Raw genomic sequence first — 66,164 nt, 5'->3', positions numbered from 1 at the left:
CAAGATCCATTAAAAGAGAACACACCCAATTAAATTAAGTTGAGTATTAGTAGCAATAGCAAAAAAAAGTGATATTCGACATTTGTGGAAGAATGTGTAACAATATTTTGTTTCTTCAAACTCCAAGAAATAAGATTACAACCAAAATAAACAACATACATGCTAGTGGAAGAGAAATCATCTTCATTACCTACCCATAGCTCAAAGTCACTGTAAACTTTAGCATAAATTCAATATTATTTCAAAGTTGAGAAACCATACTCAATAACCTTATGTCATTACTCACCATAGGTTTTGTATAATATATAACCATATATATTGGTGTACTTACTATGGGTAATACATCTCGATGACCAAGACCAGTCATCCCTAGTGCCCTACAACCTTAGATGAATTGTCTAAATTCATGAACTAGTTATAAACTAATTATCTATTTGCAATGAATTCATAACTTAGATATTCCGTGCAATTCTTAGTGCATCTAAGTCACGTACAATACAAAAGATGTCAACCTAGAATATTCATAAAATGTAATGCATGGAATAGATAAATAGAATAACAAACTAGAATCTTATTAAATAAATAATAAATCTATACAATATTATATTATATAATGTTTTTAAGGGTTTTATCCTAATAGGGTAGTCATCTCATGTTGGTTGGGAGGTTGATGAGTAGGGTGCAGTTTTGATAGTTGTCGGGTAGAGATAGAAGAGAGGTGTTAGGTAGGTTTAAGTGCAAGATTACGACAAGAGGTGATGACTGCTAAGATGCAACTAAGAGAGATAGAGAAAGATCATTACATGATGGTACTTCCTAGTGAGACACAACAAATAGAGATATGGGTGTCGATTGTGATGGTCTAGGAAGTGAGCATGTAGTGCTGTGTGAGGAAAAACAAACTTTACAAATTGAACATGATGAGAAACAAATATTTTGGAGGTGGATGGTTCAAAACACAATTAAGTACTTTGAGATAATGAATACCCAAGAAAAATGCAAAGTTTAGAGTGTTGATCATGTTTATAAGATTAATATGGTCGAGACCAAGAATAACATAAGAACCTGAAAATTTTAAGTATAAAATAATTAGAGGTAGTATAAAAAATTAATTCATAATAGGAAAAGGGGTTTAGTGTAGTAGTGGACATTTTATTAATTAAATAAACAATAGTCGCAAAAGCATGTGACCAAAATGTTAAGGAAAGAGAAACACTAGAAAGTAATATGAGGCCAATTTCAACAATGTGATGGTGTTGTCTTTCTGGATAGCCATTATGTTTTCACCTATTGGTGCATTGAGTATAGCAAGTTCATTTGCACGAGCTTTAATAGATAGAAGAAAATTAGTAATATTCGAAGTACCTTTTTTATGGAAATTTTGAGAAGATTTTTTCCTTATTTAATGTGTCCACAAGACATGGATATTGGCTAGTATGGCCCATGCTTCTCATGAAATATTGGCTTTGGCAATAAATAGAATAATCATGGGAGAGGGAGAAAGAGAGAGCTAATGAGAGCATTAAGGATAAGTTGATCTTAGCAAATCCAAATGTTGTAAGTTGGATTAGGTGTTATTGCATCAATCACAATCCGATTAATGGGTGGACAAGGTTTTAAGTCATCTATATAACCAAGAAGATCAAACCTAATAAAGAGAGTTTGGAACTAAAGTTTCCAAGGGACACTAATGTAGGAGGAGAGTTTAAGTGGAGCTTGAATAGAGATGTTTATGGTGATGAGTTGATATTCATTAGTGTGGAGAGTGGTTGAATTCACTAGAGTGAGTAGTGATTGCTGGATTTGACGAGCTTGAGGTGTTGGTCGAATTGTTATGAGTGGTCATTGTGATAACCGAAGAAAAAAGAAAAAAGAAAAACCCTATGGTTTTTCAATGGGAAAGAAGAAAATACTATGATATCATATTAGATAAGATTTTGGTGAAAAATAATTCAATATTTTCATTCATAATGAACAAAATGTATAATACAAGTCTTGGATGAAAATAGAAAAACTAAAACTCCTAAAAATACTAAGATGATTACATAAACGCCTAAAGATACAAGTACAACTTATATACAATAGAATCACAAAAAGATTCAAATAAAGAAATAACAAAATAAATAAATATCAAAATAACAAATTGATACAACAATCCTCATCCATTAAGTAGTACTTAGTTTTTATCTAATGCAATCATCACAGGAGGTAATTGGATCACACTCAGAGGCGACTCCAAGTGAATTGACAACATTTATAAAGTAATTTGTCATGTTAAGAGATTGATTACTTGAGGAATACAGCCTAATTTCATTGGAAAAGTAATTTGGTCACATTTGGGAAAATGACAAACCGAATAAAAGCAAATACAAGGGAAGAAGATAATATTTTGGGACCAAATAGGCAGATTGTGAAGACACTTGTATAGCATTGCTTGAATGTTGTTGCCAGAAAGGATAATGAAAACATAGTTTCAAGACTTTGTAAATGGGTATGAGAGCGGCACGAGATTCTACTATATTCAAGCTTATCCATAAGCTTTATATGAAAAGGCAGGTATGGCCCATAAAATGGTGAATTGAACAATGAAGTCTGAGTTGTGTGGACTCTTGTTTTAGAGCTTTTTTTTTATGAAGAAGAGACAAGAAAGCTTACGTGAAAATTGTTACACTCCCCACCTGTATTTAGTTGCAGCTCCCCTGCTGATAATGAGACCACCCCACCCTGCAGCCTCTCTCTCTCCACCACAATATAACACACGTACAAAGGGTAAAGGCTGATGATCAAGATCCTCTCACACATACAATACAAGATCTCCATACGTATTCTCTCTCTCTCTCTCAAATAAAAATACATCTCAAACATATTTATTATTTTTCATGTTATTTTCCACCATTCTATAAACATTTTTGTTTTTTCTTTATTAATTTTATATTTAAAATAAAATTAATATAATGTTTATTTTTAAATTACTAAATTTAAAAAATTTATCCTCGAATTATGTCTAAAAAAAATTAATATAATGAGACTTGGGACATAATACAATCATACACATGAGCTAATTAAATGTTCTTGATTTTGTATAAAAATATTAATAATGCATCCACTAAACATTCCAGGCAGAGATTTCCAAATTAATAATAATAATAATAATAATAATAATAATAATAATGGGAGAAGACAATGAGGCATAAGACAATGAGGCATGGTATTAGGTTTAGTTTAATGAAGAAGATGACATAAGCCATAGTATTCTATGCTTTCAACCTTATCTTTCAACTTGGAAATGGCCTATGTCATGCCCATTATATTCCTTTGCTTTGGTCTCTTCAATATATATATATATATATATATATATATATATATATATATATAAGTATAGCAAATTGTAAATTGTCATATTTGGGTGAAGTTGAAGGGAATGTTTTGGGAATGAATTAATGAGAATGATTTTCAACCTCTATCATGAAAACGATACCCAAAATTATTCAAAAGAAACCAATTTGTTTCCAATTATACAATTTATTTTTTGGAAAATCATTTACATTTAACTAAATTTATCTTTAGATATCGGTTGGAATTATTGACCTAGAAGTTGAAGGTAAACTTAAAATTAAAATTTTAAATGAGGAATCGTTTAATAAGAAAATCAAAGGTATAATATGAACAGATAATCTTATTATCACAAAGTATTATTAAATATGAAACAATTTCCATTGTGGAATTATAAATTCTTTTAACAAAACAAAATCCTAAAGTACCTCGTGGCATACCAAACTTTTAGTTTGAGTTGTATTAAATGTGTAAAAGGCAAGATTTATCTAAAAATAAATAAGATAAGATATTAAGAAAAATTTAACAACCTTTGCCAAGATATACAAGAAAAATGCCAATTATATGACCAATCAAATATTTTTTATTGGCTACCACTTTTTGATATAATATCGACAAATTGTTTTATGATGTCCAGAAAAAAATGTCAGAAACTTTTTATTCACTTTCTACATCATAGAAATCAATCCAAAATTTCCTAGTCCAATAATAAATAATCTTAATTTTATGAAAATTTGTATATAGGTCATTCAAGCATGTGATAAAATCTCATATATTAAATTAGGGTATAAATAAATAGGATTAAGATACGAAAAAATAACGTCTCAATTCAAAATAATAAGTGTTAGGAATTTGAGGCTAATCCAAACTATGGTAATCACCCTAGAGGGGGAGTAAATAGGGTGATGGTCTCTTTTTCACAAATTTAAACTATACAAAAATAAGAGACAATTATATACAAATATATAATAAAGAAAATAAACACAATTGCATATAATTTAAAAGAGTTAGGGGAGAGAGAGTGCAAACACGAGAGTTTATAGTGGTTCGACACTTTCTTGCCTACGTCCACTCTCCTCAACCTCCTAACTGAGTGAGGGTTCCACTATCTTAAAGTTTAAACCAAGCTTCTAATCTTTTTACAATTGGATTATGGTTCCAATTCACCCTCTTGGACTTTTGGCTCCAAGCACCCTTTACACTTCTCAAGAGTTATCTCATTCTTGAACAATCTCTCAAGTGATACCCCTCACTTGAGAAAATTCCTCTCAAAGATATACAAAGATTGATCTCACAAAAATCCTAGTAATAGAACTTTAGACTCAAAGATACAAGAAAAACTAAGATTGAATGGTGCACTAAAGATATGCAAGTTATGAAACAATGGTGCACTCAAAAACACTCTTCTAAGGCTCAATTATATTCAAGAATGATTTGAGAAGGTTAAGCTCATGAAACAATGAAGATTGAAGCCTTTTTATAGAAGAAAAAAGTCAAACTAGCCGTTGGGAGTTCGACCGGTCGAGCTAGGGGTCGACCGGTTGACTAGCCATTAGGAAAAGTGATCGTTGGGCCTCAATCGGACTTCAACCGGTTGAGGTTCAACCTTGACTAGGAAGAGAAGGCTACTGGGAGAGAGAGAAACTTTTTGGCTTCCCTCAATCGGTCCTCGATCGGACAAGCACAATCGGTCGACCGATTGAACCAGTTGAGCCATTTTTTTGGCTCAACACTCAACCTTTTTCAACTTAAAACATTTTAACACAAATTTGAAAATTATTTAACACAAGATTTTAGTTGAAAATATGAAATCATCCAATTCTTAAGATATTTAAAATAATATTACTCTTGGATGATTTTGGTGCATAAATAAAGAATGAAATACATGAAAGTCTTAGTGCACCAATAACCTTACAAAGAGATCTTAAGAAGGTTTGGTCTTGAAAAACTCTTCTCTTTGATGTGGTCTTCTTCTTCATGATTTCTCCTTGGCTTGATTTGTCTTTGGATTGCCACTTTGGAAGTCATCTTGTCTAATCACACTTGAAATATGATCATTAGTTCTAAACCTTATTTTGTTATCATCAAAACGAAGATTAACCAAACATTGGTTTCATAATAAGGACAAAATACAAAACAATAACATTAAGGTACAAAACAATGAGACTATATATAAAGTATAAAAAGGTTAATTTTGTTTACTTACGACTAAATACATTTAGTATTTATTGGCTTGAAATTTCATCAAATACCTTTTATATTTTTTTCGTTTGTTATTTTCACTCACCTCTCTTTTCACTCAAAATAAATAAAATATTTTATGAAGTTTCAAACCAATAAGATCAAGTATATTTTGTAATGACCCACTTTTAATTATGTAAATATTGTTAAAACATTTTTACAGAGTTAAAAGGAGTCAACCCATATATAATGTAGAAGTAGTTTATATTTATATAACGTCAGAAACTATTCCCCTATCCAATTTGAGGTATTACAATTACTCCTCATTCAGACATAACGTCTTTATCATGTATCACGAAATTATAGAGTCAAACAAGGAGACTCTTCATGGGGTTAAACAAATCTCACATGAATGTTAAGGATTGACTCTTGACTTTAACTAGATGGTTTAGAGGAGCCTATACTTATATAGTATTAGAAAACTTTTTTCTCTATTCGATATAAGATATTATGAGAATATGAATGAAATAAACACAAAGTATAAAACAATAAGATAAAAATGCACATAGAACTTCCTCCTTATGATAAAATCAGGATTCATACACTAACTTTTCAAAATAATATCAAAAAAATACCATTGGATACCGTAACGAGCCGAAAAAAAGAAGATAAAACTGACTTTTTTTTTCTCTCTCTCTCACTCTTTTTTAAATTCAAACACCACTCAACAAAGAGCGAGGAGCTTCCAAACCACCAAAGAAATAAGATGTAGGTATAAAGTGAGAGGTGGTGAAGGCAGTTGAAATACAGCACGAGTTGGACGCAAATCAAAGATGGAATGGAAGTGAGGATTGTGGAGTGTAGTTAACGTCAAAAGCCTCACTTTTACACAAAAACCTGGGGCGTGAAAAAAGCTGAAAGAGATGGTGGGGGGAGTCTTGGTACGTGCTGCAGATAAAAAGGGAAGGTGTTCAGAGATAAAAAGAGTGGCTCTAGGCTTTTGGCAGCTTGTAAGGAAAAGGAATTGATATTATTATGGCTTTGCTGCTGCACTTTGCCTGAAATGTGTGCCGGAACAGTGCGTTGGACATTTCCCTTTCTCCGAGTCTCTTCTACTTGCTCTTTTTTTCTTCCTTCACACGTTACGTTTCTTGGCTTTCTTCTTTAATTTCCAATTTTAACCCATGTAGAATCTATAAGAGTTTATTTGAAAATGTTTTCGAAAATATTTTTAAACCTAAAAACAGGTTTTTAAAGGGGTTGTTAAATAATTTTTTATTGGAGTTAAATGTTTTTAAAAATTCCAATATTTTACATCTTTTTAATTGTCCTTCAGACCATAAAATCAAAATAGTTGAAGTTATTTCAAATTTGTCTTAAAAGGCACTTAGTGTTATAGTATTTTCTAAGTTAGAAAATTACTTTTTTCTAAAAAAACTAAAAAGTTTTTTGGTCAAGAAGAGTTACCATATCGAATTTATACTTATTTGACACTAAATTTGATTTATTTAAAATATATGATAAAATTTAGATTATCAAATTAGGGTATGAGGTTACGGTATTGGGTACAAACAAAGGAACCAAGATCTAACACTAAATCTAAGTCATATAAAATATGAGGTGTTGAATTTGGTACGAAGATACTCAATAACAAAAGATGGAACTAAGGTACAAAACAATGAAATTATAGATAAGACGCAAATGACAAAACAATAGAGTACAGAGCATTGAGATTTGAGTTATCCACGTGATTGATGATACATTTCCTATAAGTACAAAAAAAAAAAAGGTGATATTTTGATTTTTTTATTTTTTATTTTGTAATGCACTAGGACCTTATAACCAATGATTAAAAAAAATTAAAAATGGAGGGTATTACTACATATAACAGAATATGTTGTAAAAAAAATCATAAAAATATGAAAGTTTTAGACAAAACTTTGATAAATGAGAAAACAGTTAATAATACATTTAATAAATTATATTATTTTAAGAAAAACAATATAAGTGTGATGTAGTAATATAATATGATAAAGGAATGGGCACTAATATCGATATTAAGAAATATGACTAGATGTAAGTAGTTTACTTATTTCCAATAATTTATCATGAATAAGAAATTATTTGCTATTATATTTTAAATTGTTGGATTGTAAAAGTTGAATTAGTATTATTACCCTTCACTTGGAATGCCGAGAATCGAGTTGCTCAGTTAGTTCGTGGGGTTGAAGATGACAGTGCCCCTTAAAAACTTTGTTTTATGTGATGATTGAAAATTTTGCTTCTATTATATATTTGACCATTTTATGTTTAGGATTTTATTATTTAGAGCATACAACTACAATTGAGAGGTTTTCTTTTTCTTTCGAAAGTTTTACTATTATAACTCTTCTCAATTAGTGGGTTATTGAGTGTTAGTGCACTCCGTAGATATAGGATCACATTAATCGCCTAACCACATTAAAAATCCTTGATTTGTAGAGGATGATACAGTAGTATCAATCAAATATTTTTATCTCATTTTCATTGTCAATGTCCTTAAATTATGCATATTTGGATAAAAATGCAAAAATAAAATAATATGAATATTTTAATTTTTGATTTTAAGACCAACCTTTTTCTCGTATTTGTTGTTATTATTATTATTATTATTTTGTCTTATTTTTGTTATTCTTCTCCCACTAAATCATAGTAAAGTGTTTATAAATATTAAGGTTATATTTGGTTCTTGAAAAATATTAAGAAAATGAAAAAAAAAAAAGAGAAAAATAACTTTTAAATACCTAAGATAAATCCACACTTTTCAATATAAGAATTATTATTATTATTTCCTATTATCTAAAATTGAAAAAGATAACTATATTGAAACCAACATTAAGCTTTAAAATTCTAGATGGCCAGAACCTGTTTGGCAAAAAACAAATTTGACACTTTGTTGAAAGAATTTTTTTTAGCAACATTTAAGCTACAAAGCATTGTTAAAAATTTTAAATTATTCACACGGTAAATTTCACTTCTAATAAAACAAGGTCAAAATTATTATTTTAATTTAATAATTTAACTCTAAAAGGATGTTTAATAAAACAACTTATTAACTTAATAAATTACTTTAAGTTGATTTAAAATAAATTTAAATCATTAAGTTATACTAAACAACTATATCCAAATAACACTAAAAAAATTCAGTTTTTTTTTTTTTTTTTTCATTTTCTTACAAAAACTCAAATTTTCCACCATTCCCACTTAATATTAAAAAAGTATATAAGAAAGTTGAATTATCAAACTACTGTTCACCCACAAATGATGAAAACAAGGGTAAATTATAAAAATCATTCCTATGCCTTATCTCTGTGTTCATGTTTCCATGTGCCCTTAATTTTTTTTCTTCTTGAACTATTCCTAGATGTCAAAGGCATCACTTTGTCATGATTTTTCATCCAAAATGGACAAAGAAGCTAATGATAAGCACATGGGCACTCACTTTTTAGTTTTAATATATTATTTTTAATTTAAAAAAATTATTGAAGATAGAAGGTTTTGCTCGATTACTCGTATACTAACTTCAAAAGACATTTTTATTTTATTGATTTTTTCTTTTTTCTTGATTGTGTTTTTCTATTTGTTTGGTTGCCAAGAAAATATATAAAAAATGATTAGAGATTTAATGCAAGAAATTTCATTGTCAATGGCCCTGATGCCTAGGCTAGAGCCTGCGCGGCGCCCAGAGTAGCCTCCCCAGGATTCGAACCTGTGACCTTAGGGTCCATGCGGTTGCCATCCTGGTACCATCTTGGCTAGCCTAGGCACTAGGGCCAAAAAATACAAATGACGTCCCAACAAATGGGGCACAACCAATCTTAAGTATCACAATTTGTTTTAATTGTCAATGCTTAAATCCCAAGCCAAGTTATAAAAATTTCAATATGGTACCAGGATGGCAACCGCATGGACCCTAAGGTCACAGGTTCGAATCCTGGGGAGGCTACTCTGGGCGCCGCGCAGGCTCTAACCTAGGCATCAGGGCCAAAAAATACAAATGACGTCCCAATAAATGGGGTACAACCAATCTTAAGTATCACAATTTGTTTTAATTGTCAATGCTTAAATCCCAAGCCAAGTTATAAAAATTTCAATATTTAATATAAATATATTATTAAACTCAAGACTTTCGTTTATGATGATCTCACTCAGCCCATAACTAATCTCCATCTAAACACATACATCCACCTGGCCAATCAGAATTCGACACCTATGCCATGAAATATATCTCGACACGTGTTCTACTTAGCAAGCACGAGCCATGTGACCGCCTTTCCCATCACCTAGGTTTCATTGTTGCAAAATCACAGTCGCTTTGACTCTGTATTTTTCTTGGCAAGTTGGAGATTGATTGGGCGGTGTTTGAAATGGCAGGTGAGGTTATCGCTGTTCTTTTATTTATTAAATTCCATTACTCCATCCAGCCCTGCCTGTTAATACCAGGACAGACCCTCTTCCCAAAAACGGAACAACTTTCCGTTCCATGAGACAAACGGCGTATTCTGCTGACCAATTAGACGGATACACGTATACAGTACTTTTTGTATATAAAAATAAATAAATATATCAATTTTAACTATACTGTTGTATTCATCTATATTTTTCTTGAATAATCTAAATTAAAATTAAACAAGTTTAAAATCTAATAATATTTTATTTTTACTTTTGTCTAAAAATTCAAATATAAAAATAATTTAATCGCTTACAATACAAATATTTTTAAAATATTATTTATATTTTCAATTATATAAAAAACATTTATAAAAATAATTGAAAATATATTAAATTTATTTTTGAAAATAATATTATTTTCTTATATATATATATATATATACTTTGGTGTTATTTAAGTATTTTTCTTGGAGCAAATATGAATTACTATTTGCATTTCTCGAGAGGGAGACCGAAACCGAAAGCCCCGGTAGATGGTAGCACTGGGGTTGAAATAATTACGTGACACAGAATCTGACTCGTCGACCACACCACGGCGTACGATAGTAATGGCAGTTCTGAGTGTTGCAGAGGAGAGAGAAAGCGATTCAGAGAAAAACGAAGGAGATGACGACGATAAAGAGATCATCCTCCAACAACTGGTTGTTGTTCTTCTTCTTCAATCTCCGCATCTGCTCCTACTCCTCGCTTCCAGATTCCCTCACTCTCTCTCCAATATGATCATCAGCTAGGGCTTTTTTCTCTCTATCAATCGCTTCTCCTGCGATTTTTTTTTTTGGGGAATTAGGGTTCGTGATTTGCTCTTTTGACTGTTAGGAGTGTTGTGATAGCTGTAATCGATGAGGAAAGGATTGTTTGAAGTTTCTGGAAATGGCGGTCCTGGAGGAGTTCGATCTTGATGGAATTTGGTTTTTCTGAGTTGTGGTTGGGAGCTGGGGTCCGTGGCTTGTGTTGAGTGTCTGAAGGACTGTAGTGGATCGGTGAGGAGGAGAGAGGTTTGTGAGAAATGGATTCTGCGGAGGTCGGCTCCTGTTCCGGTGGTTCTGGTTTTGCGGCGGGGTTTGGGGGTCGATCTTGAGGGAATTTGGCTGGATTTGTCGGTGGAGAGTTGAGATTCTGGAGTAGTTGGAGGAATTTGGTCCTGATATCTCTCCTTTGGTTCTCGAATTCTTTCTTCTGTTTAGAATTTATAAATATTTCTTTAGATAATGGATTTTGTTGACTCTGAAGATGCTCTCTACAAGGAGCTCTGGCATGCTTGTGCTGGGCCTCTTGTGACGGTGCCTCGCGTAGGGGAGCGAGTTTTCTACTTTCCTCAGGGTCATCTGGAGCAGGTTTTTCTTCTTTCAGTTTGTATTATTTTTTCTCTTGGCCGAAGTTTGATTTATGATTGTTATTATTATCATTATTTTGCTTTTGTGATTTTTTTGTTTTCTTTCTTCCGAACATGCTCCGGATTTTGGTTTGATTGGTTTTAGAGGGTTTATGCATTTCAATTCTGTTATCCGTTTTACCTTTGTCTTTTCAGTTTTGTTTTTCCTTTTGTTTAGGTTCAGTTTGGTTTAATTCTGTTCTTGTCTTATAATCAAGGTGGAGGCGTCAACTAATCAGGTGGCTGACCAACAGATGCCGGCTTATGATCTTAGAGCGAAAATCCTTTGCCGTGTGATTAATGTTCATTTGAAGGTACCATAAATCGTATTTGTCGTAAGGCTTGAGATTCTAGGGTTTTATTTTAACATTTATGATATGTGCCACGGCTTCTATTGATTTGATAATTTGAGTTAGGTTTTTTAGGGAGTGTTAGAGGTAATGATGACACAGCAATTTTTTTGTTGTAGGCTGAACCGGAGACCGACGAAGTGTTTGCTCAAGTGACTTTGCTTCCCGAACCTAAGGTTTGCCTCCCATTTTGGATTAGAATATTATTGGATGAAAAATGCCAAGCAGTTCTCCAGATTACTTCTGCGAATAAATAAAATGACATAAGTGCAATTTTAGAAAAAATCAAGTCTAATTATTGCTATGCCTATTTGGGACAATTACCATTATTGGATACTTAGGCCAAGTTCAAATCCTAATGATGTAATTCTGGTTCCATGCCAGCAAGATGAAAACTCCGCGGAGAAAGAGGATGTGCTTACTCCCACTCCTCGACCTCGTGTACACTCCTTCTGTAAGACCCTTACTGCCTCAGATACAAGCACTCATGGTGGCTTCTCAGTGTTGAGGAGGCATGCTGATGAGTGCCTACCTCCACTGGTTTGTTTTCCTTCCTTGTCTGATATTATTTGTTTTATTTTTACTTCCGATCAAATTCTGAAATAGACCTTATGTTGGTTATTTGACAGGACATGTCCAAGCAACCTCCAACCCAGGAGTTGGTAGCCAAGGATTTGCATGGAAATGAGTGGCGATTCCGCCACATTTTTCGAGGTAATGACTGTTCCAGATTTTGGTATTTATAATTGTTTGAGATTAGGATTTTTCAAGGTAATGGCTGTTTCAGATTTTGGTATTTATAATTGTTTGAGATTAGGATGGACCATCCAAATCTTGTTTATGTACATGCATAGATTATTATCACATAATATTGTTAACTGAACCTTGTATTAGTCTATTCACTTGACTTAATCTTATCATGATTTTACTGCTGATGGAACTTTTGCAAGCCCATGACTTCTAGAGAATGTTCAGATATCCCCTAGTTATAATGAACTTCACTGGTGAAAATTATTGTTTAGTAGCACTAATGAGCAAGTACCTGAAAATATGACTTCAGGTTTTTGGTAAAGTTTTATCTTCTATCTGAAAATGATAATAATGTAGTAATTGTTGAAAATATGAGATGCGGTCCTGTGTATTTTAAAATCTATGATCTTAATTTTATGGGCCTTTTGCATATAAAATGTTGAAGCTATAATTCATGCTGACATTGCCATTGTTTTTGCTTGGAGATTGCTCTCCTTCTTTGGAGCTCTCGACTTCTTCTATCGGTTATTTAAAATTCTTGAGATTTTGGTTTGCTTAGCAGTTGCACAACTAATTGAAATCCATCATGTTTTGGGCGGCAAATGATAGCCGATTGAGTTAAGAAGACTGCATTCTAACCTGCAACATGTTCTTCTATTCCATGTAAAAATATCAAATCCTAATCTACCAAAAATAAAAATGTCCCATTCTTGCCATTTCTTAACCAAGGATACATTCTTTACCCAAATTACAAACTCATTTGGTGACATTAACAGTTGGCACTACCCATGATTGTTAACTCCGTTAACTGGACAGTGATCTTTCACCGTGCTCTCCTACTCATATTTATAGACCATGATTGTTAACTCTGTTAACTGGACAGTGATCTTTCACTGTGCTCTCCTACTCATATTTATAGACCATTTATGGTTTCTAAATGCCAGGTCAACCAAGGAGGCACCTTCTTCAAAGTGGTTGGAGTCTTTTTGTCAGTTCCAAAAAGCTTGTTGCAGGGGATGCTTTTATTTTCCTCAGGTGTACTGTTATCTTCATACTCGTTCGGTATCAATGATTGTTAATCCTAGGGGGGGTTACCCTTGTATTGGTCATATCATGTAGCAGTTCATAGTCCTGCTATTTGCATTTCTTCTTAAAAATGGGAAGTGATATTACCTTCCTGCTACATGTGGTAACCAAAATGAGGGACCTGTTAGTTATTTGGGAGACAATGCAACGGTTTTACAGTCATGTCTGATCAGTCCTAAATTTTGACTTGTAGAGGTGAAAATGGGGAACTTCGTGTAGGGGTAAGGCGTGCTATGAGGCAACTAAGCAATGGCCCATCTTCAGTCATATCTAGTCACAGTATGCATCTTGGTGTTCTTGCTACAGCTTGGCATGCAGTCTCTACGGGTACAATATTCACCGTCTATTACAAACCAAGGTCTGTGCTTATGATTTATGTTCACTTGTTTCTTCATTTAGTTAAATTCTTAATGAAAATTTTGAATCATTAGCTTCACTTATATAAGAGCAATTGATACAATCCAACTCTCCATCACATGGGTATACACTAACACGTTCTACAAGCCAATTGCTTGTAGAAAGACACTCCTACGAGTTTGGCTAATGTGTAGACTGTATTAAGATAACAAGCCACAAACGTGAATAGACTTTGGAGAACTGAGTTTTGGAGGTGTTTTATATATCTGCCATCTATCATATTGTTCTAATGATGTTAGAAAAAAGATACATGAGGTCTAGAAAGATGGATGGCCTACCGTGGCATTCATCTGATCCAACAAATGAAAACGTTTCCTGGTCTCCCTGCTATGTTCATCTTACCTGGACGATTTTTAGTTAACTGATGCAGCAACTATAAAATTGCTGGAATAAAATGTCGATGGGTGGGATCTGATCCTGGAATACCAGAATATCACAAATTCTTTGCTATCCAGATTACAGCATGTATCAATTGAAATGTTATATGATGCGACTTCTCAAAACTACCCCTTATGATCCATAAAAAATTTTATCATCCCTTTTTCATTCTAATTTTAAGATTTTTTTTAAAAAAGATCATTAATTGAAGCCTAATCAAATAGATGGTTCCTTATTGGGGGAATGCTTTATCAACATGCTAAAACCAATCGTGCATTTGAAATTAGCTTGTTGCTTTCCAATCAAGTACTGTTCTAGTTGTATGGCATTCCAGGGTAAGTGGCATACCAGGAACCTGATGCTGTGTTCCGCAACTAAATCTAATCTTGCCATTCTTGTTCATGATAAAATATTCTTAAAAAGGTGTAGAGTTTTAAGAGTGGTTTTTTTTTTTTTTAAATCTAGATTCTAGGTATACATTATTCTTAATCTAAGCATTTTCTAAGTGTTGTGCTATAACTTGTAGGACTAGTCCTGCTGAGTTTATTATTCCATTTGATCAATACATGGAGGCTGTCAAGAATCACTATTCTATTGGAATGAGATTCAAAATGAAGTTTGAAGGTGAAGAAGCTCCAGAACAGAGGTACTGTTTTTCATTGAAACTTGCTTACCGCTGTTTGGAATTGTAAGTAAATAGAACTCCCTCATTTCTATTGTTCATGATTTAATTAATTGGACCAGAACAGAGGTTCACTGGTACTGTTATTGGAACTGAAGATGCAGATCCCATGAGGTGGCCTGGATCAAAATGGAGATGCCTCAAGGTAGTAGCATATATAATGTATTGGAAAGGTGTGGCTATGCATTTGATACTAAAAATCCTTTTTTGTTTGTTTCCTTTAGGTTCGGTGGGATGAAACCTCTTCTGTTCCTCGTCCGGAGTGTGTTTCCCCCTGGAACATAGAAGTTGCTTTGACACCTCCTGCTCTGAATCCACTTCCAGTTTCACGATCAAAGAGGCCCCGTGCAAACATGATGTCATCATCTACTGAATCCTCTGTTCTTACAAGGGAAGGTTAGCGCAAATTGCATTGGATGTCTATAAAATACTTTCCTCATTTTTTTTTCAATGTATTAACAGTGTGTGAGGATGGACATTTTGAACACTTCAATTTACATTCCTAGGTTTGTCTAAAGTCACCATAGACCATTCGCCAGGAAGTGGGTTTTCAAGAGCCTTGCAAGGTCAAGAAATCTCAACCTTGAGGGGCATTTTCATGGAGAATAACAATGATTTGGTCACTACTCAAAAATCCATTGTACAGCCACGATCACAAGTTGTTGACCAGATGGACTCAGCTTCTACTAAGAGAAGTTTTATGTCAGAGGACTGGGTTCCTCAGCTGAGACAGGGGGTGCAGTGTGCAAATCTAATTTCAGGTATGCACAACATCCATGACTCCCATTTCTATCCGCCTTCTGTTGATCAAAATCCTGATGTTGTTTAGCCAATGAGGAAGCATATTTTAGATTGTGAAGGTAAATTCAAGTTGCTTGCAGGTCCTCAGTCCATGATGCACTCAAGTACCGTGTTAAACATGGAGTCTAATGTGAAACTTTCTGAAGGAGCCAAAGGGAAACCATATCTGACTCCTGCAAATGTCAGATACAGTGGCTTTGGTGGGTATGGTGGATTACACGACCTTGGAGCTGAGCAGTGTCCTGGAAACTGGTTGTTGCCCCTGCTTCCACATTCATATTCTGAAACTTCACCTCATCTCATGGGGTTAAAGCCACAGCCTCTGTATGTACAAGAAGAGGTGGTGAAATACAAAGGAGATGGAAACTGCAAACTCTTTGGCATCTCCCTCATCAGCAAACCTGCTGCAAATCCCATGCATAGACCACAAGGGGATATCCAACTTACAATGGAAAACCCAGCCCGACATCCAGAGCAATCAAAGAGTTCAAAGTACATGGAGATAGGAGGTTTCGAGCATGAGAAACCTTTCCAAGCTTTGGAACAGCAGCTTTCAAGAGATGATCAAAGCAAACTTCATTCTGGTTCAACTAGGAGTTGCATCAAGGTTTCCTCTCATCCAATCTGCCTCTATTATTATCACCCTTTGTTAATGTAAAAAGGGTGTTTATCATTTAGATGAGAGAATCTAAATTCTGGCTTTTGAATCCATTTAGAATTAACTGTATTGCATGTGTTGATTCAGGTTCACAAGCAGGGAATTGCCGTAGGGAGATCCGTGGACCTCACCAAGTTTAATGGTTACACTGAACTGATATCTGAATTGGATCAGATTTTTGAATTCAATGGTGAATTAATATCTCTCAACAAAGATTGGTTGATTGTTTTTACTGATGACGAGGGTGACATGATGCTTGTTGGAGATGATCCCTGGCCGTAAGTGCCTTACCTATTCATGCATGTGATTGTTTATCAACTTACATGTATTTTTAATTAATAATTTGGTATTTGTTATCATGATGCTATGAAACAGGGAGTTTTGCAGCATGGTGCGCAAAATCTTTGTCTACACCCGAGAGGAGATTCAGAGGATGGACCCAAGACCCCTGAATCCTAAGGTAAGGGAAAACCCAACGGTTCTGGAGAAGAAGGGTGGTGCAAAAGAAGCTACTGAGTTGGAGACATCCCTCAGCAGTGAGTCTCTGGGGCAGGGCAAGTCTGCCTGAATTGACCGTGGGTAAGCTTTTGGAAGCATCTATTCAGTTATAAAATGTTTGTCTTTTATGTCAGTTTTTTACCATAAGCTTCTAATAATCATATTTATTTTTCGGAATTAGAGCATTTATTTGTTACATCTGGTGAGTTTGAGAGCCAAACAGCAACTTTGGGATATTGTGTCCTTGTTAAGTACCCAAAACTACCAACGTTCAGGCTATATTATTTTGGATGCTGAAAACATTAGAATTTGTCCTTATTTTAATTTGTTCCTTGATCAGGTTGTGAAGGCAGTTTGAGGCAGTTGTAAAGCCCCTTCGCCATGGCATTTTAATCCGGGTTTACTACAGGTCACTAGTTTGCAGTTTCTTTGTTTTTTGGTTTAAAAAAAATATAATTTCTATCTTTTTTATATTTTTGGTTCTTTTCCAACCCCCAAACCCCACCTGGTTGTTAAGAAGCTTGAAGTCTGGTGTTTTATATGTTATATTATGCTTTCATTGTCTTTCATGAATTTCATACATAATATACTTTTACATTCTTTGGGTAAATTAGGGGCAGCCTTAGGTTTCTGAGACTCTTTTTGTACAGCTCTTTTCTCCTTGATTTCTCTCTCATTTCCAACTAGAGTGTAGGCTGTGGATATATATATATATATATATACTTATATATGAGCATGTATTTTGTAATATGATCTTATTCCCCGACTTATTATGATTCTGTATTCTAGCATTGTGTGCATACTGAATAACGAACATCCTTTTCTAGGTAGCACCATTTCGATTACAAGCTTATGTGGGAGTTATTCTCATGGGGTTTACGTTCTAATGTTTTTGGAGCTATCTGTACGTAACGTTTAGAGTCCGCTCCATAATTAGATGATCCCTTGGAAATCGTTAATTTTTTTAAATGATTTTTGAAAAATGTGTTAAAAGAGTTGGCTTTCAAGCATTAGCTGCTTTTAACTCCTTTGAAATTCAATTTTAGAAATCTAATTTTTCATTTTTCTTTTTTGCCGTATTTTAATAAAAATTTCTTTATTTTTTATTTTTCATTTAAAACGTTTGAAATAGTCAAAGTATTTGTTATAAAAAAATATGAAACATTTTTCAAAGAAAAACATGTTTAAATTCATAAATGTGAGATTTTTTTTTTTTTTTAACATTCATCAAATATAATAACATTTGAAGTGTTTAATGAAAGTATTATAAGGTTAAATGTGTTTTAACCGTGGGCTTTATTATTAAGCTTTTTAGCCCTTGAATTTAATTTGAGCCCGAAAGGTGGAGCAAAAAGATGACACGAGGTTGTAGGGGATGATGAGTGCTTCCATATTTCAGGTTGGATTCTAATTGGACCCAGCCTACAAAGTTGCTGCCCTAGCTAAAATTAATGATCAAATGCTCTTGTATATGAGTACTATAATCTCTAGGACTTAGAAACAGTAGTTATTCATTGCAGGCTCATCGAGACCATAAAACTAGCTGTAAATTCAGGCGTCGGCTACAGTGAACAGGGTGATGAAATGGGCTTTCAGTATTACCATTATAATTGAGTCCGGACTTCCACATTGTGCTACGCCCTCTCATCAGCCTGCATTAATTGCATATAGTTGGTTAAATGATACATGTTAGCAATGTGCGACTGTTGAGGGCATCATGGAGCTAGCGGTGGAAATCATATAGAACAAAATTTGTGTTTAAAGATAACAATATTACATGCAAAGCTAAAGAGTATAGAAAATAGCCAACAAGAACAAACAATATGGCTAAGGAGAGGATACCCTTTTAAGGTAATGTTTAGCCCTCAAAAAGTACTTAAGAAATTTAAAATATATATAATTAAGAAAAAGCTTTTTACAGTTTGGATATTCATGCAAAACAATGAGGAAAAAAAAGAAAAGAAAAGAAAAGAAGGGACGAATTGGTTAAAAAATTGCTCTTCCCAATTTTTCAAACAAAAAGGTAAGAAAAGTACATTTTTCAATAATTTCATTTTCTTTTCCTCGACTCTTCCACTAACATCCAAACACAAGAAATTTTTGTTTCCCCACACCCACCCCCGTCTTTTTTTTTGGTCATATTTTTCTTCAATTTTTTTTTTTCCCTCAAACTTATGGCTAAGTTCATAGTTGATTTTCTACTGTCAAAGGCAAAGCTGAGCCATTCTCGACGCCATCATCCAGGATCATCAGTTCGAAAAGATCACCAATCTCGAAGAAAGCATGGTGAAGGGCCTTCACACATTGTTCTGCTTCACTATCATTTACTATCAATGAGATGTTGACCTGTAGTTTGTATTAAAATCTTCAAATCTTGTCAGTCGCTGGAAAGAAGATTTATGTCATTTAAGGATATTATTAGTAAACAAGAGCATGATGAACAGACCTTGGATGCCCCTTGGGAGATCATCTGGACATTCACTCCAATGGTTCGGAGAACATTGAATGCCTAGCAAAACATGAAACAAAGTCATAAGGAATGATGGATATGGTTCAGAATTGTTTTTGAGTATTTTTGCAGAGGGAAATATAACACCTTCTCAAGAATTAGAGAAGAACGCTGAATATTTCCAATGAGGGAGATGATTGATCTGTGCTGTAGGAGATTCACGACTGCAATTTTCTCAAGCTCTTCCACTACATGGTCAAGTTCCTGGCTCCAACAAGACACCACTTCAGACGCAGTTCAATTTTAAAAAACTGAGGTTATGGAATTAAACCAAATACTCAGATCATAACCCGAAGCCTCAACATCAATTTCAACAGAGGTCCCTATTTGAGTTAGCTTTAAAGCATATGAACAATTGTTATCCTAAAAAAAGTATATGAACAATTGTTATCCTAAAGTATATGAACAAATCTGCCATGTACTTTTCTCCTAAAAAAGCCAAAAAGCTTGGATTATAAACCACAGTGCCCAATTGTTATCCTAGTTGGAGAGAATTTTCATTTTTCGATTCTAAATCACAGTGACCATTGCACAGATTCAATGCATGGAAGAGTCCACTACTGATGATTGGCTTCCCAATTGTCTGCTAATGATCAAATTCTTGAGGTGTATGGAAGATTCCAAACTAAGTAGGCAAACTTTAGTACACTTTAATAGCAAAATGTAACAAGCCGCCTCACTCTGACCTGGTAACTAATCGCCTCCCCACCCAGCTCTATCAGCAGGCCCATTCTTTTGCAATACTTAATAAGGTACTCTCTTATGATGTACTGCAAACTGACAGTCATCACAACATTGAAGATAAGTTGGCACCTAAATATTTAAAAAACCCATAATCAATTTGACTAATATGTCATTCAAACATGTGCATACGGGTAAGGTAACAATAGACGCATCTAGACCCTGCAAACACCAGTGGCATATTCACCCTACACCAAACTTGAGCACTCTTAGTTACCAAGTTTTGGATGAATCAGTTAAGAGTTTACTTTAGGAATTGAAACATTCTAATGATGGTAAAAACTAAAGAACGATCAATCAAGGGACTTTTCAAATTCAACACACCACACAGATGCTCAGCCATGAGGTGTTTCTGACCTCTATGGTACTGAGCACCACCATACATCTCTCTTGCAAAACAACTGCACACCTGCATGAGCAATAGGGTGATGTGTGTTCACAGGGCATCATGGGATGATCCACAGGAAAACACTGTATATGTTGTGTATGTGGTCATGTGAACTGCATTAGAAAATACGGAGCAGAAGCTTTGTATACTTGCCTGCTGAATAAGTTCCCGGCTCCAAAGTTTTGATGGATCCAAAGTCAAAGATATACTGACTTCACTGGTAGCAACAACATCCACAGATATACCCAAATCTTCAAAGATAGAAAAAACCTGCTGGATAAAGCAACCATACGGACAGCAGTTAGAATTTATATGTGGCAACAAGAGAGGGAGCAACAAAAACTACAAAGCAATTCTCACCTTTGCAAGGAAGCCAAATTGACCAAGCATCCGCGTACTAACTATATCTAGCATGGTGACGTTCCGCTTCAAAACTATGCTGGTCAGTACAGCCTGTAGCTCATTTTGAGATAAAAAGTTCAGCTGTGTTTGAATTCTTACATACATTAATGGTTCTCGTAATCAAAATTGTGCTGCTACAAACCTTGCTCATATCTCTTGTCTTATTGATGAGGGTACCAGGAGCTTCAGGATTATAAGAATTCTTGACCCTAACTGGAATATCACTCTCTCTAGCAGGTCTCATGGCTTGTGGATGCAAGACCTGCAAACAGGATATGACATAGATGTAAAACCACAATCCATCAGTGTTCTTTGTTTCACCAGAAATAAAAGAATGTTGTTAGTTCTCTTGGCTGGCTCCAAATTACACGTGGATAAAACAAAATGCTACGATCCAGCATTTTAATATAGGGAGTCAAGCCAATGAAAGAAATCTGGTGAATCAGTTGATGATTCTTCACCATCTTTTCACTCATGATCTTCAGCAGTGCATCTTCCCCACAATACGCATTCCAGAGATCCAAGAGAGATTCTACACATGTTGGTTATTGCTTGCCAGGTTTTTAGTAGGGGATTTAGGAGAAAACTCTTTAGTTTTGTGTATGATAGTCATTCCTTGGGCAATCTGGATGAGTGGAATACTAGGATTTTTCATGGGAGATATATTAAATAGTTGAGGGATCAACTTTGCTTTTTAAGCTCTCTTTGGATATTCCTCTGACCAAGAAGTTTGTTGGCATCCTGTTTAGTTTGATTTTATGGTGTACTGGACCTCTTTAAGGTACAGTCTCACTATGGGTTCCTAACCTCTGTTTCTACATGGGCTGTATTCAGGATCAGGATGATGTTATTTTTTTGCAAAGGATATTTTATCCTTCTTTATAAACATTTTTACCCTTCATTTTTAATATCTGAAGAGGATGACATCACTATAATATGTACATATATCTTCACCATTCTATGGAGCCCTATGCTCCTCAGCAAGTTAGTGAACCCAAGAATTGTCATCTCTAGTTGAATCTGAGTTAATTATGAAACAGACCCTTGAGAGGTCCAGGTGGTAGTTCAACCAGCTTGTCCAGTCCATTTTAGAACACTGGTAGTCTGGTAACATCTAATGTTACCTGGGCACCGAAGAAATCTTACCTGGGCACCAAAGTATGCAAGCTCAGCTGCCTCATCAAATGTCAAATATGGTACAGGCAATGCACGTGGATAAATACTTGGATCGCAAGTCAAAACCCCATCGACATCCTTCCACACCTATTAGCATAGGAAACTAAACTGAATCATATTTGGGTTGGGTTGAAACATCATGCTGAAGGTAGGAAGCACCCTTGCTCCATAAAAATATATACAGAATTTACAACTAAAGTTGCCCTGATCTTTATCAATTATAACTAGAGAACATTGTGAATCAATTCAGACAAAACATGGTACAGATACAAATAGGACTGCAAATGGGCACAGGACTTCAGTTTCCATGTGCTAAGGGGTTGATCGTACCTGAATCTCTTGCAAGCCTAAGGCTCTACCAATGGCTGTGGCTGTCAAATCACTCCCACCCCTACCCAAGGTCGTAACTGCACCAGATTTCCAACCCTGCAATTAGAAGAATATAAATCATATTCCTAGAACTCATGCGCATAAATTCTAGTTACTGGGAATTGAAACCATTAAACTTCAGAGCAGGAACCTTTCCAAGGAAACCAGTAACAATGGGAATTGCAGGATCATTAATCCAATCATTATATAACCTCTTTGCAACAGCTGGGTAAGTTGCTTCCAAGATGTCTGCATTTGTGAAGTCGTCCGTGGTTATAAAGCCAATATCAAACGCATCATACTGCAATGAATTATGTAATAGCATAATCAGCTATTATTAGAAAGGGTGTTAACCTCCTACCAGCAAGAAGAGTAAAGAATAAGCCTGCAGGTAATGTATTGGGAGAAACATAGGTCCAGTGTAAATGAAGTTGAAAGAAAAATCTATCATACCAAACAGAATTCCTAAACATACATGACAAAGATGGCTTCTGAAACAAACTTAAAATTTTCAGCTTGAACTCTCATATAGCAAAAGTACATTGGCCAAATAGTAAGAAGAATAGAAAGTGTTGAAATTTGGCATTCAAAGTTAGGGTTTTTAATTTAGGAAAGTATTTTAGGAATAAAAAAGGAGAGATCATTTAGGATGATTCAGTTTCCTAATTTTAGGAGAGAATCAAGCTAGAATGATATTTTCTTATTCAGTCATTTGTGTATATATATGTGTATGGTGTGTACCTAAAAAATCAATAAAGGAATTCAGAAATTCTTCATGGTATCAGAGCCAGTTTTCTGAAACCCTAATCCCTTCTGGCCACCTCTTATTCAGGCCATCATTCATTCCGGCCAAATCTCTCTGGCCATCTCTCAATCCGACCATCTCTCTCTGGGCATCTCTCATTCCGGTCATCAGTCCCTGTTCTCAAAGCCAAGGGAGAAAACGCTTTCCGGTCGGTCGAATCGTCGTCAGAAAACATTCACCGTCGGCGACTTTTCCGGTGAACTTTTCCGGTGACGCTTTTTTTCACACCGCAAGGAGCGTCTGGAGGAGATCTACAACTTTTCCCAAAACACCGGAGCCAGAAAACCATCCATGCGCCGCCCACGCGCGTTTTTCCGGCCGGCGACTGCATCTCACGTGCCGGCGCGTGAGGGCGCGTGAGCCACTTTCCGGCGACGCCCTTCCTACTCCAAGCTCGCCTGACGCCGACCAGCCACCCTACGTACCTGTTTCTGCCATCCAAGCCCTGCACGTGCCTCTTTTGGGGTCCTTTTGCCTCCGCGAGCCCTCTGATCAGTTTTTCCGACGTCCTCCGGCTATTTTTCCTCAACTCCAATCCCTGCACGTGCCTTGGGAAGTGTTCTTCTACCTTTCCGGTCCATGACAAAATACGGAATGGCATCATCACAAGTATCCAGCGTCACGTCACCAGAATTAGGAGGCAGATCTGAAATTCCAAACCTTGGTGGCAATGATTCCTCTCCTATTCTCATCACAGGACACAAATTAAATGGTCATAACTATTTACAGTGGTCACAATCTGTGTTGCTGTTCATTTGCGGTAAAGGAAAGGATGAGTACTTCACTGGAGAAGCAGCCATGCCAAAAACTACAGAACCGGGTTTCAGGAAGTGGAAGATTGAAAACAACATGATCATGTCATGGCTTATCAATTCCATGAACAATGACATAGGTGAAAATTTCTTGCTGTTTAGGACTGCAAAGGACATATGGGATGCAGCCAAAGAAACTTACTCAAGTTCTGAAAATATTTCAGAACTTTTTCAGGTTGAATCAGCCCTACATGACTTCCGCCAAGGAGAGCAGACAGTTACTCAGTATTACAACACACTCACAAGGTATTGGCAGCACCTTGACTTATTCGAGACTCACTCATGGAAATGTCCTGATGATGCAGCAACATACAGGAAAATTGTGGAACAAAAGAGACTGTTCAAGTTTTTCCTAGGACTAAACAGGGAATTGGATGATGTTAGAGGCCGAATCATGGACATTAAACCCCTACCAAGTCTCAGGGAGCCTTTTTCAGAGGTTAGGCGTGAAGAAAGTAGAAAGAAAGTGATGATGGGATCCAAAGAGCAACCTGCCCCAACATTGGATGCCTCTGCCCTTGCTACTCGGTCATTTAATAGTAGTGGTGGAGATCGTCAGAAACGGGATAGGCCTTGGTGTGATTATTGTAAGAAACCAGGCCATTATAAGGAGACTTGCTGGAAGCTTCATGGCAAACCGGCTGATTGGAAACCAAAGCCACGGTCTGACAGAGATGGCAGTGCACACGTGGCTGCCAACTCTGAGAGCACATCAGTTCCCGAGCCGAGTCCATTCAACAAAGAGCAGATGGAGATGCTACAAAAACTATTAAGCCAAGTTGGCAGTGGCAGTACTACCGGTTTAGCCTTCACTGCTAATCGAGGAGGAATGAAGTCGTGGATAGTGGACACAGGTGCTTCTGATCACATGACAGGAGATGCTGCCATTCTTCAAAATTACAAGCCAAGTAATGGTCATTCATCCGTCCATATTGCTGATGGTTCAAAGTCAAAAATTGTCGGGACAGGTTCTATAAAACTTACTAAAGACTTATATCTTGACTCTGTCCTCCATGTTCCAAACTTGGATTGTAATCTTTTGTCCATTAGCAAATTGGCCCGTGATCTCCAATGTGTTACTAAATTTTATCCAAACTTGTGTGTTGTTCAGGACTTGAAATCGGGGAATATGATTGGCAGTGCAGAACTGTGTTCCGGGCTCTACCTCCTCTCATGTGGCCAATTCTCAAACCAAGTCTCTCAAGCAAGTTGCGTACAGTCTCAGAGTATGTTAGAGTCTTTCAATTCTGTGTCAAATTCTAAGGTCAATAAAGATAGTGAGATTATAATGTTACACTATCGCCTTGGTCATCCTAGCTTTGTTTACCTTGCAAAATTGTTTCCCAAATTATTTATCAATAAAAATCCAGCATCTTATCACTGTGAAATTTGTCAGTTTGCAAAGCATACTCGAACAGTCTATCCTTAAATCTCATACAAACCTTCGACTGTTTTCTCTCTAGTACATAGTGATGTGTGGGGTCCCTCCCGAATAAAAAAATATTTCTGGCACTCGATGGTTTGTGACATTCGTTGATGATCATACACGGGTAACATGGGTTTTCCTTATGAAAGAAAAGTCAGAGGTCGGACACATTTTTCAAACCTTCCATCTTATGGTTCAAAATCAATTCAATTCCAAAATTCAAGTCCTCAAGTCAGATAATGCAAAGGAATACTTTACTAGTAGTCTCAGTACTTATCTTCAAAATCACGGCATTATCCACATAAGTTCTTGCGTTGACACCCCACAACAAAATGGGGTGGCTGAACGCAAGAATAGACATCTCTTGGAGGTTGCCCGATGCCTTATGTTTTCCTCTAATGTTCCAAACTATTTCTGGGGGGAAGCTATTCTCACAGCTACTTATTTGATTAACCGTATGTCATCCAGAGTGCTTACCTTTCAATCCCCACGTCAACTTTTCTTAAAACAATTTCCTCACACCCGTGCAGCCTCTTCTGATTTACCACTCAAAGTATTTGGTTGCACGGCATTCGTTCATGTGTATCCTCAAAATCGTAGCAAATTTGCTCCTCGAGCCAATAAGTGCATTTTCCTAGGGTATTCTCCAACCCAAAAATGGTACAAATGCTATTCTCCAACCAACAAAAGATTTTACACCACCATGGACGTCTCTTTCTTTGAACATGTCTTCTTCTATCCCAAATCTCATGTTCAGGGGGAGAGCATAAATGAACATCAAGTTTGGGAGTCTCTTCTTGAGGGTATACCTTCTTTTCACTCAGAGTCACCAAATCCTTTCCAATTCGCGCCCACTGAGTTGTCCACACCCATACCGTCATCAGTCCAGCCAGCCCAGCACACAAATGTTCCTTCTCCTGTGACCATCCAGTCTCCCATGCCTATTCAACCTATAGCCCCACAACTTGCTAATGAGAACTTACAAGTTTACATCAGGAGGAAGAAAAGACAAGAATTAGAGCACGGATCACAGTCAACATGTGGCCAATATATTGACTCCAATTCAAGTCTTCCTGAAGAGAACATAGGTGAGGATAGGGTTGGAGAGGTGTTAATTCCCAGCATTGATGATTCTACTCTGCCGATTGCATTGAGGAAGGGTGTTAGGAGATGTACAGATCATCCAATTGGGAATTATGTTACATATGAAGGGCTATCACCATCTTACAGAGCATTTGCTACTTCTCTTGATGATACTCAGGTTCCCAATACAATACAAGAGGCATTAAAAATTTCAGAATGGAAGAAGGCAGTACAAGATGAGATTGATGCACTTGAGAAGAATGGGACGTGGACTATCACAGATTTGCCGGTTGGGAAGAGGCCCGTGGGGTGCAAGTGGATTTTCACCATAAAATACAAAGCAGATGGATCAGTCGAGAGATTCAAGGCTCGTTTGGTAGCTAGAGGGTTTACACAATCCTATGGGATAGACTATCAAGAGACTTTTGCTCATGTTGCAAAACTGAACACTATCAAGATTCTTCTCTCATTGGCTGTCAATCAAGATTGGTGCTTGCAACAACTGGACATAAAAAATGCGTTTCTAAATGGTGACCTAGAAGAGGAAGTCTACATGGAAATACCACCTGGTTTCGAAGGAAGTATGGCAAAGAATCAGGTTTGCAAACTCCAAAAATCCTTGTACGGCCTTAAACAATCTCCCCGAGCCTGGTTTGATAGATTCACAAAAGCAGTCCTGAAGCTGGGCTACAAACAAGGTCAGGCTGATCATACTCTATTTGTCAAGAAGTCTCATGCCGGGAAAATGGCCATATTGATAGTCTATGTTGATGATATTATTCTATCTGGGAATGATATGGAGGAATTACAGAATTTGAAGAAGTATTTGTCAGAGGAGTTTGAAGTTAAAGACCTTGGAAATTTGAAATATTTCCTTGGTATGGAAGTGGCTAGATCAAGGAAGGGAATTGTAGTCTCTCAAAGAAAATATATACTCGATCTTCTTAAGGAGACCGGTATGCTTGGATGCAAACCAATTGATACTCCTATGGATAGTCAGAAGAAACTTGGTATCGAGAAAGAAAGTACACCGGTAGACAGGGGGAGATATCAGTGGCTCGTCGGGCGCTTGATTTATCTCTCACACACTCGGCCAGATATTAGCTTTGCAGTGAGTGCTGTAAGTCAATTCATGCGCAACCCCACTGAGGAACACATGGAAGCAGTCTACAGGATTCTTAGATATTTAAAAATGACACCAGGGAAAGGTCTATTCTTCAGAAAGACAGAGAACCGTGACACTGAAGTATACTCAGATGCGGATTGGGCAGGAAACATCATTGACAGGCGGTCCACTTCTGGATATTGTTCTTTTGTCTGAGGAAATCTTGTTACCTGGAGGAGTAAGAAGCAATCAGTTGTAGCCAGAAGTAGTGCAGAAGCTGAGTACAGAGCTCTTGCACAGGGAATCTGTGAAGGGATTTGGATAAAAAGGGTTCTTAGTGAACTGGGGCAAACGAGTTCATCTCCAATTCTGATGATGTGTGATAATCAGGCAGCTATAAGCATAGCAAAGAACCCCGTGCATCATGACAGGACCAAGCACGTTGAGATTGACAGACACTTCATCACAGAGAAGGTGACTAGTGAGACGGTTAGATTGAACTATGTTCCTACCAAGCACCAAACCGCAGACATCCTCACCAAAGCTTTACCTAGGCCTAACTTTGAAGACTTAACTTGCAAGCTAGGATTATATAATATATATTCTCCAGCTTGACGGGGAGTGTTGAAATTTGGCATTCAAAGTTAGGGTTTTTAATTTAGGAAAGTATTTTAGGAATAAAAAAGGAGAGATCATTTAGGATGATTCAGTTTCCTAATTTTAGGAGAGAATCAAACTAGATTGATATTTTCTTATTCAGTCATTTGTGTATATATATGTGTATGGTGTGTACCTAAAAAATCAATAAAGGAATTCAGAAATTCTTCAGAAAGCAAGTTCTTCAACCTAGCCAATAGTTTCTCATATTGCATGGCTCTCATAGAACTAAGCACCTGCAAAGTGGTCATGGAGTAACCTCTTTAGCTCAACCAAAATTTCAACTAATAAACATGAAGAACCTTTTGACTCAGAGCTAGGAGAGAGCTTTCAGGTTAAACATTCTATACTATAATTAGTAACTAGAAGGAAATAAGTTATTTAGCCTAACTTAAGTCAAGTGATTGACTCCCCAAGTAAATCAACAAGCATGCTGACCAACAGGAAAGAGATTTTTTCGACTCAGATTCTGGGATATAAAATCATCTACCCATATATTTTTTGTAGACACTGATAAATTAATCTAAAAGCACCTAACAGAAGGGGGGCACAACCCAAATATATAAGAAGTATGCAATGGGCGCCCAAAGTAAAAATGGAAAAGAAAAAACCAGCACCCTCCCATTAAGAAGAAGCCAACCAGTCAATGTAATCTAACATAGACAAAGATCCAGCATCAAGGGAGTCTCTTCAGCAAAGGAGAAGGGCACATATGAAAGAGGTTTTTAGCATTTGAACTATTCCACATCTTCAAACTATCTATGATTTTTATCCAGCCAAATAATCCAAAACAAACATAGTGGCACAGGTTTCCATGCTTTCCTCTGCCTTTTGCCCACAAAACTCCCATTTCAACCCAATAAGGTCCCTCTCATTGAAGAAGGATTTACCTAAGCAGTACCAAAAAGAGAGAATAAAATCTTATAGGCTCTTAGCTGTTGCACAATGTAAAAGAATACAATAAGATGATTCTTCTTACTTTTGCAAAGGAGAAACCGATTTACAAAAGACCAACCTGTTCCTTTAAGTTGATCTAAAGTAAGAATCTTACCCCAAACCATTTCTCAAGCAAATAAACCTACTTTTGCAGGGGCCAATGAAACCCAAACCTCTTTTGCAGGAAGGCAACATCATCATCTAGATTTAATAGAGAACTAATCTTCCTTGGAGCCCCTCCAAACTAAACTGTCCTCACAATTCCTTGGAAGCTTGTCCTCTTTAAGTCTTCAAAAAAGAGACTCTATGCAAACTCCCAGTCATGGAATTGTCTCAGAAAGCAAGGGCTCCAATCACCCTCATGCCCATCACCTCCCAAACATCCATAACCCAAGCATCCTTTGACATAGTTATGGAATACAATGTGCGGAAAGATACATGCAAAATTGAATCCAAAATTAACTCTTTTGCTGTCTCCTAACTTAAAGCTTGATCTTGCTCTAAAGTTCCCCATCCTTTCCTAATAGCTTTCCACAAAGTTAGTCCTAATTCCACCCTTCCAAAGCACCTACCAACCTCCCACTTCGTCCCAATACTACAACATCTTTGGAATCGCAAGAAAAGATGCAAAATAGTTGACAAGCTGGGCAAGGTACTCTTTTAAAGCATCTATCCATTCATGAGATTAGATCTTACCTCTAATGTTTATATAAACAATATCTAAGGATGTGTTCTCCAATCCTCTTCCATCCATTTGAAGGGCAAATGAATCAATAAGGAAAATAATATGTTTTGGAAGGTAAATGTTAAGGTGAAAATTCATGAATAGGTGGCTCTAATCATGACCTTGCCATTAAATTAAAATTGGTCCAAATAGTAGCATCTCCCTAATTTAATTGGTCCAGCTTGAAAACCATTAAACTATCACTTAACTTTTAAAATAGCTTAAGCTATTAACGAATGAGCTGATGATGTATATCAAGTTGATTAACAATTAACAACCTGCTTCACACTGGTCCTAATAGTGGCATTGCCCACTAATTTAATTGGACACAAGGTATTTAAAAACTATTAAACTGCTAGTTAACCTAAAAACTTAAGCTATTACAAGATAGACTAACAATGTACATTGAACAACAAATACTTATGACACCTTATCACATGTAATCTATTCTTGCAGGTGTGTTTAACAAATGAGGAATGATATATTGTGCAAATCAGACTGGAAACTTTGCAAACCAACACTCAGCTGTCATGTTAAACTACCACTTGATCTAAAAGATTGAACACTTTGAGGATAGGCTAAAAATGTTATATCGAGATTCAACCTGGTTAATACTTGGCCAGAACCCATGAAGAAATCTAACCCATGTGAACAAAGCCTAGTAGAACCACAAGGCAAATTTGGTAAACTACACATCAAAGAAAGATCAGAAATTGTCTTTTATCAAGATAGGACAGTTTGTCTGTCCTGAATATGGAATTTATTGACAATAAAAGGAAATGTTCCCATATAGGACCAAAAAAAGCTGTCACCTATCAAAGAAAAAGGACATGCAACCTATTCAAAAAGGAAGCATGCCACTACTTTTAAAGAGGGTCACTATTCCTCCTCAGCAAGAGTTGAGATCCCTATAGAATACTTCTCAATGAATCACAATAGCTGGGAAATAAACTTTGAAATTTAATTAAAAGAAGGCAGTTAACAGAAATGAGCCATGACTAACTCTGAAGACATATAGGAGGAATTCTCATTGGTGGCTAAGCATGTGAAGCTCATACGATAATGTCTCATGTAATTATAAAGAGAGAATACGATATTTCCCAAAAGGATAACAAACTCACTCTATTATAAATAAGAATGGAACATTCTCTATAAAAGACAAAAGAAAGGAAAAGGGAAGGCTGAAAAGCCATTTAGCTACCTACAATGAAAGCCCATTGAATAAATCAATCACATTCCTCCATTGAGACATCTCAGTTGCAAGGAGGAGAGAGTTGAAGCTAAGAGTTAAATAAGGTCAGCCCCTTTCAAACTTCAACTTAGAGGCATGATTTCTCTTAGAAGTGTAAGAATGTCCTATTCTAATTAAGAGAGGGAATTTTATCTTTCCTTTCTTTGAATAAATACCAGATTTGTGAGAAGACAAAATGCCCTTTTTTTGAAAACACAGATGGAGCATCCCTTATTTTCAAGTAGACTTGTCACCTCAGCCTTGTGGTACTCACAGATGAAAACACAGGTGAGCATATCTTTTTTGTGAGTCTTCATAAATCTTACCTCCAATTAACTTAATTGACAAGGCCACTACTTGGGGAAATATTAATTCAATGGCCACTAATACTGGGTACCTATTCATGAATATATGTATATATGTATCCATTCATGAATATATACATTTGTGTGTATAAATTAAGAGGATTCAAGCTTTACCAGTAACTTGAAGATCTCACCCTCCATAATTTTTAGGTCAGCATATATCACAGTGGATGAGTGAGCCAAAAAAAAATACTTATGGAATCCCATGCAAAATGATGAGTCCAGGCCAACACAGATTTCTTTTCTTTCTTTCACAATGCAAACATGCGGCCTTTACCCCTCTTTCTCGTATTTGATTCCAAATCTAATACATAAGGTCAGAATGCTCATACCCTTCATAACATAGCTTTCCTATAATAAGCTAAAAGAACATGACACACTATGTTGAATTTCACATAAAGTGAAACAAGAACACCATACTAAGCATACACAAGTAAAAAGGAATTGGCATACTTGGCGTGCTTTAGCACCAATTTTATTCAAATAGGCTGCAAAAATTCTTGTGGACATGCACTCTCCAAATGAAACTAAATAGTCTGTTGTGCGGAATGTCAGCTCTTTCATCATGGCTATTCCCTTCAGAAGTTGCTCCAATTCTTCTAAATGTCCTGCAAAATGTCTCACAAACAAAAGGCAAAGCCAAAATAGAGAGCAGCTTAGGAACATTCTGGTTGTCTAGATAATGCATGGAGAATTATAGCTTGGAAAAAGAAACATAAAACAGTTTTCAACCGATGGATGAGGTGGGATTGGATCTTCAACCATTCGCAGTCAGAAAAAGCATATCAAATCCATTCCTGGTCAACTCTCCAAGTGTATGTTTCTATCAACACTATAGTCATAACTTGAGTTTCATACACCATAAAACAATCCAAAATAAGACGAAAGTCCTCTGAAATGCTCATGATGTTGTTAAATTACTAACACGTACAGCTTGCCATTGGAAAATGCAAATGGTTAGTATCAGTCTGATGCTGAGACATTGTGATAGCTAATACCAACATTGCTAGGAAACCTAACATCTCCACTTCATAGTGTGAGGCTTGGGAAGATGTCCCAGCATGATGCAACATTTTCAGATGCACAGGTAGAGTTGCATGATGACATTAGAAAGATATGGAGTGAATTAATATGCTTAATGGTGCACCTTTATATAATACAAGCCAAGTAACCAATCAGAAGGCAAAGAGTTATGTCTGCAACAGCCATGAAGTTGTTACACAAGCATACATTCTGTTACAGATTATTGCTTGCAGGACACCTTTCCTTATCAGTAATTAGTAATTAAGACATGTTTTGAAATTAAATTGTCACCCATGGAGATGATTGCTTTCCTTCAGTTTTGGAATGTCGGTAACATGTGTTCTACATTTTTCTTGAGGAACCACTATAAAGTTATAGTGTTCTTCACCATCTGGTAATTTATGAGATGGGGCATGAATCTTCCAGAAAATACTATGCTCAAATTATACATGATGGTGTTTGGCTTGCCCATGGAGTACCCCTAACAAAGAGACGTGTGATAAATATGCATGTTCCTTAAAGTGTATACCGAAATATCATCCAACAATGTGTGTTAGGATTTTGCAGTCAACATGTTCACCCAGTGCGCATGATGAAACACAAAACTCATCTTTCTGTCAATGGATCCAATGTTTTCCTAATTATGTAATTCATAATAAGCCAAAAGGTTTGAAATGGTACTGAGGTGCATATTCACTTCAGAACCCCTAAGTATTGGAATCATCCAAAATAGATTAGGTTAAATTATAATAAGAAATAAAGAAAATGAACTTTCAGGTAAATTGAAGATTGAAATAATTCATGATGGGGATGTTTAATAAAACATGGCAATTTGATCCCATCAACAATGGAAATTTGATTTTGAAAGTTTTAAAGAGATCCTCACCAGAAATAACAGAACTATCAAGCCCAAGCTCTTGTACAGTCCTGAATAAAGAAACATATACACATGGATGAGAAATGTTATAGAATGAAATTATGATACCTGAGGATGTACAGAAAAGACAATCTCACCTTAGATGCAGCTCCTTTACCAAACTCAGCTCATCAATTTCGGATGCATTAGAAACACCGCAACTCACAGCCTTCTCTCCAGCCTAAATCACAAACATCCAATTTCACCATGAACTCCTTAAAGAATACGTGATTGAAAAACACTATAATAATAGTAAATGCACATGAAATTGAATTTGTAATTGGATTACCAGTAGAAGCTTGTTAGTAGTCTTTCCCATGGCAGAAAGAACAATGACAGGCCTTTCATCACGGAATTGAAGAACAAGATCAGCAACCTCTCTCATCCTCTCAGCCGAAGCCAGCGAAGATCCACCAAACTTCATCACACATGCCAACTTCTCCACATTGTCATCCGAACTCTCGTTGTCACTCGCTTCCTCTCTCAGCACGGCTTCAACTCCTTTCTTGCATCCAACTCTCAACACTCTCCTTCTACAACCATCCCCAAATGCCGCAAATAATCCAGAAGAAGAAACGGCGGACGCCTCGAATTCGATCCGATTTGATGATTTTGATAGCGATGGAAAGCGCGAGAAGCACGCTTTTTTTATCAACAAGGGAGTTTTAACACCAGAGAAGTGAACCGATCCCGCCATTGCCGAATTAGGAACAGAATCGAATTCTTTCTGTTACTAAAACTTCAGAAATTCGTATTTGTCGACAAATGATGCAATCTAGGGTTTCACAGTCGCTCTGCGGCTAGATCGATCCGAAACCTGCACATTTCATAAATTAATTTACTCTCAAGTAGTCCAAACTTTAACACGAAAAAAGCGTGAAAAAAAAAAAAAAAAGCGAGAGAGTGAGAGAGAAAAAGCGCAAAAGCGAGGAATGTTATTGAACCGTAACTGTTTGGCCGCAGAGAAATCGCAACAAAATGAACAGAAATTTTGAAATCTCGGTAGAAGCAAGAGTTAGAACCGTCCTTTCTCAGCAAACAAACAGGAAACGGAACCATTGTGGAAACGAAAGCCAGAACGAGAAAAGCAAAACGGGAATTTTTCTCGAACTTTCCCTTTTAACAAGGATAGCACGAAACGAACTGAGAGTTGGGGAGTGAGTTAGCACAGGGTTCTAGAAGAATACCTACTTAATGATAGTTAAAGAAATAATTATTTGGGTTAGAAAATCTTTATATATTAATAAAGAAGATGTTGTGTTCCGAGAAATTTAAAAGGTCTAAAGCAAGCAAATGAAGACTTTGACTACATTTAATGGTCATCGATTTGTTAAGTTCAAAATGGATCAACCTAAGAACTAAGACATCCACTTTACTTTGTATATTGGTTAGAAGACTCTCCAAACAATAATAACAAAAATTTGGGACTCGGAAGAAGCTCGGAAGTGTGGATATAAATAGTAACCATAGTAAAATCTCTTTTTGCATATCTTTCTATTATTATAACTTTATATCATTATTATTGGATACCATCCAATAATTTGGTAAAATTTTAAAAATAATCATCATCCAATTGGTGAATTTAGACGATTACCATAGGTTTATTATTAGCGATTTGAAAGTTTTTTAAGAATTTGATTGAATAATAATGCATCCTAAAGTGTGTTTAGAAATGATTCTAAAAAACATTTTTAGTTTTCATAATATTTAAAAAATAAAAATTTTATAGTATTCGAAAAGTTAAAAACGTTTCCTATGATCACTATCAAACGAGCTCTTACCATATATTCTTTAAAAAAAAAAAAAAAAGAATTGTGTTTTGAACCCAGTTGGACCCAAAAATTATCATTTTGTCCATATATCATGCATATTTAAGCCCAACACACAAATAAAGTATGAAAATTAAGATGAAGGATATTGTCTTTCATTAATCCCTAAAATACCTTTAATCCTTACATAGGCATAGGTGAGTGTGAATTTCAATTTTTTTTGTGTTTTTTTTCCTTTTCTATTCCCTATTAAGTATTGCTTATTTCTAACTTTTTTTTCTTTTTCTTTTTCTTCCAACCTATACTTCTATTTCATGTCAAATAAAAAGCATTCATGTTAAATAAAAGGCAATAATGTTTTTTTGTTTTTCATTTTTAAAGATATTGAATTGTTTTGCTCTTTTTATAAGCAATAATAAAAATTTTAGGATTTTTCATCCAAATATTTTTTATCTTTTTGTATTTATCTTTTAGTTTAATTTTCATTTTTTATTTTAAATTTATATTACCCTTTCATTTATATTTTTATCTTATTTTTAATTATTTTTTATATTTTCTACCTTAACCATATTTTAAAAATTGACTATCACTTCACTTTATTATATATATATATATATATATCCTTTTAGATTTTTAATTTTTAATGTTTTTATTTTAAAAATATAAATTTATTGAAAAATTAACTAAGGTATGAAGTTCTAATATTATATTAATAAATTTTCTTATCTAGATAGACTAATGCAAAGTATTTTGACTCACAACAAGAAAATTGTCAATACAATTTTTTAGTAAAACTTTAAAAATTAAATTTCAAATAAAATATATTATATAAAATTTATCTAAATTTTTACTTGAAATGTAATAGAACATGTTTACAAAAAAAGAAAATTAGTTTTTCAATTTTTAAATAAATGAGTATAAATATATTAAAAGAATTAAAGATAATCTTGGTAAAAAATTTTGATAAATATGATTATAATTTTAAATATAGATTCATTTTGATAAAATTTCACAAAAAAAAAAATGGAAAGAAAGAACATTGCTAAAACTACAAAAACAAAATATGTAATTATAAAATTTTGACAATGAAATTTAAAAATAAAATTTGAAACAATTCTTGAGTGAGAGAATTTGAGTGAAGAAAAAAATCTTTGAGTGGAAAAAAATAGGAAAGTTTTTCAAAATCACTTAAAATCCTTAACAAAAAGTAGTCTTGTACACCCTTGTACAATTAGTAAATTTGTCTTATACAGTTAGTATAGTACCCTTGTACAATAACATACATTTCATACATCATCTCATGAATATCCGACAATAGGTCGGTTAACCATGTTTGCATTGATTTGGTTTTAAAAAATAAGAAAAATTGTTGTATAATTTTATTTTACAATCATCATAAGTGAGACATATATTCAAATGACCATATACAAGTTAGATAAAGTGTATGAGATGAATGTATGTTTAATCAATGTGTGTAGGGAATGTCATTTATCATTAGTTAGGGAAAATAAACAAACAAGTTTTTTAGAATCACTTAAAATCTTTCACAAATAATAGTTTTGTACACCCTTATACAATTAGTATATCTGTCATGTACATTTAATTTAAATACCTTGTACAGTGACTCAAATTTAATACTCAATGTGTAACCATAGGTAGGTTAACCATGTTTTTATTGGTTTGTTTAAAAAAATAGTGGAAGATGGAAAAACAAAATTTTATCTCAAACATCATTAGTGGGATAAGTATTCGAATTATCATGTGCGAGATAAATAAAATGCATAAGATGAGTATGTAATAGAGGAATGTGTACCTTAAGAGTGTGCAATCCTTATATGACAAGACAAAAAAAAAAGTTTATTTATTTATTTCCTTTTATTTTTTGAAATAAAGGAAAAATAATAAAAAATTTATTTAACCATAAGAAATATGAATATAAGATCAGTTAGAAAATATCAAATTTATTTACTTATTTCATTTTATTTTTGAAATTAAAGAAAAAAATAAAAAATGTATTTAACCATAAAAAATATTGATATAAGATGTGTTAAAAAATAGAAGCAACCCCAAATTTATTTACTTATTTCATTTTATTTATTTAAATTAGAAAGGAATTTATTTTAATATATTAAAATGTGCACAATTGATTTATTACTTTGTTAATTATGGATATATTAAAATTTTCTATTAGACAATAAATAAATAAATAAAATAAAATTAAAAAGAGTAATAAATATATATAATTTAGTTATTTAATTATTTTTCATGTAAAAGATAGTCACACAAAAAACACATAATTGATCAATTTATTTGTTTAATTGTAAATATACTATATTTTTATTTGATTTTATTATTAAAATAACTAATGGAAAAAAAAATGGATAATCAATGAATGAAATTTAATTATTTTTATTATTTTCATATAAAAAATAGTACTAAACAAGGTTTTCAATTTTTATTTTTAAAAATAGTTTTCATTTTTTAATTAATTTTTTTTTCAAAAAGAAAATATAAAAAATATAAATCATATTACCATTTTTTTTAGAAAGTATTTTTTTAAAATAGAACATAATTTTTCTTTATTTATAATTTAAAATAGAAAATAATGCTGATTTTTAATTATTTATAAAAAAAATAAAAACAATGAAAAATCCAAATTGTTAAAATAGAATTATTATGGTTGCATGAATAGTGGTGCAATAAAGACAAAAAAAAACTTATGTGAAAGCTCATCGGGTATTTTAGTCCATCGCTATTTTATATCCTTAAAATGTACTATATAGAAATTTGAATGATATATTGTTCTTTTAACATCTGATATCATTTCCATCAATTATGAAAGTTATATGGACTAAATGTTAATTTTTGGACCCACCTAGGCCCAAAGCACAATTCTCCTTAAAAAATTTGATTTTAAAACTTTATTATCGAAGAATTGCTTAAACTTTCCTCGTAAGAAAGATTTTCCATCCAAACACATTTTACTTAGGTTATGTTTGGTTATTGAAAAATTTGAGAGAAAATGCAAGAAAAATAAAATAAAGAAGAAATACAGAAAAAGCGAAAAAAAATAAAAATAAATTATTTTTATATGCTATTTTAATATCCTTACACTTATTTTAATTATTCAATATAAAAATTAAATAATTTAAAATATATAAATAAAATTTTAACTAATTTTAATTATATTTAATGTTCTTTGATATTTTTTCATAAAACAACTATGAAAAAAAAAAAATTCTCAATATGTTTTTTTAATAATTTTTAGAACCAAACATAACCTTAAAATACATATTGATTTCCAATATCAATGAAGATGATGATTTATTTTTCTATTATAAAAAAAATAAAACATAATTTTCTTTAAGCTTTACTCAAATAATGGAAAAATTGGATGAAGAGAAATTAATGAAAAGAAATGGAGGTGGTTAAGGGAATATTGGATTTATTAGGGCAAAATGGTATTCTCACTTGGAATAATATTGTCTAAAAACATAAATTAAGACTAAAAGAGGAATTAATAAACAATAAAAGTTGTTGTTGTTTGAAAGTGAAATTACAAAAGAGTCCTCACAATTACTAATCATGCATTACAAAAGTTAGTGGAAAAGGGAAAATGGATGGGAAATGATTCAGGAGATTTCTTAAACACCCGCGAAAGGAAAAAGGGGAGTTGGTACTTTCTTGGCATCCAATCAAATGTCCCCATCAAGGTTCACAAGAAAGCAATGTCAGAAGTACAAAATCAAAACAATTACAAATTCTGGTACAATGGGACTAAATTAGTTTCATTTTTAAGAAAATTAGCAATATATAAAAATAGAAAAAAAAATGTAAATAAATGAAGATAGTGTAAAAATAGACCATCATTTTCATATACCAAAAGCGGTTAGCATACCAGAAAATTAAACTAAATCAAAATCAAACATATGAGTGTACCTCAATCAGAAGGAGATTTGAACTAGTGATTATTGTAGAGCAAACCTACGATCGGACCAACTGAGCTACCCCTTAGGGTTTGTTTTTCCAACCTTTTTTACCACATTTTAGATGGTAAATAATGATTGAATGGAGAAATATTTTGCTTCTATTTTTTGTTTTGACTTTTTTCTTCTTTTAATCATCTATTGATGACAAAAATATTGGAAAAAGTTGAAATAAATAAATAAAATAAAATAAGTTGGTCATCTTCATTGGCATAAAAGTTCATTAAGGAAAATGTTTGTGTTCCAACCTCCTCAACCACTTTGGTAGATGATAGGGGAGGATTAGAAGAAAAAGTTCATTTTCTCTCTTATTTTTATTCTGACTTTCTCCTTCATTCAATCATGTTAAGGTGACCAAAAATAAAAATAAAAAATAAAAAAATAAATGAAAGAAGAATCTAGAACAAAAAATAAAACAAAACAATCACCCTTTATCCATTTGAATAAAACATAATAGTCATATTCCTCTTCTAAACGGTCACCAGATGTTACTTGATAATTGAAAGAAGAAAAAGTTTACATCATATTTTTTCTTAAGACTTTTTCTTTCCTTTCATCATCACCCGTCTTCTCAATGAGGCGATAAAAAAATGGTAAAAAAAAAAAAGAAGAACAAAATAAGTTGATCCATTCTCATACATGAGATATAGTACATTGGAAAAATATTTGTCTTCCCACCTTCTTAAGTGGTAAACAGCTGAATAGAGAAAAAATTTACTTCTCTAATTACATAAAAGTTTTGTACGATATTTCACATGACAGGAGAAGAAAATTCCTTTTAATTAAATCAACGTGTTTTAAAATTGCAAGAAACTATTAAACCTAAAACGGTCAACATCTACACAAAAGGGTTCGACATATACATGAGAGGGAGTCAAACGTAACATTAAAAGAATGGAAAGGAAATTGCATTTTCTCCTTGTCTTCTTAAACCACTTCAACTATTGGTAGGCATATTTGATTGGACAAAGAAAAGGTTTACTTCTCCATTTTCCTTAGAAATTTTCCATTTTTCAATCATGGTATGTGCCTAAGGTGGTAAAAAAGAGTGGTAAAAGAAGCTATTAAGAGTATAATTGCTTGATGACTTCCTCTTCAAAAGACATTAATTAAAAAAAATGGATTGATTACTAATGGTGTATTTGGTATCTGTTTATGAAAAACAGTTTTTGAAAACCATTCTTTAATGTTTTGTTAAAAAAAAAAAGTTTATTTGTAAACCTAAAATATTTTTAATATTTTTAAATATGTTTTAAAAATAATTTCTATATCTAATATTTTATTTTTAATTTTTTATATGTTTGTATAATTATTTTTTAAAACAATCATTAGAAAAACATGGAAACAACTAAAAAAAAGGTTCTTGATTATCGTGTTTTTTTGGTTTTTTATTTTGAAAAACAGAGAACTATTCTAAAAAACAATTAGAACCTAAAATAGGAAATAACCCACTATATCCTGTGATTCAAATGCCTGAAAAAGGCAATAAAACTTCAGTAATACAATTCTATCTACAGACCGCTTCAACACAACACTTCACCACTACTCTACCACAATGCTATGTACAAACCTGTTAAGAACAACATTTACCCATGGAAATGAGAATGTGATAAGTTTTACAGTTGGAATACCCATTGACTGATGCCTGTACCGAGTCCTTCCGATCCATGCAAAAGCTACATCACACCATGGAAGCCGGCTATGTTCAAAAGTACAGCTTTAATTTGCTCAGGCAGGACCTCCAAACCTTCCTTGGATTGCTGATGAACAAAAATGAAAACGATAGTAATGTATCTTCAGCAGATCATTAGAAGAACTCAACCAAAAAGTATATGGAAGCTCAAATTCATGGAGGTTGAGCCCAAAAGCCTGAAATGAACAGAACCCATTTGAAGCCACTTGTTTGAGAACAGGACTGAAAATTTTATTTGGAAAATCTGTGAGGGAGAATTGATTTAAATTTTGAAAAAAGGGTCAAAATGTTTTTAAGTATTGTTCAGGGCCTGATGATTATACAGTAATATGATTTTGAAGGAAGCTAACCTCAGCTTGGAAGACATCCAGAGCAAACCCATTGAAACAGCTGATGACCGCCTGTTGAACGTCTAGCCCAAGGCCATCCAAAGCTCTCATGGCAGAGAGCAAAAGGCCGGGTCTACGAGCACAAAACATGTGGATGTTGACAGCTCCCCCTTCTCTTTGCCTCACTTCAACCTTGAAATCCAGGAAATAATCACTCTTTTTAAGTAATTCCACTGAATAACACCCCAACCGGTTGAAAATGCCTCCATTAAAAATGATTTGAATGGTATCATGAAAACCCATTTATCCCACAACAAATCAGTTAAAAAAAAGTGGACCAGGAAGTTAGAAGAAACCATTGGAACAGAAAATTTTAGCTATTTCACCAATGCGGGTAAGGAGGCAGTAAGTCTCCTCAAATTACCCAAGCAATGCAAAACACTGTGATTTAGAACAACAAAGAAAAAAATACCTATGCAGCTCCTAAGGTCATCAGAACCCGGTGTGATTCACAGAGCCAAAAGAAGCATTGTATGAAGGTAGAAATGAAAATTACCCTTGGCTGACTATTAGGACTTGGCAATGAGCCCGGGCAGATTTCCTCCCTAACACGGCAGGGCAAGGTAGGAATAGTTGGTGTCAATGGCTGGAAACTTGAAGTAGGCTGCAATAAAGATTGAGGTGTGATAGACTCCAGTTCATTCTGGAGGTCGTTGATCCTCTGCAGTAACTCCTTCAAGTACTCAATAGCATCCGCCAGGATTGAAGCTCTATCCATCTATCAACAAAAGAACATTTAAACAGGTAATCCTAAATATCTTCCCAAACCATCCAATTATGCAACAGAACAATGGATTATCAGTCTATGATCGGTCCATTTTCCCAGATCTTAGCATGCAGTTTTATCAAACAATTCTTCAAGAACAACTAGTTTCTCTGATTCAATTCCTCATCTTTAATCGTCAAATCACAGCCAAATCTTAAATGACTCTCAAGAACCAGTAATTTTCGGGTATTTCTTAGTATTCTATCCTTTTTTTTTTCTCTGTTTTCAATTACAATTCTGGGCTAAAATAAGGATAATTCTCAGGTGTAGTTCTGAGGGCCTTTTGAGGCAAAGTGGAACCAGGATTCTCGAGAAAAGGCAGAGGGACCCAGAAAATAAACCAATGTGTAGATGCAACTAACTGTCAAAGGCTAGAGAAATTTAAAAAAGAAAAGAAAATTTTCAGATAAACGAGGCCCACATCCAAGCAAACCCCACACTGAAATTCACCAGAAAATTCTCACCTTGCTGATCTTTGGAACAACAGACCTCAGCATGTAGAGCCTATCGTTCAGCTTCTTTCTCCGGCGCCTCTCAGCCATCAAATTCTTCGCCGGCAGCCCCTTTTTCTTCCCTTTTCGATCTCCTCCAATGGAAGATCCATTCAAATTTGAGTTGTCTCCACCATCATTTGCAGTCTCCTCCACCTTGTGGTTCTCAATTGCATCATCAGAATCGTATATCAAACCGGACCGAGCAATGCTGGCTTCGTCCATATCATCCTCATCATTGCTCTTGTCCTTTCTCATCTTGTCCATTTCTTCTTCCACCACCGGCCTCTTACCCTTATCTTCTCCGGCAACTCTAACCGGAATTGCACTGCCTTCTTGGCCCGAAACTCCATAATTCCCCGCTCTTTCTGTCGAATTTCGCCGGAGAATCGCTCTCTTCTGGAACAGCGTGGGCTGTGACCCAACTGAAGGGAAGTTCTCGAGCGGTTTCAACACCTTACACCTGTCCACAAACAGAGAACTCCCCACAAAACCCTCAAAACCCGATGGATTAAACCCACCGGTGGCCGCACTCCCGCCGTTTCCCGCCAAATGGGTAGCCGGAAACTGCGAATTCGAGCCCAGATTTGAAGCACCCATCAGGGGCTGCGAAGCCAAATCGTTGAAACCCATCAAAGAACTCGAACTCGGAGCCTGAATTTCGGGTATCGGCTCAAGAAACCCCGGGTCACATACCAAATCAAAAGAGCCATCAAATGGGTACCCACAAACCATCGAGGACAAGCAAGATTTGCCCTGAAAGGCCGGGTCCAGACCAAACGCCGACGCCGGCGAGCACGACGACGAGCAGTCCATTGGATGCAACAGTGAATTCACCGCTCCGCTCTGACTCTGAGACACCAAATTTCCTTTCATTTCGACACCGCTCACCAACCACTCCTCCTCAACAATGGCCTTCAACGCAGACACCGAACTCGTCCTCTCACCATCAACGCCGCCATCACCAAACCTGTTGTCGTTGCTGTTCTTCGACCAGGAAACGGCGTCGCTTCGCGTCCAAACGACGTCGTTCGACCTGGGTAACATCCTCTCAGAGAAAGAGCAGAGAGTTACAGAGAGATTGATGATGGCATTGAACGTTACACTCTAAGGCGGATACGTCTGCGTGCTTCCCCCATCATATCTATCTCACACCTTGCCTTTTGGTGGTTCTGGAGTTTCCACCCAAATTACCAAACTACCCTTCCCAAACAGCCGTAGACCCTTGTTTTATTTCCTTCATTCTATGGATCGTATTGGTATTCCAGCTGCCGGTTTTAAAATCCCATACACTAGTGTAATTAGTTATTAGAAAACTTTAATATAACTATATTAAAAATAATAAAATTAACAAATAATAATTTAAAATAAATAAATAAGTATATATAAATTAAAAAAATGTTAATCAAATATACCAAATTACCCTCATGAAATACCCTTTTTGTTTGTTTTATTTTCCTTATTCTATGACCATATTGGTAATATGGTCACAAAGCAATGCTTCCAACTAGTTATGGTGCTATAAATTTAAATTTTCAATTAAATAAGAATTAGTTTTAAATTTTAAAGGAAATTTGAGTAGTTGATTTTTTTTAATGGTATAAGATGTAATATTTTATAAAATTAAAAGTATTTATGTTATCTATTCAATAAAGTATACTATCAATTCAATAAAGTAAGTCGGTGGAATATTGTACTTATACAACAATTTTCAACGGGAAAAGACAACTTATCGATAAAATAATAAATTTATTTTTTTAAACAAAAAGATCATTAAGCAATGGGATTTGTACAATTTCAAGAAAAAAAAAATCTACCTATTCTCGCACTCGATATTTTATCAATCCAAGCAGTATTATAAATCCAAATCATCTCTTATTTTTTAATTCCATAATTGGGTATTCGCTATGTTAGTCTTAAATAAAATTAAAAACAAACTTAATATCAAAATTACATAAGAATTAAAAATATTAAAAGTTTTAAAATATTTTGATTTTCTAGTAACATTCATTTTTTTTCTTCAAATTTTCTTCTATTTCTTTTTATTTCATCTACCATAATCTAATATCACTTTTAAAATTATTTATTTATTATTAATTAAAAAATGTAATATTAAGAATTTGTGCTTCAAAATCTCTGGCAAACTAGATTAAATCATTTATTAATCATAAACAATAATTGAATGATAAACTATTTATTAGTCATAAAAAAAATATTAAATTTGATATGGCGCTTTTATTTATTTTTATTACTAATTCTTTTCCCTTAGAATCAAATCATAAAAATTTTATTTTTTAACCACTAGAGTTGTATTTTTTTTTTTAACTTGGTTTTATGCATACATACATACATACATACATATATACATAGAATCCATCCATCCTCTAGAAGCTAAGATAGAAAAGAACATTAATGGAACCATGGTAAAAACTTCACCTTTTAAGACTAAGCTAGAGGATAAAAAAACTGCTAGTGCTGTAGATGTTAGAAGAATCATGGAGACTCTACGTGATCAACTCAACAGGGTTGAGGAGATCATTGAAACCCAAGATCACATTAAGACTTCATTTGTTAAGAAAGATAATAAGCCTTTATTTAAGTCTTTTGAATTCTCTAAGAAATTATAGGAAAATCCCCATATTGATCAAGCTTTTATTAATAGAATAATCCAAAAGGTTAAGGATAGCCTTGTTGTCCCGGAGTCACCTCAGCCTTCTCATAGGAGAATCAATATGGTTAAAGAAGAAATTAGTTCTGAAGTAGAGGCTGATGAACTGATTAAGATTTTTTAGGAACCTCCTAACCAAACTACTATGAGGATTATCCATAACCAAAAACCACCAAGAACTAGGAATTACTACCCTAGACCAACATTTCCTGATATGTAGTATGAGGAAAGAAATCAGTATACTCAAGCTTCCTACACCAATGGTACTATCTATGAATGAAACATAGATGGTATGACTGAGTATAACATACTCACTAAGCTTCAAGAAATGATTATGGTTAGTACAACCTATAAGTTAAACAATAGATTGTCAGACTATGCTGTTGTTCAGACAATTGTTGTTGGGTTTACAGGTTAGCTTAAGGGATGGTGGGATAACTATCTCACTTTTGAGGATAGAAATGGTATCCTAAAAGCCTATAGGATTAATGAAGAAAATGAAGTGGTTAAGGATGAAGAATGACAAGATATTAAGGATGCAGTGGCTACTCTAATCTATTCAATATCTAAGCACTTCATTGGAGATCTTGCAAAGATTAAGGATAAGACTGCAGATCTCTTAACCAACCTCAAGTGTCCCAAGCTTCATGACTTTAGATGGTATAAAGAAGCGTTCTTAACCAAAGTCATGCTAAGATTAGACTGTAATCAATCTTTTTGGAAAGAAAAATTCATTTAAGGACTACCTAAACTTTTCTCTAAGAGAATTAGGATTAAGATAAAGGGAACAGTTTAATGGACAAATCCCTTATGATAAGCTAACATATGGAAAAATTATAAGCATAGTCACAGCAGAAGGAATTAGCTGTTCATTGATTTTAAGCTTAAGCAACAGATGAAAAATGAACAAAGGATATATAAGAATGAGTTTGGTTCATTTTGCAGCCAATTTGGATTCAACAAAAAAAAAAACCAAGCCTCCCTTTAAGCAACGTAAGAAACAAGTAAGCAGAAAACCTAGTAAGGAAAAGTTCTATCATAGCAAGAGAGGTGCTCATAACAACTATAGGATGAATGAAACTAAGCGTTCAAGTCACATCCAAAGAAAGATGAACAAGGAAGCCTAGAAAAAACTAGCACTCCCTCCACAATCTAAGCCAATTTGTTTTAAGTGTGGTAACGTAGGCCACTATAAAAAATATTGTAGGGTTAAACAAAAAATTAACAACTTGAATGTCTCAGAAGATTTAAAAGATATGCTTTATGAAGTAATGTTGAATACCTCATAATTTGGATCAATGACTGATTCAGATAATGAAGATGATATTAATCAACTAGATAGTAGTGATGAAATTTCTAGCCAAACTTCTAGTGACCATGAAGAATGCATTAAGGGTAATTGTGATTGCCAACCTAAGACTATAAATGTCATAAGCCAGGACCAAGAACTTGTCCTAGATGTTTTAAAGAAAGTTGAGGATGAAAAAACTAAGCAAGATTTTTATGAAGTATTTAAAAAATCTGTCAGTAAGCAAGAGGTTAAGAAAACAATAAATCCTTATAACTTAAATGAAATCTTAACAAGATTCAACTAACAGTCTACCAAAGACGTAACCATTAAGAATCTTCAAGAAGAAGTAAGACATTATAAGAAGGAAATTAAGTATTTAAGACAATTCACAAGCTTAGGGTTTTCTAACCTCCAAGAACAAATCAATAGGATTATTGTAGGAAATCTTGTTGATAACCAGGAAAACCTTGAAGAAGTTTCAGAATCTTCACAAGTTAATGATGAAGAGACAGATGGATACTTGAATATTGTTAGTACGGTTATTTTTTAGATGTGGGAAGTCTCCCTTACTATAGTAGTTAAACATGAATTTGCCATTGATATTGCTGCTTTGATTGATTCAGGAGCAGCTTTGAATTGCCTACAAGAAGGTCTAGTACCTATTAAGTTTTGTGAAAAAACCAAAGAAACTCTTTTTGGAGCTAATGGTAAAAGACTTGCCATTGAGTATAAGCTGTCAAATGCTCACATCTGTAACCAGGACATTTGCATTAAGCAAACCTTCATTCTAGTTAAGGATCTTAAGGAGAAGGCTCTCCTTGGAGTCCCTCTTTTAAGCTTTATCTATCCTATGTGGGTAGATGCTCAAGGTATAAGAACAAAGCTCTTAGATGCTCAAGGTATAAGAACAAAGCTCTTAGATAAGGAAATTCTTTTTGAATTTGTCAACCTACCTGATGAAAGGAATATAAACACCTTAAGATATCAGGTGATTCAAGCTAAGGAAAGTCAAGTTAATCTCTTAAAGCAAGAGATTAATCTTGTTAGAATAGGAGAACAATTGAAAGTTAAGAAAACTCAAGAAAAATTTAAGGATAAGATTGTTGGTGAAGTTTGCTCTAACCTTCCTAATGCGTTTTGGCATAGGAAACAATATGAGATAGATTTACTTTATGAGCCAGACTTTAGTGAGAAAAATATTCCCACTAAAACAAGACATATCCATATAAATAAAGATTTGTTAAGCTATTGTGATAAGAAGATCCGGGATCTTCTTGACAAAAAGTTGATAAGAAAGTCTAAGTCCCCTTGGACTTGTTCAACCTTCTATGTTTAGAAACAAACTAAATTAGAAAGAGAAACACCTAGATTAGTCATCAACTACAAGCTTCCTAATGATGCATTAAGATGGATTAGGTATCCTATTCCTAATAAGATCACCTTTTTGATACCATTTGGACATCATGAATGGAACATAATGCCCTTTGATCTTAAGATTGCACTCTCAGAATTCCAGAACATAATGGATGAAAACTTTAACCAGCTTTCTGTTTTCATCATTGTCTTCATTATTGAGGTTTTGATTATCAAAACAGTCAAGTCCAGTGTCAAGACCCTACCTAGCTTAGCCTTAGATAATCTAGAAGCCTTTAAGATTGTTAAGATTGACACTTCAGACATAGGTTATGGTGGGATTCTTAGGCAGAGTAATGATAACCATGAAATATTGGTTAAGCATACTTCAGGAACCTGGAGTATTACCCAACACATTCATAGCATCATTAAAAAAGGGATTTTAAGCATTATTTTATGCATTTCAAAATTTCAAAATAGTCTTTTAAATCAAAATTTTTTATTAAGAGTTGATTGCAAATCTGCAAAATCAATTTTACAAAAGGAAATTAAGAATATAACTTCTAAACATAATTTTGCTAGATGGCAAGCTATTTTAAGTAATTTTGATTTTCAAAATGAGTATATTAAAAGAGAAAATAACTCAATCCTTGATTGCTTAACTCGTGAATTTTGCAGGATTCACAAAATCATGGCTCCTAAAAAGAATACCCAAGTTCCCAAACCACCAGAATCCCAATCTCCTAAAACCAGTCAAGCCCCTTCCCCTCATAAAATGCTTTAGAGCCAACAAGTTGAGCTAGAAGAAAAAGTAAGACTTCATTCTTCTAACCATATGCCTAATAAGATGTTATCCTTATACTATGATCATTCAGATTCTTCTAAACCAGTCAAGGCTACTCAGCATCCAACTATTACAGGGTCTCAGACCTTTAAGCAGATTACTAAAGCTAATACCTCTCAAAAGGAATTAGCATCAAGCTCGTCTTCTTCAAACAAGCAAATTGTGGTGGCTGCCAACCCCACACCTCTTTCAGCAAAATCAAGATATTGGCAAAAAGATTTTAATCAACCTCTTTTAGTTATTGAAAGATAGTTTTTCTTTGAAAACCCTAGAGAGATTGTAGTAAAAGATTTTCATGAAAATTTTCATTATCCCTCTAGTGATATTTTAAAAACAAGAGAATTTTATGAAACAATCCTTGTGGAAACTGACTCCGTTAAAATCAAGCACAATGCTGATAAATACAACAACTTGGATTTGACATTCTTTACTTGCCATATTTATAAAATTCTTACAGTTAAGCAGTGGGGTGGGAATCCCAATTTTTCAAGAGAATTCTCTAAGACTTCAAAACTAAGATTCTTTAACTATTGGGACTATTAGAGAACACGGTTCAATGCTTTTCTGATCCAGAACAGAGACTTCCATCATTCATGCATGTTCTATTTCCCATCTAAGCATCAGGTTTCTTCTTTCCCATTTTGGTTCCACAATTGGTGGACTTATTTTGGTCCAACTGTTAAATTCTTCCAAAACCCATTTTGAACGAATTTGAGCTATTCAATAGCTCTTTTGTTATCCCTAGAGAACTTTCAGCGTTTCCCCCTTTGTTATTCTTCTTCAGTGAATTTGCTCTTGCTTGGATAGTTTAGTGGGACTATATCATTATTACAGACGAATCAGCAACCTTTCCAGCCCTGAAAAAGACTTTTAAGACTAAATGGTGGGATGCTTTGAAAAATGATGTCTCACTACAAGCCGTGAAACAACATTTTCTTAAGCATCCTACACAAGCTTCAGCTTCTGATGATATGTCATAGTTTCTTCTTAAGAAACAACAGCTCCAAGCCATGTTAGCATCAGCAAAATCCCCTCAAGAATTTCAGAAAATTCTTAGCAGAAACAACTCAAACTTTTCCCAAGAAGATTCTTATGCTGAATCAGATGACTCTACATCAAATTATCTTCTAGATAACGAAGATGACTGTGAAGGTATCCTTCCTCCCATAAGGAAATCAAAATAAGCTCTTCAATCATACATCACTTCTTATGACTCTCCATCGACAAAAATATTCTCCACCGACAAGCTTTAAGTAGTCAACACCGAAAACAATTTTGTCTAACAAGCATGTGATTCTACCAGTCGGGCACACCAGCTTTCCTCCGTTGAAAGCAAGATTCGTCTACCAACAAATCAAGATTGCTACAGTAAAAAAGTCAATTTTACTATTCACGTATGGTTACTATTTTCAGCTGATGTCAAAAAGTACACAGTGACTTGTCGTCCACTTTATACTATTTATGATTCTTTTTTTCAGCTATTTAAGGAGGTCTGATCCTTAGTTGTAAGCACAATTCATTTTTCATTATTCTTCTTTTCCTAAGCTCCTCATTCTCTTTCTTTCTCTCTCACTATGTAAGTTCTCAAGCCCAAAGCTTTCTTCAAAGTTTTCCTTGCCTTTCCCATTGTAAGATATTTCGTTTCCTTGTTTCCTTGCCTTTCATTTAAAAAAAATATGTCAAAAAAATTAGTTAATATAATAAGAAATATTAAATTATTAAGAATTATGATGGTTTAGTTTAATTATAATGGCTAATATCAATGAAATGTTTTTAGCTAAATAAAAAAATTAAATATTTTGACTTTTTCCATTCAACAAAAACAAAAAAAAAACCAAAAAACATGGTTTTTTTTTTTTGTTTTTAACTTTTGGTTTAAAAATAAAATTAGAATTTAGAACCATGTTTTATTGTAAGAAGTATTTTTTCTAACTTTTTAATGAATCTCTTTTTAAAATTAGAACACTTTTGTTAAAGTGAGTAAACTCACATCCAAAGGTTTATTTAATACAAAAAGAGATTTTTGTACTTGGATTATTTTAGTAAAATTGAATTAAGTTGTTTTTTTCTTTTTCTTTTTTTAGAAAAAAAAGGTTTAATCTTTGGAATAAAAATAAAGGGGATATCGAGTCCATTTAGAAATTATTTTGGTTAATTGACATTGTATGATCTTTATAAATGTGTTTTTAAAAAAAGTCATTTACTATTTGATATAAATTGAAAAGAAAAAAAAGTTTTGATGATATTTTAATAATATAGTATATGATAAAAAAATTATTTTTGGATAAGTTATTTACTAAAGGTGTGTTAGTGTTTTTAAGGCAAATATTTTCTTTAAAAGTGTTTTTAGGGGAATTATTTATCAAATGTTTTTTAGAAAATACTATAAATAATTTTTTAATATTACAATTGATTTTTCAAAATTTTAAAAGTGTTTTATAGGTTTTTTCCAAATACCTTTTTTTTTTCTCAAAAACATTTTTTTAAATTAAAAGTGTTTTTAGAAACATTGTCACATAGACTCGATATGATTCTCCAAATTTTTATTTATTTATTTATTTTATTTTTTTGTGCTAAGCATTTTTAACTCCACTTAAAATACTCCCAAATTGGTTATTCACTAATTCTTTCATTATTTTTTAATTTAAAATTTATGTGAGAATTTGTGTCATTTCACATATTTTATTAAAAAAAAATGAAAGAAAAAAAATTCTAAAATCTTTTTACAACAATGCATTTAAGAATCATAGCCTAGTTTGAAAGACATTCTTAAATAATAAAAGTATCATTTAGCAGTTAAAGATACTTTTTTTGGATCCCGATGATATTATCTTAAACCAATTAGTGTCACTAGTATATAAGTTTTTAAATCAAACCTCATTAAAAAATAAATTAGTGTATTGGATAAGTCAAAAAAAAAAAATTAGTGTATTGGATAAGTCAAACATTGTATGACATTTGATATCACCCTTATTTAGGTATCATAAAACCAATATTATTACACCCCAACATAATTTTTATTAGTAGTTGGATAATATTTTCAATTATAAACCTCATATTTTTCAATATAATTTTTTGTGTTTTAAAGAAGCTCTTCGTGCTATTCTCAAATGCAAGGTAGAAAACAAATTTTTATTCACCTAAAAATTTTTTAAATTGAAATCATTATTTTTATACTAAATAAAAATATTTTTAAAATATAGTTACCAAAATCACTTGTACTTTTTTATAATAAATTTTTTTATTATTATAATATTTTAACGATTTACTTTCTTCTATATAAATATTATCTATTTTGAACTCTTACGATTTTAAAATACATTTATATAATTAAAAAAAGCCTATTAGTATCATGATTTTTTTTTTTAACCATTATGAGATATTATAAATATATTTTCCGTACCATCGATCAAGGAGTATTTATATGAAGACTTTGATCTCAAACACCTTATTCTCATCTGGATCATATTCATTTGAAACCGAAGTTTGATTACTTTGTTTTATGCTATTTTATACATTGTATTATATTTTTATATTTTGATCTTATTGTTATATAATACGGTTATATTTCTTTCATATTTGTATCTGCATCGGTCTAAATTAAAAGTTCAACATGACACCAAATCAATAATATAAAATTTTCCTTTTTTGGGAACAAAGATGGAAATTAAACACCAACCCAAATAGACATAAATATCACCCGTGACCTCACTTATAAAGCCCTACTTGTAGGGACACTACATCATACATAGAAGTCCAGAGTTTTGGGGAACCCTCTCAGGAATTGGCCATAAAAAGGCAAAATAAATTGAAGGAGGGTGCCACACTTTATAAAAGAAGAATAAATTTGACTAGAGCAAAGCCCAAGTTTCCCGTGAACTTTCCCAATGGGTCACCGCACCTCTTAGCAATTGCCAAATCAAACCCTTTTACCTACCATATCTTTGTCCCCTTCCAACACCTTCTAATTTTCATCTCTTCTATGTGATTCCTTCCCAAGCTTGAAAGCAAGCAATAATTTCCAATTTTGTACACTATTTTATATTGGTATAGTGCTTTTCTTTAGTTGCTAAGAAATTGATATGAGTTATTTATTTATTTATTTGAGCCTAATAAATAAATGTATTTCTTGCATACTAGTATTAATTGGAGGGCGAAATGTAATTTGAAATGGTAATTATAGGAAATAGAGTAGGTATGATAATGAGATGGGTCGGGATGGGCGAAATGTAATTTCTTGCATTTCTTGCATTCCATTTTCATCTCATTTAAAAAAAATAAGCGGGGCAAAAAGGGGTGGGTATGTAAATTTCTTATACTTGCCCTACTTTTTATTTTTTGAAGATTTTTTGAAAAATTTTTAATTTTCTTTAACAAATTATTCTTAAAATTTTTAATTATATATATATATATATATATATATATATATATATATTATAATTTTTCATTGACAAATATTTTCTTATTATTATACATATATATTAAAAATAAGAAAATAAAAATTAAATTAAATTAATTTTATATATAATGGGATAAGATGAGACAATACAAGACAATATTTTGTACTTGCTCTAAACCCATCTCAAGTTTTAAAAAAAAATCAAATTCATTCTTAATTTGTTTATTTACATTTCGAACTCATTTCATTAAGGACGAGTGGGGTGGAGGGTACTTGAAAAGACAGTCCATTGTGATCCCAAAAATAGAAATAGCTAAATGTATATATAGATCCACATAAGTTACTATTGTCTAATAGAAATTATTACTAATTTATATTATTAAAAATATAAAATATGTAGGGTTTCCAAAAGAATACTTATTTATTTATTTTCGTTAAGAAATGTAAACTAAAAATTTCAAATTATATATTTTTCAAAACGCATCGTTTCGCTGGGGACTGCTCGGATGCTTCAATCGCTTCTTCGATACCTTCGAAATTTCGGAGCTACAAAATTGAATCGATTTGGAATTGAAAATTGATGCGTTTAACAAAAACAGTTCATTAGAATCATTTCAAATGGAATTCGATCGATGGAATCGAAGTAGAAACAATTGAATAGTTGTGAATCAATGGCGGGTCTTCCACTACCGCCTCCAAACCCTCCACCTTTATCAACTCGCGATCAGACTTCAACTTCAAGCTCCGCGAACTTCGCTCAAATTCCTTCATGGGTATCGCTGAAACGCAGTTCTTCTACGATCAGAACCAAGAAAACCCAACAAGGGAAGCTCGAGAATTTACATTTGGTTTCACTTTCCAAACAAGGGAAGCTCAAGGAAGCCCATGATTTTCTCAAAGAAATGGACGATGCTGATGTTTCTGTGACCCCACACTCCTATCAATGCCTCTTTGAAGCATGTGGGAAGTTGAGATCATTGGCTGATGGAAGATTAATTCACGATCGGCTGCGAAGAACAGCGAAGAACCCATCTGGGTCTATTGAGAATTGTCTTCTGAGAATGTACTGTGATTGTGGGAGTTTCATAGATGCACAGAAAGTGTTCGATGAAATGCTTATGAAAAACTTGGTGTCTTGGGTTATAGTCATATCTGCTTATGCCCAGAATGGAGAATTGGAGAAAGCTATTAGGTTGTTTTCTGATATGCAGGCATCGGGAATTAGACCGAACTCTGCTGTCTATATGAGCCTCTTGCAGTCTTGCTTAGGTCCTTCATTTCTAGAGCTTGGTAAACAGATACATTCCCATGTGATTAGAGCTCAGTTGAATGCCAATATTACAGTGGAAACAGCCATATGCAACATGTATGTGAGATGTGGGTGGTTAGAGGGGGCCAAGCTTGTTTTTGATGGGATGGATGCACAGAATGCTGTGACTTGGACTGGGTTGATGGTGGGTTACACTCAAGCAAAGAAGCTGGAGGTTGCTTTGGAACTGTTTGCTAGGATGGCAATGGAAGGCGTGGAATTGGATGAGTTTGTATTCTCTATTGTTCTCAAGGTGTGTTGCGGGTTGGAGGACTGGGATATGGGGAGGCAGATTCATAGTCACATTGTTAAACTCGGGTTCGAATCAGAAGTTTCAGTGGGGACTCCTCTTGTGGACTTCTATGCCAAATGTGGAGATATAGAATCTGCATATCGATCATTTGGGAGGATATCTGAGCCAAATGATGTTTCATGGAGTGCTCTAATTTCGGGTTTTTCCCAATCTGGTAGGTTGGAGGATTGTATTAAGATCTTTACGTCTTTGAGGAGTAAAGGCATGGTTTTAAATTCTTTCATATACACCAGTGTTTTTCAAGCCTGTTCGGCACAAGCAAACTTGAACATGGGCAGCCAAGCTCATGGGGATGCAATAAAAAGAGGTCTTGTTTCATACCTATATGGAGAGAGTGCAATGGTTACTATGTATTCAAAATGTGGGAGATTAGACTATGCTCGTCGGGCCTTTGAATCAATAGATGAGCCTGATGCTGTGGCTTGGACTGCCATGATTTCAGGTTATGCCTATCATGGCAATGCAGCAGAAGCTCTAGGGCTTTTCAGGAGGATGCAGAGTTATGGTGTTAGGCCAAATGCGGTTACCTTCATAGCAGTTTTAACTGCTTGTAGCCATTCGGGTTTAGTTGCAGAGGCCAAGCAGTACCTCGGCTCAATGAGCAGGGACTATGGTGTGAAGCCAATGATCGATCACTATGATTGTATGATTGATACATACTCTCGTGCTGGGCTGCTCCAGGAGGCACTTGAATTGATAAACAGGATGCCATTTGAACCCGACGCCATGAGCTGGAAGAGCTTACTGGGTGGGTGTTGGGCTCATTGCGACCTCAAGCTTGGAAAGATTGCAGCAGAAAACCTTTTTCGGTTGGACCCAGGAGACACCGCTGGCTACATTCTCCTGTTCAACTTGTATTCTGCCTTTGGAAAATGGGAAGAAGCAGGCCATGTTCGGAAACTGATGGCTGAAAGAGAGTTGAAGAAGGAGGTCAGCTGCAGCTGGATCTCAGTAAAAGGTCAAGTACACCGGTTTGTAGTTGGTGACAGGCACCATCCACAAACAGAAGCCATCTACTCAAAGCTAGAGGAATTCAAATGTTCTGTTGTTGACAGCCCGGTTCGGCTCCTGAATGAGGAAGATGACGTTTCTTGCAGTCTGCCTGCGCGGAAGGAGCAGCTTCTTGACCACAGTGAGAAACTGGCTATTGCATTTGGGCTAATATCTACAGAAGACAACGCCCCCATTCTAGTTTTCAAGAACCTCCGGGCTTGCAGAGATTGCCACGAGTTTGGAAAGCAGGTGTCAATGGTGACAGGACGCCAGATTGTGGTTAGAGATTCCACCAGATTCCATCACTTCAAATCTGGGAAATGTTCTTGCAACGACTATTGGTGAATTACTCATAGATTATGAGCCCATTTGGTAGTGATTTTAAAAAGTGTTTCTAATATTTTTAATACTTGAAAATTTTTATCAAAAAAGTTATTTTCTAATGCTAGAAAAACTAGAAACATTTCCTAAAATTATCATCAAATAAGCTCTAAAATTGATCTGACGTTTTTGTATTGAGCTTTTCACTCTTTGGTAAAATATTCATCCTAATAGGGATAGCCAAGGATGCTGATGTATATTTTTGTGTATAATATTTTGTCTCAATTCAGATTACCATCTAATACAAGGGGATGGGTAGTCTTTGAGAGGGGATTATTTTGATTAGGTTTTTTACACATTAATTTCTTTTTGCTCTAAACCATGGTATCATAGGATTTTCCTATGTGACTGAAAAATAATTTTTTAGTACCATACCCAAAAGTGATTATATGATCAAAATAGCTCTTTTTATATATATATATATTAAAATGTATCTAAGTATCATTTCTTTATACCTTTGTTTATCGGTCTAAATTTGATCATAAACATCAAAACTTGAAATTTAAAACTCTATATGGCATATGAAATAAGTTGAACTTTTGAATTAATTCGATAATTTAATATAATTGTGGATTCACACTTGTCGACGGCAAGATTCTTCGATTTTGAAAATTGAGTGTTCTACCCCATATGGTAGATCCCAAGTTCAAAGGTAATGGTAATCATGCTCTACATAATTTTATCAATAAAATTGTTAAAATAAATAAATAAATAATGAGTAAATAACTGAATAATAATTGTACATAAAATAATAAATAGATACAAATAAATCGATTCTTTTGGGAGGGAAATATTCTATAAAAGATTTTATTAAAATGGTTGGTATTTTTGTATTTAAATAGTATTTCTTTTTTTCTATAGCATTGAAAGGATCTTTCTTTTATAAATAGGTTTTTTCATTCTATTGTATTTTTCTTTTCATTTTTCAAATAGCTCCTAAGACCCTTGCTGGGAGGCATAACATATGAATCTACAACTAAACAATAGAAGAAAGAATAAAAATTAAATTATTTTTATTATTTTACACAGAGATATTTGATTGGGAGACATGGTATATTATGTATGATTGAGTGCAAAAGTTGGTTATATATTAAGGTTATTTTATTATAAAAAAAGTAATTGAAAACCCAATTTTGGAAATATAATATATCTATATATATATATATATATATATATATTTACCTTATTTTGATAAAAAATGCTCTTATTTTTATTTTATTTTAATAAAAATAACAATTTCTTTTAAAACATATATGTAAATACTTGAAATAAGTAATGACATTTATATGAAAAATGGATTGTTCTTCAAACAAAAATATTAAATGACTTAAGTTCACAAATATGAGGATTATTTTATCCTTTTTTAACCAATTAAATTTATATATTATATTAGCTACACTTTCTTTTTCCCCACTTTTCATTTGTCGATGAATTTTAATTATGGATTACAGGTAGAAGTAGGGGTGAATAGGTACTTTTAATAAATTGAAAAATCGATCAATTATATGCTTTGGCCTTAAGTATTTTCAACATTTTAATTTTGATTAGATAAGTAGTTTGAGGAAGGATTGAGAAAATTTGAATTAAGAGATAGAAAATTGTCTGAAATTATCAATCTAACTAAACTCCAGATCTCCTCTTTTGACAATTATGAATACAAAACCATTTACAATATGAATGAGTACGGTCAAGCAAATCCCACTCACTCTGATATAGGGCCACCCATTCACCCACTCAACCTTACAACCTAAATACTATAAATCTTACCTATAAAACTTATAAACAATTAATAACACCTATATGAAGCAACTAAATATACACAACATATGCAAATATCTCGTATCAATGTATATATCCAAGTCCAAAAAAAAGTCTCACATGTATATCCAAATCTAAAATTAGACAAGTATCTCGTATCAACATGTATAATCAAGAAAAATTAACAAAATCCAAATTTCAAATTCAAATTCAAAAACTCAACAAGGTATCTCCCTTTTTTTGTCCCAAAAAGGGGCAAAGGGGATGTATGCAGGTACACATAAATAACTAAATGATCAAAATATCCATAAAGGAACATGTTCTTATGTATATGAAATAGAAAAGTACCCAAAACTAGATCCCACTAATGAGTAAAGTGCTATAAGAATAATAAACTTAGCATGAAACAAAACAAATTATCCAAAATATATACATACAATTAAAAAAAAAACTAAAGATGTTAATAAATGGACTCCTTAAGTGAGTAGAACTGATCCATATAGAATAACAACTAAGGAAGATGTAAATAAACCGATTTCATAAGTGAGTAGAGCTAATCCATATAGAATAACATTGAAACCTTTTTTCATATGTTGATGAAGTTGTCAGAGATGGCCAAATGTATGAGTGGACCATGCAAAAATCTGAATCTCTAAAGCATTAAACCTAGCTAGTAATTGATGTAGGACAAGAACACCTAAGGCTAAATGCGTGTCATCCTCACCATCGGTGTTATCTGCCTTTGACATCATTGGTATCAAAGAAGATACGTTTTAAAGTCGTAATTACTTATTTAGACTTAAAGCGAACGATATCTATATAATTGAATCTGAGTCATTATAATTGTAATTATTTGACTTGAGTTAAATTTAAGATGATGTACAATTGCAACGGTTTGGATTTAAGGTAAAATAAAATAATAAATAAACAAATCCAAAATCAAATTATTATTTTTTCACTATTTTTTTTATTTAATCAATTTCCTGTAAACTTTCGAAGATCAAACCAAATCCTTTTCATTAAAGTCTTTTTGAGGAAGTTTCTTAAATGTTAAAAGTAATATTTGAAGTTTGGTAAATGTTAAATCATTAAGAGTTGCTAGCTCTTCCGTTTATTGATTCATGGGTATTTAGAGAGAACTTCAAGTTATAATGGTTCTTCATAAATCTCTATTCAAAGTGCTCCATTGCACTTTCCCTTTTCTTGTAGGCAAAAAAAGCAATAGATAAAAGAGCCAAAAAAAGTTACACAAAGTTCAGGAAGTATACAAGCATGATTCGAAACAAAAAGACAAGAAAACCTTCCACTTACCAACACCCAATTCATCACCCCACCTTTTAAACGTGATTTATGTTTTGAGAAATAAAGAGAACCTTTTTTTATTCTCTGTCAAAGGAATTAAAAGTCCTTCTAAAACATTTCATTTTCCGAATACTATTATAATTTACCAAACTCATTGTACCAACAACTTTCAAAAAACCTTTTCTCTTACCAAACTTTTTCATTAGGATTTGACTAGGGTTTACATTTTATATATAAAATTATATAATTAAAAGAAAAAAAATGATTTAGAATATGTGTCTATATATATAAAATTAAATAAAAATTTATTTAATTATATTTTTTTTCATTTTCATTTTTAATACATATAAAAAAATTATTTCTCATAAAAAATTGTAATATTTATTTATCTATAAATTATATTTAATTTTAATGTAATTAAAATTTTAAAAATAAAAAAATAATTTTAAAAGTGATGGACTAGTGTGAGAAATTCACATACTTATCCCGTCCTCATTTTTTTAAAAAAATGAGAATGGAAATAAGTTTTAAAAAAAAAAAATCTCATTGCATCCCACTTTACTTCATTTTTTTAGAATGAGAATGAAAATAAATTTAAAGATAAATTCTCATACCTGGTCCACATTGCCTTGTTTTTTTAGAATATGAATGAAAAAAAGTTTAAAGGTTAATTTTACTCACCTCTCTCAAATTGAAGCTAAATACATTTAATCTTATTAATTTGAAATTTTAAAAAAAAAAATCTCTCTTACCCTTTCTATTAGTTAATTTTATTCATTTTTCATGTGATTCAAAGTAAAAGTTTTTAGTGGAAATTTCAAATTAACAGAGTAGATATATTTAACATAAACCTCGAGGTGAGTAAAATTAATATATATAACCTTACGCTAATGGGTCTGGATGAGGTAATTGAAGATGCTAAAATTCTTCACAAATAACTATATTTTTATTTCTTTCTTGAGGAGGGAAATCTCGTTTGGAGGATTTTGAAGGCTTCTTTATAGTGTCTTGACGTTACTCATCTTGTGTTAACTAATAGTGCAGACATTTTTTCATTCGTCTTTTGTTACTTAGTGCAAACATTTTTCATAATTGACTAACTTTTTATAGTGATTTTCTTCAAATGTTTTCAATTTTAAGTTAGGTACGTGTTGTTTTATGAATGATTAGGTATTTCCATCATATAAAATTATCATAGATGATTTTTTCTATCATTTCAACTTTTTGCTGCAAGCTGTCAAAAATCATTAAAAATTTCTTTTCAACATCACATAGAAAAGAAAGTTGATTTTGGAAATCATCTTTAGTGAAATACCTTATTCATAGGTGGAGTGATTTTTGTATCTTCAGTGACCTGGTGACCTATCCTAATTCCACGTCGTTGTCTTCCCATTGCAATCCTTAGTCATATATTGATTGACTCATCTCTTTAAAGTTGAGTGAAATTGAAACTAACCTTAGGCTTAAATATTATACATTAACCCTAAGCTTAAATATTCCAAGATGGGTCCGAATGGGTGACCTATCGCGAGCCCATGTGGTTGCGATCCCTAGTCATGACTTGACACATTGCCTAATCTCAGCCTCCCTACTACCTCCAAAGCTTAAAGTTGGAGCATATAAATACCATTTTCTATTCATTATTTTATATTTATGGTTCCCACTTAGTGGTAGCAATCTTCAAAAGTACGCACATGCAGACACCGTTCACTCCAAAAGGTTAGAACTTTGTGGCTCGACACGTTTCCTCCATCTCAATTCAAGCCTTGAATCTGGAGATTTGTTAGATTTAGATTTAGATTTTTTCTCTCATCATTGAAGTGGAAAAAAAGGGCAAAAGGTAAGAGAGTGTGTGTTTTTTTTCCCTTTCAACGCCATATCGCCATTGGTAGGAAGTAGGAACCTCATGGGAAGCTTCCTTAATTAATTAATTAATCAACTATCTTATGCTTGATTGGGAAACATGCACATTGGTCCAATAACCACAAACCATGCTTTCTTTAATTATTTTTTTATTCCTTCTGATAAGGGTTCTTTAATCCTATTTTTTTCTATTTTTTTTTTAATTTTTAATATTTTAGTAATCAAATAAAAAAATTTATAATTCTTTTTTTTCCCCTTACTATTTTTAATGTTTTAAATAGGCAATATCCCTGCTTTGGGTTTACAAAAATAATGAGGAAGTCAGTTTCTTTAGTTTATGTAACATATACATATAAGAAATAAAGAACTATAAAAGGGCATAAAATTGAATAGCCCAAGTCATAAATGTGGTAGCCATTGGGAACTATAGCATTTTCTTTTTCTTTAGTATTAATATTAATCTTGTGTTTAAAATATTTATAAAAATATTATAAGATTGTAAACTAGCCCTTAATTGAGATTTGGCAAAGTGTTGAGATATTAGGAATACTTTTCTTATATCATTATTTCCTTATATCATTTAATGTTCAGATATTAGGAATGTTTAGATATTAGGAAAGTTGAGATATTATGAATATTGAGATATTAGGAAAGTTGAGATATTAGGATATTAGTTGTTATTTCCTTATATCATTCTTTCCTTGTATCATTCTTTCCCATTCTTAGAATGACTATTACCCTCTATGTATACTCTGTACATGAACGAATGAAAATATGAATAAAAAAACTATCATTTATCAATTTGAACATGGTATCAGAGCCATGGAACTGAAATCCTAGATATTTTGTTGCTATGGTAGTCCGACAGCGATCAACCATCCTAAGACAAGCCCTAATATTGATAAGTCAACCTTCAAATGCACTCACTGCAATAAGACTGATCCCACCAGTCTGGATATCCCACAATTTCAAAGCAACAACTCTTGGTATGACCAATGAAAAAATGAAGAACTGGGGGTTTGAACCATGGACCTTTAGATCATGTTTAGGTTATCAACACTTTGTTATTAATGATAATAATCGTGATCAACGGAAGAAGGATTCCAAGAAAACCTCAACTGCAACTGTTGTCGAAATAAAAATATAGGCTAATGTTATTGAGAAAGCCTCTGCATTGGTAGCCGCTACAGATCACGGTGGTAAGTTTTTAAATACTTTTACACCTGTTATTAATAGTGCATGGATAATTGATTCTGGTGCTACAGATCATATGACTTTTGATTCTAGACAGGTTTCACCCCTTAGACTTTCCTCACAAAAAAATGTTTCCACAGCCAATGGTAACACAACCTCAGTCATTGGGGAAGGATCCTTAACTCTTACTGATACTTTGAATTTGGATTCTGTTTTAGTTGTTCCATCTTTAGATTACAATCTTTTGTCAGTTTCTCAAATCACTGTAGCCTTATCTTGTATTGTCATTTTTTGGCCTGAATTTTGTGTGATTAAGGACATCCAAACAAGACAGACGATTGGTTATGGTATTAAGCGGGGAAAACTCTATTACTTGGACTTGCAGTCAAAGGATTCAAATAAGTTGCAACAAGCCTTGATGGCAGATGGATTTGAGGGAGAGAAGAAAAAATCTGAAAGTTGGTTGTGGCATCGACGTTTGGGATATGCTTCCTTTGGTTATTTAAAAAAATTGTTTCCTAGTTTGTTTGCAAAGAGTGATATTTCTGGTTTCCGTTGTGATATTTGTGAATTGGCTAAAAGCCATCGTGCTTCGTTTCCGTTAATTTTGAATAAAAGTCTGTTTCCTTTTATGGTTATACATTCTGATGTTTGAGGTCCATCCAAAGTCCCAACTTTGAGTGGCTCACGTTGGTTTGTTACTTTTATTGATGATTGTACAAGAATGACATGGTTATGCTTGATGAAGACCAAAGATGAAGTGAACTTGTTGTTTCAAAATTTTCATAAAGTGATTGAAACTCAGTACAATGCAAAGGTTCGGGTTCTGCGTAGTGATAATGGTGGAGAATATCAAAGTTCTGATCTTCAAAAGTATTTGGAAGGACATGACATCATTCATCAAACTACTTATTCCAATACACCCCAGCAAAATGGAGTCTCTGAACGAAAAAATCGACACTTGTTAGAGGTTGTTCGTGCTTCCTTAATAGCAGCAAAAACACTGATATCTTATTGGGGAGAAGCAATCACATCTGCCGCATACTTGATCAATCGGGTACCTTCTAGCTCAATTAACTTTCAAACACCTCTCCAAGCTCCTACTAATGTCGTAGTTGCCCCAACAGTCCCAAATCTACCTCCTCGTGTTTTTGGTTGCGTGGAATTTGTGCATCTACACAAGCACCAACGCACCAAGTTAACTTCTCATGCATTGCAATGTGTGTTTGTTGGATATGCATTGCACAAAAAGGGATATTGATGTTACCATCCTCCAACTCGACGAATGTTTATTATAATGGATGTGGTGTTTCATGAAGATTTTATATATTTTTCATCTGAGTCTGAACTTCAGGGGGAGCACCATAAGGAAATTCAAACTCTTGATTATGATTATCATATCTATGAGGAGGAGGAATCTTGACAATTTGAACTAGTGAACCAAGAAGTGGGTGAGTTGGATATGAGTGGTCAATAATTTGGGTCCGAAGATGTCTTCACTGAAATACCAAACCAATCGTCATTTGTTGAGGGTGTTCTTAATTTGGAACCCGATCCATTTATGAAATGGTTACCACACCGTCATAATAGAGGTATTCCTAAACCCACATATGAACCTAAATTGTCTACCAAAGTCAAATATCCCATGAGCAACTATGTGTCTAACCATCGTTTGTCTGAATCAAATAAGTCATTTGTAAATCAATTATCTACTGTAGCTATTCCTAATAGTGTGCAGGAAGCCTTAGCTGATCCAAGGTGGAAAGTAGCCATGAATGAAGAGATGAAATCATTGTAGAAGAATGAAACATGGGAACTCGTAGAATGTCCACCAGGAAAGAAGCCAGTTGGGTGTCGTTGGATCTATACTGTGAAGTACAAGACAGATGGTAGTATTGAACGATTTAAAGCAAGACTGGTAGCAAAAGGGTACACTCAAACTTATGGAATTGACTACACAAAAACATTTGCACTTGTAGCTAAGATCAACACAGTTCGAGTATTACTGTCTTTAACTGCAAACCTAGATTGACCATTACAACAATTTGATGTGAAAAATGTCTTTCTGCATGGCGAGTTATCTGAAAAAGTATATATAGATCTTCCACCAGGATGCATGGTGTCAGAAAAGCAATGTCAGAAGGTGTGCAAATTGAAGAAGTCATTGTATGGGTTGAAGCAATCCCCGAGAGCATGGTTTGGAAGGTTCATAAAGTCAATGAGAGCTTTTGGTTATCGTTAAAGTAATTCACATCACACTTTGTTCCTAAAAAAGCAACATGGTAAGATTACGGCACTCATCGTATATGTGGATGACATGGTAGTTACAGGAAATGATCCTGAAGAACTCTGCAAAATTATCTATCTAGAGAATTCGAAATGAAAGATCTAGGTCATTTGAAATACTTTCTTGGGATTGAAGTTTCTCGATCAAGTGAAGGAATTTTTCTGTCTCAAAGAAAGTATGCCTTAGATCTTTTACAGGAGACTGGAATGTCGGGATGTCAACCTGTTAATACACCAATAGAAGAAGGGTTGAAATTGTGTGTTGAGCCTAATCAAGTATCAACCGATAAGGGAAGATACTAGAGACTTGTGGGAAGATTAATATACTTAGCTCATACAAGACCGGATCTTGCTTATGCATTGAGTGTAGTGAGTCAATACAAGCATAATCCTGGAGAGCAACATATGAATGCAGTCATGCGTATTTTGAGGTATTTGAAGAATGCTCTTGGGAAGGGAATTTTGTTCGCTAAAAATGTTGATCATCAGAGTATAGAAGTATATACTGATGCTGATTAGGTCAGTGCAATGGATGATAGGCGATCTACATCTGGTTACTTTACCTTTGTAGGTGGTAATCTTGTGACATGGAAAAGTAAAAAACAAAATGTCGTCGCTCGTTCAAGTGCAGAAGCGGAATTTAGAGGTATGACTCTAGGAGTTTGTGAGGCATTATGGCTAAGACTCCTCTTACAGGATTTAGGTTACCTATCTAAGCAATCAATCCGATTGTTTTGTGACAATAAAGCCGCATGTGACATTGCTCATAATCCAGTACAACATGATCGTACAAAACATGTCAAGGTGGATAGATTCTTCATTAAGGAAAAGTTGGATGATAAGATTGTGGAATTGCCTAAGATTCGATCAGAAGATCAATTGACCGATATCCTTACCAAAGCTGTGTCAAGTCAAGTGTTCTAAAAATTTTTAAACAAGTTAAGTATGTGTGACATCTATACACCAACTTGAGGGGGAGTGTTGAGATATTAGGAATGCTTTCCTTATATCATTATTTCCTTATATCATTTAGTGTTCAGATATTAGGAATGTTTAGATATTAGGAAAGTTGAGATATTATGAATATTGAGATATTAGGAAAGTTGAGATATTAGGATATTAGTTATTATTTCCTTATATCATTATTTCCTTGTATCATTCTTTCTCATTCTTAGAATGACTATTACCCTCTATATATACTCTGTACATGAACGAATAAAAATATGAATGAAAAAACTATCTTTTATCAATTTGAACACAAAATTGGAGCCAAAGTACAAAAAATAAAAAATAAAATACAAAATTGATTTAAATTTAATATAAAAAATTTACATAGTTATTTATTTTCTTTTTAAAAAATTTAAAATATCAAATTAGTATTTCTCAAAACTCAAAATTTGAGAAAAAATTTAGGTTCAATGCAAGTTATAAAATAATAAATCATTGTAAAT

At 33.7% G+C, this 66,164-nt stretch overlaps 4 protein-coding genes across 8 annotated transcripts; 2 read left to right on the top strand and 2 right to left on the bottom strand.

Annotated features, from left to right (window-relative positions):
* Window positions 1–10,504: 10,504 nt before the first annotated feature.
* Window positions 10,505–17,733, top strand: LOC117913780 (auxin response factor 2A-like). Of its 2 annotated transcripts, XR_004651163.1 has the most exons (16): window positions 10,505–11,339; window positions 11,596–11,691; window positions 11,847–11,903; window positions 12,112–12,267; window positions 12,357–12,441; window positions 13,422–13,512; window positions 13,757–13,921; window positions 14,885–15,004; window positions 15,110–15,185; window positions 15,265–15,436; window positions 15,547–15,801; window positions 15,922–16,448; window positions 16,587–16,777; window positions 16,875–17,078; window positions 17,179–17,243; window positions 17,338–17,733. XR_004651163.1 is itself a non-coding variant. In XM_034828819.1 (15 exons), exons 1-14 carry the CDS (start codon window positions 11,214–11,216, stop codon window positions 17,065–17,067), a joined length of 2,310 nt encoding a protein of 769 aa, XP_034684710.1. In that variant the 5' UTR covers window positions 10,506–11,213; the 3' UTR covers window positions 17,068–17,078; window positions 17,338–17,728. The 2 variants fall into 2 exon arrangements, 1 of the variants encoding a protein (XP_034684710.1); XM_034828819.1 differs by lacking the exon at window positions 17,179–17,243 and having other exon boundaries at window positions 10,506–11,339; window positions 17,338–17,728.
* Window positions 17,734–18,721: 988 nt separating this feature from the next.
* Window positions 18,722–34,840, bottom strand: LOC117919964 (aspartokinase 1, chloroplastic). 3 transcript variants are annotated; one of them, XM_034837289.1, is made up of 14 exons: window positions 34,616–34,838; window positions 33,955–34,482; window positions 33,764–33,846; window positions 33,636–33,676; window positions 32,180–32,334; window positions 22,734–22,883; window positions 22,544–22,639; window positions 22,184–22,300; window positions 21,180–21,299; window positions 20,996–21,088; window positions 20,789–20,908; window positions 19,594–19,710; window positions 19,444–19,506; window positions 18,722–19,343 (listed from the first exon to the last, which is right to left on the bottom strand). In XM_034837289.1, exons 2-14 carry the CDS (start codon window positions 34,360–34,362, stop codon window positions 19,182–19,184), a joined length of 1,725 nt encoding a protein of 574 aa, XP_034693180.1. In that variant the 5' UTR covers window positions 34,363–34,482; window positions 34,616–34,838; the 3' UTR covers window positions 18,722–19,181. The 3 variants fall into 3 exon arrangements, with proteins under 3 accessions (XP_034693180.1, XP_034693188.1, XP_034693197.1); XM_034837297.1 differs by having other exon boundaries at window positions 20,789–20,905; XM_034837306.1 differs by having other exon boundaries at window positions 19,219–19,362; window positions 34,616–34,840.
* A 6,012-nt stretch (window positions 34,841–40,852) lies between these two features.
* Window positions 40,853–43,889, bottom strand: LOC117920707 (transcription factor ICE1-like). 2 transcript variants are annotated; one of them, XM_034838335.1, is made up of 4 exons: window positions 42,733–43,889; window positions 41,999–42,220; window positions 41,464–41,634; window positions 40,853–41,180 (listed from the first exon to the last, which is right to left on the bottom strand). In XM_034838335.1, exons 1-4 carry the CDS (start codon window positions 43,804–43,806, stop codon window positions 41,097–41,099), a joined length of 1,551 nt encoding a protein of 516 aa, XP_034694226.1. In that variant the 5' UTR covers window positions 43,807–43,889; the 3' UTR covers window positions 40,853–41,096. The 2 variants fall into 2 exon arrangements, with proteins under 2 accessions (XP_034694226.1, XP_034694308.1); XM_034838417.1 differs by lacking the exon at window positions 41,999–42,220.
* A 9,926-nt stretch (window positions 43,890–53,815) lies between these two features.
* On the top strand, window positions 53,816–56,360 carry LOC117919015 (pentatricopeptide repeat-containing protein At5g13270, chloroplastic). The gene has a single exon (XM_034836029.1). It carries the CDS (start codon window positions 53,986–53,988, stop codon window positions 56,272–56,274), a length of 2,289 nt encoding a protein of 762 aa, XP_034691920.1. The 5' UTR covers window positions 53,816–53,985; the 3' UTR covers window positions 56,275–56,360.
* Window positions 56,361–66,164: the final 9,804 nt, after the last annotated feature.

This window comes from Vitis riparia, chromosome 1 (assembly GCF_004353265.1).
Source record: "Vitis riparia cultivar Riparia Gloire de Montpellier isolate 1030 chromosome 1, EGFV_Vit.rip_1.0, whole genome shotgun sequence".
Classification (NCBI taxonomy): Eukaryota; Viridiplantae; Streptophyta; class Magnoliopsida; order Vitales; family Vitaceae; genus Vitis; species Vitis riparia.
Note: the sequence above shows the minus strand (reverse complement) of the source record. Positions and strands in the feature narration are given on the sequence as shown.

Bases quoted from the DNA above. Each gene is read 5' to 3' on its own strand.
- LOC117920707 (XM_034838335.1), bottom strand. From the start codon at position 43,806: ATGTTACCCAGGTCGAACGACGTCGTTTGGACGCGAAGCGACGCCGTT. The intron at 41,635-41,998 runs GTAATTTTCATT...CTGGATTTCAAG, and splicing joins GTCCTAATAGTCAGCCAAGG to GTTGAAGTGAGGCAAAGAGA. The intron at 41,181-41,463 runs GTTAGCTTCCTT...TTTGTTCATCAG, and splicing joins TGGATGTCTTCCAAGCTGAG to CAATCCAAGGAAGGTTTGGA.
- LOC117919964 (XM_034837289.1), bottom strand. From the start codon at position 34,362: ATGGCGGGATCGGTTCACTTCTCTGGTGTTAAAACTCCCTTGTTGATA. The intron at 22,301-22,543 runs GTACGATCAACC...CTATGCTAATAG, and splicing joins TAGGCTTGCAAGAGATTCAG to GTGTGGAAGGATGTCGATGG. The intron at 20,909-20,995 runs GTGAGAATTGCT...TGCTTTATCCAG, and splicing joins AATTTGGCTTCCTTGCAAAG to CAGGTTTTTTCTATCTTTGA.
- LOC117919015 (XM_034836029.1), top strand. From the start codon at position 53,986: ATGGCGGGTCTTCCACTACCGCCTCCAAACCCTCCACCTTTATCAACT.
- LOC117913780 (XM_034828819.1), top strand. From the start codon at position 11,214: ATGGATTTTGTTGACTCTGAAGATGCTCTCTACAAGGAGCTCTGGCAT. The intron at 15,005-15,109 runs GTACTGTTTTTC...ACCAGAACAGAG, and splicing joins GAAGAAGCTCCAGAACAGAG to GTTCACTGGTACTGTTATTG. The intron at 16,778-16,874 runs GTAAGTGCCTTA...GCTATGAAACAG, and splicing joins GTTGGAGATGATCCCTGGCC to GGAGTTTTGCAGCATGGTGC.